Source organism: Sinohyriopsis cumingii, chromosome 18 (assembly GCF_028554795.1).
Source record: "Sinohyriopsis cumingii isolate HCF-2022 chromosome 18, ASM2855479v2, whole genome shotgun sequence".
NCBI lineage: Eukaryota > Metazoa > Mollusca > Bivalvia > Unionida > Unionidae > Sinohyriopsis > Sinohyriopsis cumingii.
Window position 1 is genome coordinate 39,613,719 of NC_142978.1, and position 72,089 is coordinate 39,685,807.

General features: G+C 34.1%; 2 protein-coding genes across 5 annotated transcripts; both read left to right on the forward strand.

Moving 5' to 3' along the window:
* The first annotated feature begins 743 nt into the window (after positions 1-743).
* On the forward strand, positions 744-52,244 carry LOC149776449 (solute carrier family 28 member 3-like). Of its 4 annotated transcripts, none has more exons than XM_089940869.1 (12): positions 744-881; positions 20,949-21,116; positions 21,545-21,981; positions 26,881-27,025; positions 30,632-30,823; positions 34,373-34,534; positions 37,701-37,826; positions 43,068-43,198; positions 43,638-43,806; positions 44,558-44,821; positions 47,559-47,739; positions 49,720-52,244. In XM_089940869.1, the coding sequence occupies exons 2-12, from the start codon at positions 20,985-20,987 to the stop codon at positions 49,740-49,742; spliced, it is 1,962 nt and encodes a 653-aa protein (XP_089796995.1). In that variant the 5' UTR covers positions 744-881; positions 20,949-20,984; the 3' UTR covers positions 49,743-52,244. The 4 variants fall into 4 exon arrangements, with proteins under 4 accessions (XP_089796995.1, XP_089796994.1, XP_089796993.1 ...); XM_089940868.1 differs by lacking the exon at positions 744-881 and adding an exon at positions 9,685-9,789; XM_089940867.1 differs by lacking the exon at positions 744-881 and adding an exon at positions 9,727-9,809.
* Positions 52,245-67,058: 14,814 nt separating this feature from the next.
* On the forward strand, positions 67,059-69,663 carry LOC149776450 (uncharacterized). Its single transcript, XM_089942819.1, has 2 exons — positions 67,059-67,531; positions 69,523-69,663. The coding sequence occupies exons 1-2, from the start codon at positions 67,237-67,239 to the stop codon at positions 69,528-69,530; spliced, it is 303 nt and encodes a 100-aa protein (XP_089798945.1). The 5' UTR covers positions 67,059-67,236; the 3' UTR covers positions 69,531-69,663.
* Positions 69,664-72,089: the final 2,426 nt, after the last annotated feature.

Here is a 72,089-nt window from a genome sequence, read left to right on the forward strand (position 1 = left end):
GGTCATGTCCGATCGGCTGTACCACCCATGATCACCTTGAATTAGATATTAATGCGGCGGCAAAATTTTCAGAAACACTTGATAGGACGCGGGATTTATTCCTTAGTCCGTTAGTAGTACTTGCATCTAAACTTTAAAAAAGCGTATAAATTGACCGTAAAATATACATTGGAAAACATTTTTCGAAATACTTGTGCGACTATCGTTCGCGCATGCCTATTGGTTGATTCAACTCAGTTTTATTTAGATGAGCAGTATTCAATCATGTCAATATTTACTGTTTGGTTCCAGAATGTTCTTCAAATATTTATAAATACTCTACATGTTTGTCTTTTTTGAAAAGAATGGATAGGAATATTCCAGTCCGTTGGCTCAAGATTAAATGGAAGCAAAAATGTTGGAAATCCCATTTCTCGTTATCAAATGTGAAGAAAAAAAGAAAAAGAAAATCAGTTAGGATATTACCTGCTTTAGGCCACACTTGCTCTAATTATATATGTTTTGGTGCAGCTTCCATTCGACCGTCACTGTTTGAAACTGCATAAATCTCTTGCAAAGTACAGCATTTAATCATTCCTATGTTAACTTCAGTAGTGGCACTTAGACTCATTTTATGTAAGCTAAATTTTTCCACAGGTATTTATGATGATTAATTACAATTATACATATATCTCTTGATTTATCTGACACAATACACATTTTCACGAAAGACAGCCACCATTTATAATGGCTTCATGCATCGTGTGCTAAAAAATAGCATTAAACTATCAGCAAAAACGAAAGACAGTCTCTGGCGAAAAAGTGGAAACAAGACGTTTACATGAGTGTGCATGAAAGCCAGCCGGAATTGTATTGTCCAAGTTAGTCAGCCGAATCCAAACGTAAGTTTAAAGACTTCCTTTGAACTTTTATTTGTGCAATGAGAAACGTGGTCATGCATACAATATATGGTCTGTGGACAGAGGTGTATTCCATTTATCCTTTGTCACAGGCCTCTATAGCACGTCATTGTCAACAAGGCCAGAAATTAAAACGCCTTTCTTTCAAACACACATCTGTATTACAATCGTAAGAGAAAACTAATTAGGTGTGGAGAGCTCTTTATGGTATCAAACTGTATAACTGTAAGTGTCATTTTATCTGTCTATCCACGTGCTTTTTTGGCTGTATCTTGTACATGTGGCTGCCCATAGGGCGAGGAAAGAACATGTATTTAAGTAGTAACAGTGTAGAGTGAATTTTGAAAGAAAGTTTAAGCTTTGACATAAGTACGACCCTGATGCACAATGCAGTATTATTCATTCACATACCTCCCCCTGAATTGCATTGTTTTGAATCACAATCCTTCTCGTTTTGTAATCGAGAAATAAAATTTTCTCATATTAAAATCAACTTGCATAGGTAAAGGTTGGGGATCAATTTCAGAAACCTGCTTAATATAGTGAATGATTAATATAACTTGGAGACAACTATGGACGTTTTGTAGCATTATAAATCAAATGGGGTTCTTTGTTCGAGGTCCGCCTCGACCATGGCGGTTGCGTTACAATGACACTTAATTTTATTTGCGTTAACTAACCCAGCTATGAATGGGCTCGTCCGTCATTTTAGGTGGGGACGAGAGTAACTGCAAAATACTGTTCAATAGATAGCGAGCTCATTTTTGTCTTGCTTTGCTTTTTTATATTTATATCTGCTACGGTTGTAGGCTGTGAACTGCTGCATAATGTTGTAACCTAAGTATATCTTCATTTAACATATTCTCTCCATTTACGTCATTCACATTAAAGTCCTAACGTTAAGAAACAGTGTGGATGTAACTCATTTATTTATGTACTGTAATTTTATTGTAATCTTAATCCAAGAGGATTATGCTGGGGAAGTAAAATATTATACCATGAAATCACCTTTTTTAAGAAATCAATCTCAAATACTTTTTTGCAAACTTACGTTCCAAAATATTCAACAAACAGGCAGATAAAAGCTCCCAAATGTTTTGCCTGTTAGACATGGTGGTGTAAGAAGTAGGTGGGGAAGAGCTGGCAATTATTGGCTGTATTAGGGAGAGTGCGTGAAATTCTATTCCGACTTGAAGGTAGGCACATACAATTAGTTAAATGGGATAAACTTACAGCCATGGATATAAAATACATATAGTCCCTGAAAGAATTTTACATGCAAAATTTGCGAGCTGACGACCGAATCCCAAAGGCCAATAAATCCCTTTTGTCATTATTTCAATTTAAACTCACCTGAATTATATCAGATGCTTCAATGATAAAATATACAAAAATAGTTTTCCGATATTTTTTTAATGGGTTATGAGGGTTGGGAATGTTTCTGTTCTGCATTGTTTGAGAGCTAGTTGGAATCTGAGTAGCACCTCCAGTAGAGATTGATAAATTTATATTTGTTTAGATACTTACTGGCCTAGATGGAGAAATTTATTGTGTACTGATATCAGTGTTAGCCTGATAACTTATTAGATTCTTTCTTGTTTACCAGTTTAGTTATTACGCCGTGTAACTGGGATTCAAGACTTCAGAAGATCATAGAAGAACAATACGTTGTAATGAATTATTATATGGTCATTGCATAAGTCTCGGAACGGTACGAGACTATGATTTAAGCCAACCATTTATCCTTTGTTATGTTCATTTCGGATACATTTTCATCAAACTGACTGCCCTCTGAAATTAATATACTGCGTGCAAATATTTAGTACAGAAGCAGATATTTTCTGTTTTCGGCATATCAGAGAAGTGACATGAAAATGAATTCATGAGATTTAGTATACTCGACTATTTTATGATATTAATAAGGCTTTCATTTCCACCAATGAACCTCCAAGGTCGAACATTTGTATATATTTTTCCTGCCTCTTCTCTTACACCCCAACCCACCAAAGAGCCACTGGTGAAATGATTGTCTGTAATGTCAATATCTTCTTGGATGTTTCGATAGATTTGAAAACAATTACTTTGAAATTATCAAAAGAAAGATGGCATCAAAAGCTTTTGAAATAAGTATTTGCACTCCAAAACATAAATAATAATAATAATAATAATAATAATAATGAGAACTTTGTATAGCGCCTAATCTTTAGAAGCTCTAAGCACATTACAACATTAGAAAACATCTATAAGATAAAAAAAACATATATAATGATATGATTACAAACACAAACGCCATGAAATTAGAAAACACAGAAGAAAAAAAGCGTGCTGAGAATATTGAAGGTATGAAACATTTTATTAGGTCTTTAAGTTTGTTCTTGCAGTCGAACTAAGTGAGTTTTAAGAGCACTCTTGAATATGATCACTGTGTTTTTGTGTCTAAGTTCAGTGGGCAATTCATTCCACGTTGCTGGGCCCTGGTATGCAAAAGAACGCTGTCCATATGACTTTGTTTTTAAAGTGGGAATAATGAGTATACGATTGTCAGAAGAGGAGCGTAATTATCTTACTGGTGTGTACACATGGGTGAGATCGGATAGGTATGTTGGACTAGAGTCCGTCAGTGAAATGTAGCACAGATAACTAATTTTGTATTTGATTCTGGGTCGAATGGATAGCCAGTGTAGGGTACAGAGCATCGGGGAGGTGTGCTCTGATCGTGGTACTCTAAGTATGATCCGAGCAGCTGTGTTTTGAACTTTTTGAAGTTTCTGGAGTAGATATTGAGCTGAACCAGACATAATTGAGTTACAATAGTCCAGTTCTGAAAGTACTAATGAACACACAAGTGTATTAGCGGCATCAACTGAAAGATATTTGCGAATTGAGCTGATGCGTCTCAGTTCAAGATATGCAGCCTTGCATATGTTCATGACATGTTGGTACAATGTGAGAGTACTGTCCAGAGAAACACCTAGGTTTCGTACTTATTGTGTGAATTTAATGTAGGTGTTGCTGATATTTATTGTTTGAGGTAAAGGATGTGAATGAGAAAGTCTTTGTGTTGTGATCAGAATAGCCTCAGTTTTATCATCATTCATCTGCAGCTTGTTACATGTCATCCATGATTTCACATCAGAAATGTACCTCTAAATTTCAATGTTATCCGTTTTAACCATGTAAAGGTAACATTTTATCGGATGTGAATTTAAGTAAATATTGAATCTTAAATTACGATCACCGGTACCAAGACAATTCAATTTCAGCTGATAACCTGTTTAAGAAAACTGTCGAGAAACAATCACTTTTTTGAAGAAAGGAATCGCGTTGTGTTGATACAGATACAGGTTTCACACATGAATCTTAATGAACATTTAGTTACGTTATGCAGTGTCCTGATATCATAACTGCATTATCACTTTAGATACAACAGTCTAGAATATAAATACCATACATTTCTGAAATGGGCTATTTGTTGACCCAGATTTTGCATTTCATTATCGTTAGATTTTTACATGGAGTAGGTAGAAGTAGGTTGTCTGGAAATGTACACAGTTATGTTTAAGTGCAATCATCAAGACACCAACCCAAACTCACTGAAAGATGAAAACAATAAATGACGTTATATTTACCAGATTTTACAAAAAATATATGATGAGGTTGCACAGTCCCATAAAAACAGAAAAGAATATGTTGAGAAAGAACTGGCTACACGTTTAGTGGAAATAGAAAATTCTGGTAAAGCGCCTACAATATTCGAGACTAATAAAGTAAAACTTAGTGACCGGAACAACATCACAACATCTAGGACGAGCATATTTTCAGAGTTGCATAAAAAGAATGATCTAACATGAGTAACCAAAAACAGGACTTTCAGAACAAAACGGGTGTGAATCAAACCACGATTACATCCACGACAACTATGAGAAAAGAACAAAATGAGAAGATTGCAGTGAAATGCGTAATTCACGGTATTATTATAGTAAAAGAGAAAAGAATAAAACGAACGAGAACATATTTCAGTGATAGATGTGAGATACAGTGTAGTATTACCGTAACAGCGAAAAGAACAAAATGAATGTGAACAGATTTCGGTGATATTTGAGAAATACAAAGAAGAATATCGTAATAGATAAAAGAATAAAACGCATGACAACAGATTTCAGTGACAGGTGTGAGATACAGTGTTGTATTACCGTAACAGAGAAAAGAACAAAATGAATGTAAACAGATTTCGGTGATATTTGAGAAATAGAAAGTAGAATATCGTAATAGACAAAAGAATAAAACGAATGAGAACAGATTTCAGTGACAGGTGTGAGATACAGTGTAGTATTACCGTAACAGAGAAAAGAACAAAATGAATGTGAACAGATTTCAGTGATTTGAAGAAGAAAAAAAAGTTTACAACAGAAAACTATGCATACAGTGGCATAATTAATGTTGTTCATACTGAAATAGATAAAACGACTCTCACATGACGTGGTATAATTGTATTTTATACTGGTGTAAGAAACTTGCATTACATGGTATAATTAATTTATACTGAAATGGGTAATGCAACTCCCCCATTACGATGTATATTTCATTTATTTTATCCTGGAATGGATAAACCATTTCTTATATTGCTTGATGTAATTAATGTACTTTATACTGAAACAAACAAAACAATTTTTACATTAAGTGGTATATTCAAAATAGTTTATATTGAAAAGGTATAAAACAACTCTCAAATAATTAATCTAATTTGTACTAAAATAGATCAAACAGCTCGCACATTATGTGTTAAAATCAGTGCAGGTCATACTGAAATAGATAACGCCACTCTCGGGGCCCCGAGTGGCCAGGTGGCCCAAAAGCGCTCACCGTTACGGATCATTGCCATCTCACCTCTGTCTGCGTGGATTCGAGCTTCGGGTTCGGCCAATGTGGGTATGTGAGAAAGCTTGCTAGTAGCTTCTCGTGGGTTGGTGGTTCTTTCCGGTGTTTTCACAGGTTCTTCCTCCACTATTTATACTGGTCGCCATGTATAGCCTATATTGTACAGAAAATGGCGTTAAACCGTACAACAACAACAACAACAACAACACTTAAATGCATTATTTTGAAAAGGGCAGCAGAAAGTAAGGAAGCAGAACACGTTCTAAAACTGCCTCATAACTACATACAAGCTGCATTTTGTATTTATGCAGATGTGATTTTAACAACAATTCTTGAGTCAGCTCCATGTCGTACGATGAAATTAATTATAAAAATCGGATTATACAGAAACGAGATAAGACATACATATTTATGTTATTATAAATCTACTTGATAAAGAACTTTGCAATCGTAAATGTTTCAAACCTTTGTATTGAGCTCGTCTGTATGAATGTGCAGAGATTGAACAGGAAGACTCATAAACAATATTCATTACACCGTCAGTGCAGGAAACACTATTTGAAGGAAAAAATTTAAGTTCTAACAGCACTACATATTATTTAACAGGTAATGATATAATTGCTATAGATATGCTGTTCTTTTGAATTAAAAGCAAAGTTGTTTTAAAGCTAATGAAATGGCATTACCTTGACAAAATAAAATGTTAGAGATCAAGAAAACAAACACCTATATAAAACAAAACGCGAAGTAGAGATAAAACCCGTTATAACGCTATGCCCGGGGTCCAAATACTAGCATCGCGATATAAGCGGGAACGCTATAACAATTTTTCCGAAAAACTTCCCCATAGAAAATGTGCATTGAAATTTCAATGTTATCAGTTTTAAATAACCTCTAGATCATACATTGTTTGTTTTGTTCGTCGGGTTTCATCAGAGATCAAATATACTTCATGTTTAAATTGTATACATGACAATATGACAGAAACGGTGCACAGTTATAGCTAATCGTATTATAACGGGTTTTACCTGTAACAAGACCTGAACTGTATATTACCCAATATCATAGAGCCTTTAACCTTTTTCAGGTAACTAGCAGAGATTTACCCACAGAAAAATGTCGCGCGAATCAAAATCCCATTTTAACTATGTATATCAGATGGAATTAAACTCTGCTCTTACATTTGCATGCAGATATTATTTGAGAAAACGTTTTAAAAATATTAATAAGTTCACCATTAAATATGCACATTGAAACAGTTGTAAAATTAATTATTATATGCTTGCACAATCAACTCACAGTCGACGGCGGTGCTACTGGTGTTTAATGAATATATATATATATATATATATATATATATATATATATATATATATATATATATATATATATATATATATATATATATATATATATATATATATATGCCACACCTCTTTCATTGTCGTTTGCCTTAATCAGTAAGTTAATAGACAATTGACTGATTATACATGAATGTACAAGTTCGTTTAGATCCGGATGTGTAAAACATTCGCTATGAAAAGTGCATACATGCATCTGAAAACAATAAAATCAGTGTTTGGGGGTTGGTGCTTTTCAACGTTGCTTTAAAACTTTTAGTCATATCGCTGCGATGTCTGCAGTGTGGCAGTTTATAGTAATGTCTAGCACTTGAAGCAGCATGCCGCAGACATGTAGCAGCATGTCACACCCAGTCGCTTTATCATAACACTATTACGATATAAATAAAAAAAAAAACAGAACTTGAGGGCGCAGCGTCTTCGACTGTGACTTTGACTCCAAGGTCATCGAAGCGAGCAAGCATGTAGTAAAATGAATTGTCTTAGGCCCAAGTATGGAGAGGATTTTTAAAGGGGTTTGGAAAATATAAACAAATTAAAACACATTAATCAAAAACTAAATACAACTGTCCCCTGACACCATCTAAATATAACTGTCCCATGACACTGTCTAAATACAACTGTCCCATGACACTGTCTAAATACAACTGACCATGACACTGTCTAAATACAACTGTCCCATGACATTGTCTAAATACAACTGTCCCATGACACTGTCTAAATGCAACTGTCCAATGACACTGTATAATACAACTGTACCATGACACTGTCTAAATACAACTGTCCCATGACATTGTCTAAATACAACTGTCCCATGACACTGTCTAAATACAACTGTCCAATGACACTGTCTAAATACAAGTGTCCAATGACACTGTATAAATACAACTGTACCATAACACCGTCTAAATACAACTGTCCAATGACACTGTATAAATACAACTGTCCCATGACATTGTCTAAATACAACTGTCCCATGACATTGTCTAAATACAACTGTTCAATGACACTGTATAAATACAACTGTCCCATGACATTGTCTAAATACAACTGTTCCATGACACTGTCTAAATACAACTATCTCATGACACTGTATAAATACAACTGTACCATGACACTATCTAAATACAACTGTCCAATGACACTGTATAAATACAACTGTCCCATGACATTGTCTAAATACAACTGTCCCATGACATTGTCTAAATACAACTGTTCAATGACACTGTATAAATACAACTGTCCCATGACATTGTCTAAATACAACTGTTCCATGACACTGTCTAAATACAACTATCTCATGACACTGTATAAATACAACTGTACCATGACACTATCTAAATACAACTGTCTAATGACACTGTCTAAATACAACTGTCCAATGACACTGTATAAATACAACTGTACCATAACGCTGTCTAAATACAACTGTCCCATGACACTGTCTAAATACAACTGTCCCATGACATTGTCTAAATACAACTGTTCCATGACACTGTCTAAATACAACTGTCCCATGACAATGTATAAATACAACTGTACCATGACACTATCTAAATACAACTGTCCCATGACACTGTATGAATACAACTGTCCCATGACACTGTCTAAATACAACTGTCCCATGATACCGTCTAAATACAACTGTCCCGTGACACTGACAATGACCTTTTATTCGCATATAAGGAAGATTATCCACGATCATAAAAGTCATTAATGAGATAGGTATAAATATCTGAAGAATACAAACATAAATGGTTAAAAAAATAATATATTTACTGGGTGTCTGTTCTTTTTTGATCCCTCAGCTTGCAGTAGGTTTCTATTTTTGGTGGTATTTGGAAGACAAAAAATCTAATTACAGTTAGAGTCAGAGATTAGATATAAAAGTCAAAAGTTTTATAACAAAGTAACGTTTGTGTCATACGTCCATGTATCCTTTGCTATAATGAAAACAAAAATCCGTATAATGTGGGAAAATCCGTTATTTTGGGCTTACATATATTTGTTTATGTTATTTTGAAGTGCATGGATCTACCTTTCATATTTTACCTTAAATCTACTCACCTGATTATTATCTGCTCATTTGTTTATTTAAGCAAACGTGCAAATGTTCTGAAAATTTGAAACTACACCGAATGTATGTATGTATGTACGTACGTATGTATGTATGTACGTACATACGCACGCACATACTTATCCTTTAATCACCTTACACAAAATGACCCTTGTTACCAATTGCTCCGTACTTTTACGAGTCATCTGCCCACGTGTTCAGTGGAAAGACGTGAGGGTGTATTAATACGCGCATAAACGTATTAAATACCCACAAGGTAGGGTCAAATCTGTCCATTTGCTTAGTAAATAAAACTTTCTACGTGATAATGTGCCCAAAGTTGCTGTGTAAGATGTGATTCAACGAGAGACCAACCCATTGTTTCACCATTTGGGAGTGAAAGAAGCAACCAGTGTACACGCCGTGAATAATACTTACCATGGAGTAGATGTAAACAAATACGCATTAGTCATTGTCATGTTCATCTTCCTTGTCCTTAACTCATCCAGGAGGATTTACATAAAGGTATATGGCAGCCAAACTCACACAATTGCCCTCAGCCAATGGCAGTGTATGTATCATAAAGTAGCCCCAGGCAAGTATATGGTTCGTGAGGTGAGTTATTTAATAAAAGCTGTTGCTTATGATGTTTCACAGGTATGACGAACGTAATGCAGATAATTCACTGCGTAAGGTAAGGAAAGCTTTGCATATATTATTACTGCAATCTTGTGGACTCAATAAACTGAGTGCACATGTGTATTTAGGTAAAATGACGATTTAATATGGGAGAACTTCAACTATTGAATGGAAAACAATGCATCCCATTGGCGTTTTACGAATGAAGTTCACGTCATGTTAAGACATTTCGTTCAGTGGAGCAATCTTTGTAAATAGTACTCGTTAACATTTAAAGTAATATTGATTTATATTGATAAAAATAACAGGTTAGTTTTCCATTAAATCTCTTACGGAGGATGCCAGAAGCAGTAAATATGTCCTTCAGTACGTAATGTGGCTTCATTTTTAACAAATCTAAAGTAAACAATGTCATACAGGAGTTAACCGTGTCTCGAGTTACGATTTTCTTTTGCAGCCAGTGAATACATGTTCAGTTTCAATCGTGTGAACTCACAAAACTGAATGCACAAATTATTTTGGTAAAATGACAATTTAGTATGGGAGAACTTCAACTACGAAATGAAAAACAATGCAAAATAGTGTAGTTTTACAAAGGAAGTTCACGTCATACTATGACATTTCATTCAGGGGAACACTGTGAATAGTGCACGTTGACATTTTGAAGTAATATAGATTTGCATTGATATTGATGGAAGGATCCTTAAAATCTCATACTTACATCACGTCTATTGAGAGGAGCATTTGGACCATATGAAGATCTGCTGACCATCTTAAAAAAACGCAAACTAAAATGAAATGGTCACGTCTCGCACTCATCTCACCTGCCAAAGACAATCCTACAGGGCACAGTGAGTTGAAAATGAAAACAATGTAGACGGAAGAAGATATGCATTGGGAAGACAACATCAAAGACTGTACAGGAATGAACTTTGCAAAGTCCCAAAGAGCAGTGGAGAACAAAGTAAAATGGTGAGAGATTGTAGCGCACCTACGACCATCCAGTTTACGGGAGAAATGAAAAAGAAATTGAATATATGTTCTGGAAAAACTTCCGTATGCAATTGTTCGTATATTTTTACTAAACAGCTTAATCAGAGTTCTGTTGTCTGTGACCTCAATCAACTTGAATCAATCGGAAACCTGAACTGAACATTTGGAAACAAAGCCCTGCGGGCTCGTGGATGTAAAACACGGAGAGGGATTGCAGCCATAATTATATCTATGCATTTGCTATTAGTATAACTGCGATATAATAGTGTTTAACATATCACAGGATGCTCTCTTGTAAAGTTATTCACGTAATCAAACCCAGAAGAATTCGGCGACATATTTGGTGTGAAATGGATGTATCGGTGCATGAAATTAAATGGCGGTTTTGCAATACCAGCAAAAGCCTATTTATAAATAAAATCCTACTTTTATGACCGAACAGTGTATATAATGCCTTTGACAGCACTATTGTCATGGCGACCATTTATTTAAGTAACATCCTATCTTGCTAATATAATTCACACAATTTCATATACATGTGTATCCAAAGGTAAACATGAGAGAGAGAGAGAGAGAGAGGTGTCTACAGCCTTAAATATGAAGGAGTAATATAAGCATGATTGTCGTAGTTCGTGGTGTACGTATGGATGGATATCTAAGGGGGCCATTCTACTAAGGTAGGTTTGACAACGTTGAGTTTGTTATTGACAGCACCATGAAGCCTGTCACTTACCAAATAATGATTTTTTAAACCAGGTTTGATATCAGTATATGGTATTTTAAAATCAAATAGTTGTAGGCATACGGCTATTGCAGCAGTGCCGTCTTCTTTCATTACCTTTACCACTGACACTGTTGGGTAACAAGCAGTATGCCATAGAGTGAGACACAGCTAGGTATGCTTGTTGAGGATATTGGTCTGTTTCTGATTCCGTGCAATGACTTGAATACGGATAGTGAACCAGACAAGACGATATAGTTCAATATATGTTTGGCTTCGATATATTTCTGCATAAGGTATATTGCCATAATTTATGTTGAAAATATCGACCCACCATCTGTCAAGGATTTATTTAGTGTCCAATAATGATACACCACGACAGCTGACCTAGGCTAGTCCGATGGTAGGATTTGAACCCGAACCCTTTCTGTCTTGAGTCTAGCACGCTAACCACTGAGTAGCCACGGCTATCTTAACTACTAATCATCAGTGAAGGTCAAGTGTTATTTCTTCGCAATTCTTTAACTGTAGAAGGAGGATTTGTTTTAAAAGAAAAACAAAACAACAAAATTAACAACAACGACAACAACAGCAATAGCAATGCTCTGGAAGTAGGAAGCATTTATATTGCCTTAATATGCATCAAACACTACTTTGCTGTCGAGACACGGCAGATCGGATTTGTACCTGTCCCAATTCATTACGTTCATTCAGTTGTCATAATGATACATTTAGCTGTAGCGCTTTCTGTTGTCAAAATGCTACATTAACCTAATGCATCATACGTTCTGTTATGAAAGTTTTACGAGACGGTTTGTCTCATAAACTCTAAGTAATACTGTTTTCCATGACCGTATAGATGAGAGAGAGAGAGAGAGAGAGAGAGAGAGAGAGAGAGAGAGAGAGAGAGAGAAAAAAAAGAAGAAGAAGAAGAAGAAGTTCAGACTCTCTTAAAAGAGGTGTCACTCATAACGGGTAGATACGGCTACATCTTGGGGCAAATGGCGTTGTGGGAGGTACGGGATTCTGTAACGATACAAGCCTCTTTGAGATTCCGTCGAAAGGACTCGTTTTATTGAAATACACATCATATAAAATTACATTCCAATAACAATCTACAAAAATGTAAATTACGAATATAAGAGATACATATAAAACTACGATATTCCTTCAATTGCCAACATCTTAAATTTGTATAATTTCTGCCTTTTAGAATATAATACAGATAATAATATATCGAATAAATTCACGATAGCTAAAGAATCTAAAATGAAATATTTCAGACTAATACCGCAATCATTAGAAATGTATTTTACTGAATTTAATCTAAAATGCCAACATATGAAACTCTATTATTTAAACAGTATTTTATTTCTGAATTAACTATTACTGAGTATGAAGTTGGTAGCGAACGTCGTTTTTCAACTACTATAATCAACAATATAATTACAAGTAAATATAAGTTCTTCAAACAATTAAACTTTCCAATACTTTATATTAAAGAATAGTAAAGAAATATTAAAATAGTCCAATATTGCAACGTATCGATGTTAGATTAACATCTTAACACTAAAAGAAAACTATACTATATAAAAATTATACACAGACGGTATTTTACCTGTAACGATACAAGCCTCTTTGAGATTCCGACGAACGGACTGATTCGTCAATAAATCTCCTCGCTTTTTATACACAGTTTCTTTGGACGCAGCCAAATATGATCATACGTCTAGTTCTTGAGTTTCAGTTTCACCAGAATCTCAAAGTGAGGCTTCATCATTACGTACGGACTACGTACGTCATTAGACAATTTTGCCACATCGGCTCATTTCATTTACCCACTCAGAGGGAATTTTCGGAATTCGTTAGTTCAGCTACCTACACAACGAGGGTCCCCGAGTGGCCGAGTAATCTAAAGCATTCTCCGTTACGGATCACTGCTATCTCACCTCTGTCTGAGCGGGTTCGAGTCTCAGATTCGGCTAATGTGGGTATGTGAGAAAGCTTGTCAGTAGCTTCTCGTGGGTCAGTGGTTCTTTCAGGGGTTTTCCCGGGTTCTTCCGCCATCATTAATACTGGCCGCTATGTATAGCCTATCGTGTGCTGAAAAATGGCGTTAAACCCGAAAACAACAGCAACAACAACCCACATAACTTACCGGGTGTAGTTTTTGCTGACATACCATACAAGGGAAATGCATAGTGCAAGAGATTTTTGCCTTTTTCTCATAAGGGCGAAATCTTTATTAAATAGTATATAATTGTAATACCGAAATAAATGAATTTAATCTTAATATATTTTAATAGAAAATTACCTTTAATATAATTTAATGAAAATTACTTTTAATACAATGTAGAGAAAATTTCAATCTTATTACTTTTACTAACAAATTTTGTCAGCATAATTTCTTCCACCAATTGTCATGAGAAGATTTTTCTCATAACTTTATGAAAATGATTTAAGCCCATAATTTCGGCACTTTATGATGTGATGATAGTTGTTGGTAGAAGGTCTCTTCATCATGCCCAATTTATTGACGGGCACTCTCAGGTCGATAGAGAGATGACGGATAGTTTGAGGCTTCTTGCGATGAGGATGTTATTTTAAATCGTTGGAGTACGAGAGGTACTGAGTTCGAACTGTAAAGATAAGGCGAACTATTCATTATGAAGCCCAACGGAAAACTGTTTTTATTGAAATTATAGAATACTGTGCACAGAAAATCACTTTCCAAATATAGAAATATGTATACATAAGTGTTACATTTTTGATACAATAATACATATAAAATTATAAAATTCATTCGAGCTTACCAATTTCATACAATTATGGAATTTTTGTCTTTTAAAATGTAATGCAAATAATTAAATATCGAATAAATGACCAGTAGACAAAATGCTTAAAAATTCAGAATAATACAACGTTCATTTTGTAAGAAAGTATTTTACTGAATGTTTGACCTAAAATACCAAAATGTACTGCTCTGTAACTTTAAGAATATTGTATTTCTAAATTAATTATTACCAAGCATGGAGTTGGTAGCGAACACGTCTTTACAATATTCAATTCTATGATTAAACATATACGTTCTTACCAAGTTGAAACAATACATTACTTGCTAAGTTTAAAAATTCATTTTAAATAATAAATAAAGATGCAAAAAAGATGTTTCAAAGTTTCGAAAGAGACTTGAATCAAATTGTCTCTAAACATTTAAATCAATTAATTGCTATGCTAAAGAAAATTTTAAAATTATAGTACGTCGTTTTGTTCTTACCTGTAAAAAAAAGGGCGAACTTATGCATCATGAAGTTCAACTGAAAACTGTTCCCGCACGGCTCTAGACGTTGCTTAATATAGCGGAGAATCATAACTCATTTCCAAAGAAGGCCATCACCTTGAGTGATAAACTTAACCTATGCTTCATTCTTGAGAAAAATTACAAGGTCCATTTCCAGGATTTTTACGAAAATTTACGAAACGTGTTATAATATTTTTATTTTACATATATGTGACTCAGTGGTTATGTGTAGATCGCCAGAAATATACGGATCGGATCAGCGCGGGTCTGTTCGTTTCTAGAATCATTGTCCAATTTTCTGTTTGTATTTTGGCAACACGTGATTTTAAGTTTTGAATTTATCCAAATATTCCTTTAAAGTTAATTAAAAAAATTGAACAAATATTTTATACAATCCAAAATCTTTAAAGTAAGAGTAGTGTCCCTTGTAACTACTAACTCGTGCACTTGTCTAATTTCAATGCAAATACCTAATTACAATTTATATTTTAAGGACACTGCAATACATCGGCTGCAGAATATTTAACATTCATACTATTGGATATATCATTATTTATCGTAATGTGCCTTTCACCAACTTCATCAAATATTGCTTTTACATATAATCTTGTAAAAATCTAAATGCTGTTATTTTTCTTTCTATATAAAAAGTCATATTAAGGTTTTAAAAACAACATTTCACATTAATCCAAAATAATACTCGCAATTACTAGAATAAAAAATGTTTCAACGTAAGAACTATTACTGATTGGAAATGTCAAATTTTAAACTTTGTAAGAGCATTGTTGCAAAGTTGTTTTCTGGTTTTGAGAAAACTTTGTATTTCAGAGAATATCACTCTTATGCATTTGCATTCGTCTACAAATTCGACGAATTTAATTTTCAAAACTGCAATTGTATTTATTTATCATCTACAGTGAAGTATTTTTATTTTAGGTTTGCCTTTGTTTACATTCGATTTATATACATTGCAATACATTTAAATTATTGTGTTTATAATGATTCTCGACATTTTTAATAGCTTTCCTAAAAAGGTCAGAAACGTGTCCCAAAGACACATAATTTAATTCAGAATCATTTCCAGTAATTACCGGTATGTTGGTTAGAATTTGATACAGTATATGGTGACCAATCCAGTGGCCTCGTGGTTAGAACGTCCGCCTTTTATGTTGGAAGTTGCGGGTTCGAACCTTGACTGAGTCATACCAAAGACTTTTAAAAATGATACAAACAGCTGTCTAGCTAGGCGTTCAGCATTAAGAGGTTAGTGTTAGGCCTGGTCGTCCTGGTGTCAGAATAATGTGACTGGGTGGGACATCTTGCTACATGTCTGTGGCATGATGCCTCAGTGCTTGACATCACTATAAACTGTCACATTGCAGACATCGTAGCAATATGACTGAAAAATTATTAAAGCTACTTTAAAAATCCAACTCTCTCTCTCTCTCTCTCTCTCTCTCTCTCACACACACACACACACACACACGCACACACACACACACACACGCACACACACACACACACACACACACACACACACATCGTATATGGTTAATTACACGCATTTTGCATCGTCCTTCTGTCTGACGCGTTTTTTACTCATTTATACATGTATTCATTGTTCATTTCTAGTTCATACTGGCATCGACAATGTTTTCTCAATTTCATTTTCATTTTGCAGTTGGAATAAAAGAATTTAAATATACATTAAACAGTTCCATATAGGCAATAGTATACTGCCATGCCGTAAAACCCAGAAACCACTTGTACTTGAAGTAAGAAAAATTGTATATACTGTGTAATATTTCTGCCTAACTTTTTGTGTTTCTTTCGAAATCAACGTTTGGCTCAGATTTTATTACGATTACATTCAATTTTACTAGCTGTAATTTTAAAAAATCAGCAGCAGGTTTGAAATTTTTTTTTTTACTGCAGATATTATTCAAAGTATATTTCACATCGGTATCTGTCAGTTTTAGATACGAAACTACTTTGTAGGATATCTTTCAAAATTTAAGTATTAATATTATTTACAAATTGATCCCTTTCTTAATCTCGACAACACAAGGAGTTTTGGCAGCTTTGACTCTTACATCACTTAGAATGCAAACGGTATTAACGTCAATACAGGGAATATTATCATTACATGCTGATTCAAAAGCTACTGCACACTGTATGTACAAATGTTGATTCAAATGCTACTGCACATTGCATATACAAATGTTGATTCAAATGCTACTGCACATTGCATATAAAAATGTTGATTCAAATGCCACTGCCCATTGCATATACAAATGTTGATTCAAATGCTACTACACATTGCTTATAAAAATGTTGATTCAAATGCTACTGCACACTGTATGTACAAATGTTGATTCAAATGCTACTGCACATTGTATATAAAAATGTTGATTCAAATGCTACTGCACATTGCATATAAAAATGTTGATTCAAATGCTACTGCACACTGTATGTACAAATGTTGATTCAAATGCTACTGCACATTGCATATAAAATTGTTGATTCAAATGCCACTGCACATTGCATATACAAATGTTGATTCAAATGCTACTACACATTGCATATACAAATGTTGATTCAAATGCTACTGCACATTGCATATAAAAATGTTGATTCAAATGCCACTGCACATTGCATATACAAATGTTGATTCAAATTCTACTGCACACTGCATATAAAATGTTGATTCAAATGCCACTGCACATTGCATATACAAATGTTGATTCAAATGCTACTACACATTGCATATACAAATGTTGATTCAAATGCTACTGCACATTGCATATACAAATGTTGATTCAAATGCTACTGCACATTGCATATAAAAATGTTGATTCAAATGCCACTGCACATTGCATACACAAATGTTGATTCAAATTCTACTGCACACTGCATATAAAATGTTGATTCAAATGCCACTGCACATTGCATATACAAATGTTGATTCAAATGCTACTGCACACTGCATATAAAATGTTGATTCAAATGCCACTGCACATTGCATATACAAATGTTGATTCAAATGCTACTACACATTGCATATACAAATGTTGATTCAAATGCTACTGCACATTGCATATACAAATGTTGATTCAAATGCTACTGCACATTGCTTATAAAAATGTTGATTCAAATGCTACTGCAGACTGTATGTACAAATGTTGATTCAAATGCTACTGCACACTGTATATACAAATGTTGATTCAACTGCTACTACACATTGCATATAAAAATGTTGATTCAAATGCTACTGCACACTGTATATACAAATGTTGATTCAAATGCTACTGCACATTGCATATAAAAATGTTGATTCAAATGCTACTGCAGACTGTCTGTACAAATGTTGATTCAAATGCTACTACACATTGCATATATAAATGTTGATTCAAATGCTACTGCAGACTGTCTGTACAAATGTTGATTCAAATGCTACTACACATTGCATATACAAATGTTGATTCAAATGCTACTGCACATTGCATATACAAATGTTAATTCAAATGATACTGCACGTTGCATATAAAAATGTTGATTCAAATGATACTGCATATTACACATACAAATGTTAATTCAAATGCTCCTGCACGTTGCATATACGAATGTTGATTCAAATGCTACTGCACGTTGCATATACGAATGTTGATTCAAATGCTACTGCACACTGCATTGATTCAAATGCTACTGCATGTTGCATATACAAATGTTGATTCAAATGCTACTGCACACTGCATTGATTAAAATGCTACTGCATATTGCATATACAATTGTTGATTCAAATGCTACTGCACGTTACATATACGAATGTTGATTCAAATGCTACTGCACACTGCATTGATTCAAATGCTACTGCATATTGCATATACAAATGTTAATTCAAATGCTACTGCACGTTGCATATACAAATGTTAATTCAAATGCTGCTGCACGTTGCATACACAAATCTTGATTCAAATGCTACTGCACACTGCATTGATTCAAATGCTACTGCATATTGCATATACAAATGTTGATTCAAATGCTACTGCACGTTGCATATACAAATGTTGATTCAAATGCTACTGCACACTGCATTGATTCGAATGCTATTGCATATTGCATATACAAATGTTGATTCAAATGCTACTGCACACTGCATTGATTCAAATGCTACTGCACGTTGCATATACAAATGTTGATTCAAATGCTACTGCACAATGCATTGATTCAAATGCTACTGCACATTGCATACAAATGTTGATTCAAATGCTACTGCATATTGCATATACAAATGTTAATTCAAATGCTACTGCACATTGCATATACAAATGTTGATTCAAATGCTACTGCATATTGCATACAAATGTTGATTCAAATGCTACTGCACATTGCATATACAAATGTTGATTCAAATGCTACTGCATATTGCATACAAATGTTAATTCAAATGCTACTGCACATTGCATATACAAATGTTGATTCAAATGCTACTGCATATTGCATACAAATGTTGATTCAAATGCTACTGCACATTGCATATACAAATGTTGATTCAAATGCTGGTGCACATTGCATATAAAAATGCTGATTAAAATGTTTTATTATTATCACGTGAACAGTCTCTTGTCCTCCAATATCAAATGTATATCACCTGTCATTAACCTTAGGACTCTCAGATAATATATTCGTGGCTACCAAGTCACTTCCCCGAAAAGTGCACACTCTGAATGCATAAACTGAATTCCGTACTGTTATATCTGTATGCATTGGCAACGTTGTTAAAGCACAATAACCCTTGTACGCACTGGCCAAAACAAGCAACAAAATAAATAACAATAAAAGCAGCAAAATAATGGCAGTTACATACGTCACGGACAAGATTCTTGATTGATTTATTCGTTTTCTTGACGTAAAATCAAATTTGTTGTTGCTGGGAATAGTTACTCAGGATATCTAAAATATCTTTTTTACCATATCCTTCGTACAAGAGCAAGTTTGACACTGATAAATACTTGTGATTGTTTTCTCGATGCATTTCTGTGGCCTAGAATGACATTTGTTTATTCCATGAATTTCTGTGCCTTAGAATGACAATATCGGGGCCTATTTCTGTCTGACTTAAACCCGCAAAGTACGAAACAAAATTAAATATCATCGCTAAACTTCAAGGAACTGTGATGATATTACAGCGACATCTGCTAACATTATATCAGTTTATAAGATCAAGTGCATATTAAACATGTTTGTTCATGCACATATTGTACTCTAGATATAGTATTAATGAAGGAGGATAACTAAGACTCAGTCTTCAAAAAGTTGAACTCCTGACGAGAAGTGGGCGGTGTTTGATTCCCACACTCGGATCATCCAAGACTGACTAGCGTGGCGTGTCCTTGAGCAAAGCATTCGCGTGCCTTTACACTATATAAACTTTAAAGTGCTGATGTACCGAAAAATACAAAATTGAAAACTGTTACTGCAATCATTTACCGGGGCCTTTCCTTCTATAATATATCATTTTCGTACATTCTACTCGTTTATGTGCATTTTTCAAACCTAGTGTAATTGTATTCAGTCTAAATTCATCGATCATTGTTATCTCAGCTGCATCGAACCATAATTGGTCGTCAATGGCTTATCACTGTCATGTTTGATCTAATTGAACGTCCAGGAAAAAATTAAAGAACTTTTGGCGTCTTGACAACTATTTGTTTTCCTAAGAATCAACACTTTACAGTTAGCCAGGGTTATTCGTTGCTGTTATCTACAAATAGCAACTAAATAACACATAAGCGAGTGCACGAATTTAAATTACAGTTTGGTAACAGAATACCTTTCTGACTATAGGTGGGAAACTCCAGTTGACGATGTTATGCTCTCACCCTTACCCCGCCCAGCAAAGTTTCAAATCTTTTTTATGTAACCAATATTACTGCCATACTCGCCAATCCAAGACATCCTTCATCCGAGTTGGTGCAGAGTATAAAAATCCTTTATGTAATGTGTACATTTTACAAAATAGATGCTACGTCCGATATCACCTTAGTTGACCCTAACCCTAACCCCTAACCCTAACACCGTCTATCTGTTTCATTTTTAGATAAGTGAAGACAGTCACAACTGACGTATATACAACATGTCTGGAGTTCAGTTGACACAATTAAAGAAACTTTCAGACAAAGAGCAGCAACACCAGCACTACTATAACTCCTCCTTTATCACAGATGACTACGAGAACCCCTCGTTCATGACAAATGACACTCATAAGGTATATATAAGTTAAAATAATTATCTGTCTATAAATTTGTGTTTTTATGGTTGTAAACTTGTCTCTGTATAGACACACATATATGTTCGTCCACTTTTAATTTGAAGCCATAGTCTGTTTTATCTCTAGTCTACCTACCTACCTACCTAACTGACTGTATATCTATCTATCTATCTGTCTATATATATATATATATATATATATATATATATATATATATATATATATATATATATATATATATATAGTTCCATGTCACCCTATCCACATCACATGAACGTAAACATGGAAATTTGATTAGCAATCTATCAATTCTACACAATTTTTATATCAGATACGATTAAAAGGATTCTTTTACATATTTGTCAGAATTATCACCTGTCATATCCCTCTTATATTTACACTTTATATAACCTATGTACATTCAGGATGAACACAACAATGCACATTATGAAATGGTAGATACCATACAAACAAATGCGCAAGTCAAATTAGATCCGGAAGTACAGATGGAAAATGGACAAGCCAGTGCAAAAGAAGAAGACCTAAATGGATGCCAAAGGGGCGTTTTAAGACTACAAACGGGATGTTACGATTGCATCAAAGTTAAGAAAACAACCATCAAATATATTATCCTTCTTATGTTGGTTGCTGCTTATTTTGCATATTTTGGATATGCTATGTATTATCGTTTTGGAGATGAGGGTTCGCACCGACTTCTTGGATTCACTGTTTTTGCGGTCTTTCTCATTATTGGAAAGCTCTTCTTCAAAATGTATGAGAACAAACTGGACACCTTTTCTGAAAGTGTTGGGCGTGCAATGAGATCTAAGCGTTTGATGAAGGCTAGAACATTTACAAGATGGTAAGTGGTAGATATAGTTTCTTCATTATTATGTAGAAAGTAAGTCGCGTTTTATTTTAAAGTTTATTTGTTTTGTTATATTAAATGCGTATTGCATCTTCATATGCATGTTTGCAATTATTTTTTTACAACACAGTCTGAAGCAAAATTCAATCTAAAATAATTTAACATGGATGTTTAATGAATTCTAGAGATTTAGTCTTATAGGAGTTGGATTTTGTTTTACTTATTAAACTTTAAAAAATATTCTTAATGTTTCATTCTGGACCATGATAAATTGATTGATTAAATCCAATTTCTTTCCAGCAAGAACGCAAAGGTGTGAATTTTTTAGGAGGTGGGGTGTTCTGTGTATTTGTTTAAAATACAGTACATGTGGACTTTCAGCAAAGTTTATAGACATTGCCACATTCGGTTTTATTTTAATTTCAGATGGCTATCTGTGTTAAGTATTTCAGATATCTGTATGATGTAATTAAAAGAAAGCACGATGAAAGCATGTAATTAATAATAGCACGGAAAATTTTTTAACATTTTAAATAGATGAACCCGTTAGGCACGTGATGTAGCCGCACATTCAAAAATAAGTAAAATAATTCTGAGTATTGAAAAATTACTGTACTATGATGTTGTCATTATTTATCTACCATGTACACCAAACATCGCACCACATGTGCTTGACAGCACGAACCCACATACCTCACTATATGGGTTGTTTTCACAGACGTCACAATTGTCAAATGTCAAAACTGTGTTTTCTTGAAATGCTTTTATAAATATGAAATTATATATCAACGATTGGATTTTAACTTGAACGATAACTTAATGATTGATTCAGCCCATGAATATTGAAATTATTTACATGTTTCTACTTATTTGTGTGTCAGTTAGTTTATGCGTCTGTTTATTGATTGATCTATTCGTTTATGAAAGAATAACAAAAATGGTTGAAATTTGAATGTTTTCCTTGAAGAAAAAGAGAAGGGAAGAAGTCACTGATTCGGTCATTGACATGCACATCAGACTGTGATGTATCAGGATATCCTATCACACAAAGTGACACGTGCCTTTGTTATTATACGGGAAGAACAATGTTGTTAAATACCGGTTTGCGTGGCTAGGGACTCAAAGTGGAGGATTTGGAAGTACACACGTTTTGTGACGTCACGTGAAAACAACGGATAAATACCTCCAGTATGTTTATGGTGATAATGCGAGGCCATGTACGTTACACCTTACAACTTTATATACAAACGAAAAATCAAACAAAACAAAAACAACACACAATACGACTGTGCTCGAGCTCCTTCCGCAACAACTTGACTTTTAAAACTTCGATCCAGAATTATCGTATTCTTTACCACTGAAACACATAAACACTCTTCCGCAACAACTGGACTTTTAAAACGTCGATCCAGAATTATGGTGTACATTACTACTGAGACACATAAATACCTTTTGAAATCTTATTACTGCATTAAATGGAATTGATAAAATGCTGGAAACGCACACTTTAAAATTAAATATGGAGATGGAACATATGAATACTCAATGAAAGCTATGCAATGACTGTTTATTTTGAAAGCAATTTTATCCGAAAGATTAAAATCAAATTTGCATATCCTTCAAGAATCAGATGATCAGACATTTATGTATAGATGTGGCAGGATCAAAGCATCTATATATTTCCACCATCATGCTAAAAAAAATACAAACGAAAATTTGAACACGCCAATGAATGATATAGTCAGGACAGAAAACCCAAGGAGAAAAAAATAAAATGCTTATGTAATCGAGCCAAAACAAATAAATTTGTCTACTGTAGTGAGAGAAAATATATAATGTTTTTTTATTTGAATGATTGAAGTTAAAGATTCACCGATTTAAATAAAATAGCAGCTATCCTCGTTTCGCTAGCACTAAAATAGTGCCTAGAACATGTTTGTTGATCAACTGCCAAGATGAAATATTGAAACCAAATGTTGAAATCTATACTGTTCTGTGTGGCTGATTATGAAAAAATTGTATGTCATACTGCGAGCTATATCTTTTCATTGATTCATCACTGTCAAACGTTTGTTGACATTTATGCGGAAAAGTTAACTTTTGAGTAGCAGTGTCTTATCTCAGTAAATTCATTTGCTACGTTGACGTGGATAAGGCGAGTTAACTAGTTTGATACATTAAAATGAGTTGCGGGTGCTACGCTCTACTGGCTATCCTTTTTTACTAGTCGGAAGTAGGTTATATAAAATGATGAAATGAGTAAAGCTCATATTGTACAATTGCTACTAATTTTAAAAACTCGTGCGTAAATTTCTTCGATTTCCATTTCAAAACTGTCATTTCTTCCATCGTAATACCATATTATTACATGTGGCATGCGCAGTCTCTGCATATCAAGTAATGGTATTAGTTTTTGTTTTCTCCAACAGCTTTGCTCTTTGAGATTTGTGACATTTTACATTTTGATACATCAAATTGGACACTTTATGAAAGTAGTTATATTTCTATCACTACAGGATGTCTGTGAAATCAAGATTTTCATACTTTTTATCTTAGCACACATTGAAGGTGAACTGGTTTGAGGGCATGCTGTTAAAACGCTTCTCAAACCAACCCATTGTTGTTCACTTTGTGGTAATTCTTTGTGTTTAAGGTTTAATGGATCTACTAGGACTGTTTATGTTAGAAATGTTATTCAGGAAAATGCATTGTTCAATGAGTATTTTTTTTTCACTGTTTGTTATACTGTTCTATTAAATCTAAATGAGGCATAAATGACCACGTGATTGTAGCAGAATCTACTCGAATTTCATTTCGTTTTATCTGAATCACAATCGTATTGATTGACCTGTAGGCTTTTGCACTGTAATTGTTTTTGAGATATTTTATGTAGTTTCGTATCCTCAAATGTTGTCTCTTAATTACTTCCATGATGCTATTTATTCTTTGAAAGGACAATACATATATGGTATTCGCCTTGTACGTTTTTCATGTACACCAATTTATTGTTGAACTGCGACGTATTTACGCATTGTCGATTGTGATGCATTATTACAAATTCTGTTGAGGTTCGGGTTTGCATGTCGACATTGTCCAATGCACGGTTTTACCACACCTTCACATTCTAATACCTTGTTACCTTCCAAAGACGCAAAGCCGGGCTGCTTGATTCTGATATACATGTATTGCGTTTCTACCATTTATGTTATTGGAATGATGTTTCCTGTAGGCTCCCAAATATTTAAAAATTCATTAAAAAATTCATCATTTGATTTCTTTTCATCTTCAATACAAATCTCTTGATCTTGGCACACGACAACCTGTTTGTCGTATCGTGATACATCTTAATTGCAAAACATTTCAACAATATCTGCTTCCCACTGGTAATCCATGTAAGTCACATACCGTTCTGAAGGAGAACGTTTATCTCTCTTGCTTGTGTTACATTTAGGTTCAGTTAACCATTCTTTCAATTGAGCATATTTTATTTTAATTTTGTCGCGTTTAATTTTCTCCCAGAATTAATTGATATTTGTGTAAGCCACTGTACTTTCAGGATCGTATAGTAGGTGTCTTAAATATTGTTCTTTATCCGCTACTTAAAACGGTACAAAATTATCGAGCGTGTTCTCTATGCTTAACAGACTGTATGTCGGAGTAATCAACAAGCCTAAAAAACATCTAATAACAACTGATACTTTTTGAAAAAGAATTTGCAATATGTTTCGATTCTTTTAAACGTACTAATATTTCCATGACTATTCCAAATTTTGCCATTCCACTCGTTCATTTTAAAACAGCTTTTTCTTAAGATGAGTTACTATGTTCACTTTTGAATCTAACTTTGTTTTCCAGAAATGTTCTGTTTATGATGAATCTTTGTATACTGAACTTGTAATGTTGATGCTATATTCAAGTTGTCCATTCAGGTTAGCTTAACGCAAATTTATGTATTTATAAGCTTCAAATACATATTTCAATTCCTCAATTCCTCTAATTGTCTTACTGTTTTACCATCTTGCTGCACAGGCTGGCGCTGTACTATTTACCCCAATGTTTTCATCACTGCTTGCAAGCTATCAGTTAGCATTGTTCCTGAAATAATGTGTCAAAGCTTTTGTGATGTTTAAAATGGGAAAACCAACATTTGTATTATCTTAAGGGTTCTTTTCTAGCACACTAACTTTAACCACACTTCCATCCCATTCAAACTTGGCATCAAATATAATTTTTGTTTCTATATCGAGATTGTTGATTTGTCCTGAACTCGTTGAATATTTGTAACACCTCTCTGAAATTTGTTTAGTCATTCACAGAGTAGCTTTTGGTCTATCATTATATTGTTAGATGATTTCGATTTTGTTGTTGAGAACTTAAAATGCTACAGTGCTAGCATTGTATCAATTCCATTTAACGCAGTAGGAACTTTCAACAGTATGTGTGTTTCAGTCGTATGGAAGATGACAATTCTGCAACACCTTTCTAAAAGTTCTATAGTTTAGGAGGTGGATCGCGTTAAATTTGTGTTGTTGTTCTTGTTACTCTTTTTAATACGGATTAAAGTAGATGACCGCGTGCTACCATATATATATATTGGTGGAGGGGTCACTAGTAAGGTAGGAGATATTGTGCAATCATGCACATATTGATAGGTAAATGTATATATTAGATACACAAAAAATAGAGAACCTCTTTATCAGTAACTAATTGTGTTTTATTTGTTGTGCGTGTGCGAAAGCCCGCGAATAATTAATGTAAATGCCTGTATTCGATATGCAGAAGTCATATTCAAAACCTTTATGTGAGTATATCAGTGACTGAAGTAGTGATTGTGGAATGTGGCATGTTCACTTCTATGTAATTATGGAAACCTGTATCGGTTTACATGTACAGGTTCCTGAAAGTGGGAGTATTTATATTTTTGGTTGTCTACATTGTCTTGGATGTCGCCATAGAGCAGCCAAGGAATTTAATCTCCGTAGCTGGACTAGCGTTGTACATCATCATCTTTTATTTTACCTCTACCAACCCCGCAAAGGTGAGAACCATTTTATTTGCAACTCTTTTGTCTGTTTCTGTCTGCCTGTCTGACAAACATAAACACACACACACACACACACACACACCACAAAAACACCAATCGCATACGTGGATATTTGCGACTTGGAAACATATATAGACTGCACTAATTTAGTCCCCAAAATAGATATTTAAAATATCGGTTTCACTAGAACAGCAGGCAAAATGCAGCGACTCAGTGGTTAAGGAGTTGAACTCGCAACCAGAAGGGCTCAGTTCCGGTGTATTTGATTAGCCCGGAGAGGGCTATCGTGGCGTATTTTTGGGCGAAACACTTTATTCTTCTTGCCACGCAACGATCTTCATAATTCTGATGCACAGTAAAACAGCAAAAACGCCATAACACTAAGATAGCAGGGATTGTATATGAATATGGTGTCTCAGTAATTGCTATTGCAAATGCTTTAATTTCAAATCGGTGATTCGTCAAAGCTACGAATAAGTTCCAACAACTGTCAGTTAATTGGTGTTTATTCTGAATTCCAATGAGCCGCTGACCAATCTCAAGTCCGACTATGCGAGTGTCATTGCGCAATATACCCTGGGTTGCTAAGCTTATGTGTTATAAAGTGATGTATTTCAAGGATGGTGAGATAACAATGTAAATTTCACCGTGTAGCGTTTACAAATTAAAACTGGAATTACTTAAAATGTTTGCTTTGAATTTGATGTGAATTTAACCTAAAACATAACCATATTCTAATGTTGAATAATTTACATAAAGAAAACATTAGATTGTATAAAATAGGCTATACTACTGGGTATATCAGCTTTGGCTTATCGTTAATTTTGGTATAGTTAGGCTTTGTTTTTAGACAGAATGTCATTTCCATGTTTACGTCTTTCCCAGAACTATGTCTTCATGGTATTGAAATCAAATACACACATTAGGTAACTGAAAAAATCTAACCCATCGCTGGGTATTAATTATCTGAACATCTAATCTTCATAGGATGTTTGTTGAATCTACTCGATGAGAACATTGGATTGACATTTTCGTGTTTTCTTACACGACATATGCAAATTCATGTACAGTCAAATCTCACTAATCCGTCGCAAACAATCGCGGATAAAAACATACAATGAACGTGGTCTTCAGATTAATGAGTTCAATTTTGAATATCATTTAATACAATCATGCATTCATTGCATCGAATAAAAATGACAGTTGGATAAATAAAATCCGGATTGTCAAAACTAGATTGCAAAATATAATACCTTTAAATTTATTGATATGACACAATAATGGGTTGGATTTAAATTGGCCAGTTGTCTCTTAGGATTCTTATTTATCTTACCCAATTTTGTCTATAATGCCTAATGACAATTATTTGCCGTTATCTAGAGCTGCGTACCTAATGAACACTTTTAATCACACATGTGGCATGCAATAAAGTTTACGTCATGGCAAAATTTTACAAAATACTAAACCGGTTTCTCGTTTGGTCAGTATTACGGCACTTAATGAAAGAAAGCCCAGTACAGACAATATTGTCTAGGAGGTAAACAACAAAGATATACAAAAAGGTGATATTCAGAATATTATCATTTGTAAAAGTTTTTACTTCTGTTTAAGTTGAAGTTAAGATATTGATTCTTATTTTAGAAACTCACAGTACGGAAATTTTCCATAAAGTTTCCAGAAATAGTAATTACTACCTTGCTTAAATTGATAGGTATATAATCTTGTTTACTTTAGGTTAGTGTATGTAGTGTATTGTGTGTTCTGAATTTTTAACGTAGCTTTAACAATTTTTCAGTCATATCGCTACGATGTCTGCACTGTGGCAGCTTATACTGAAGTCTAGCAATGGGGCATAGTGCTGCAGACATGTAGCATGATGTCCCACCCAGTCACATTATCGCCTTAACGTCCTAAGCAGAGTTATTGTTGTTATTATGTTCAGTTTTTAATTTGGGTCGATTTATTTGTTTCTAGAATTATTCACTTGACTTGCAAAGTTCTCAATAATATCTTGAACTAAAACATTACTTTGGAATTATTGTAAATTTAGACAATGATATTTTTGGATTATATTGTCGTGTTACATCAAAAGATTGCTAACACATCACCACATTCCAGGCCACTGGCACATTATCACATTTGAGACTACATGCAAATCAACACATTCAGTACTGGAATTGATTTGGAATACCACTGGAATTCAATTAGAACTTCATACAATTTGACTTGTGATAAAACATTTAGGAAGTTTTGGCATTTAATTCACAATGCTGTAAGCTGTCACTGTATTCCAGGTAAATAAATTATTTGCTTTTATATATATATATATATATATATATATATATATATATATATATATATATATATATATATATATATATATATATATATATATATATATATATATATATATATATATATGTGTGTGTGTGTGTGTGTGTGTGTGTGTGTGTGTGTGTCCAGAAAACATGGCTTTTAAAGTGTTCGTATAAAGCAATATGATTTACCAATATTGTTGGTATATCAAATTGTGATCCGACCATGGCGCAATATTACGTATATATAAGCATTCTCGCGACTGTCTGCAACTGATTCTAGATCATTGATTATTTTCCACACATTAATCGTTAGTGACGTATGAAAATAACGATAAAAAGTATTAATAATCCCCGTTTTCTAAATTAATTTACTATAGTACACATTTACTTCGCAATCCTTTATGCTGTCTGTTTCCCCCTCCCCTCGCATGCTTAACAGACAACTTCGCAGAAATGTGGACTGAGAGAGAAAAGGAATTTGGACTGAATTCAAACCTTGAAATAGAAATTGCACTAAGTAACCTACAAGAATATGGTTCGTCGTAATGATATGTGTGTACGATCTTTGAAATTTAACAACAGTGTTTATCAACGATACAAAGTTGCAAATCATGTTGACATTATACGGTGAATTTCTGGGCTACATGGTACAGATACTGTGATGCATTTAATGTTTTGTCATTGTTGTTGTTTCTTAAACATATACTTTTTAAAAATCAATTATTATTCCTTAAATATGAAACTGTCCAATGCCCCCCCCCCCTCTGGACCATCGTAGCAAGATACGAGATAAAATTTATGAAATGACGAGCGTAGAGGATTTTCATTTGTGTCATCCCATGATGTCTCTCAGCTAACTTATGAATGATGATAAACGTTAAGTCAAACCGACCAAAGGATGAGAGAGAGAGAAAATAGTAACGCTCAGTAAAATATATTTTCGTTTAACTTGGCATACATTCGAGGTATATATGATTTTGTAGGATTGACCTTGAAATTGCAAATGGTGAAAACATTTTAGTTAGGCCTTACAAGGTGCAGGTCAGTTTGTGATGGCTTCGCGGTTAGGACAGGTGAGGAATTAGGGAAAATTGGTTTATGAAAAGTTCACTTAGTCGAAGGAAACATGTTATTTTGAATAAGGACGACATCAAGTCAGGAAAGTGACTACGTACCTTGTAATATGATGCATTGTATTAGGAAGTATCTTATTTTATTTCCAGTTTTGTGTCCATCGATTTACTCATTTCTATAACGTTATTCTTTTGCCATATATTCACAGGTCCACTGGCATACCGTGTTTTGGGGCATAGCTATCCAATATATATTTGCCCTGGTTATCCTGAGGACCCAGTGGGGATATGACATTTTCAAGTGGTTAGGAGACCGTGTGACAGAGTTGCTGGAATACACTATGGCAGGTGTTACGTTCGTTTTCGGAAAGTTGTGGTTTCAGCATTTCTTCGCCTTTAAGGTAAGGCAGGATATGTTCAATAACATGTGATTGTGGTGTTGTCGCGGGGAACTTGTGGGTGTGGTGATGTCGCGGTGAACATGTGGGTGTGGTGTTGTTGCGGTGAGATGTGGGTGGTGGTGGTGGTGTTGCGTTGAGCTTGGACTGGTTAGAATTTTGGATTCAATTAGTTGGTTTGACTTAACTCAAATGGGGAAATAGTTTCTCTGACGTATAATGATAACAATAATAATAATAATAGCAATAATAATATTAACCATGATACTACTACATCTACTACTACTACTACTAGCAATAATAATCATATTAATAATGATACTACTACTACTAATAATAATAATAATAATATTAGCAATAATAATAATAATAATATTAATAATAGCAAAAATAATATTAATAACGATTCTACTACTACTAACAATATCAATAATAATAATAATGATACTACTACTACTACTACTACTACTAATAATAATAATAATAATAACAAGCAGCTCTGTTTCACTACTACATAGACGAGTTTCATTCTCAGTTTTCTTCTCTTGGTAGATTTTCAAAGAGTAAATATACAGTCATATTTTCAACTCATCGTCGTGTCTTCTTAAAAGATTCAGATTGTAGTTTCCAGTATATGCCATAATGTCTTACGGGCAAAGAGATTTTTTTAAAATCCATTTTCTATGTACATCTGGTTCGTAATACTCAGTTGTGACAATTAAAATTCTGTATTTCTTGTAGTAATGATAAATATTGGGCATATTATGAACGATAACAAAATTATTTCTTTCATAAATGACCATAATCCGAAATTCATGTTTTAAAGACTAGGGATTTGAGCATAAACTTGCTTTGATTAGATCATCGTGCTAAGTATGGCCGTTAAGAATGTATATGGGCCTGGCTTGGATTTAAACAAGGAAATTTAAAAAAGTGGCGACCTAAAGTTAAAGTCCGACTTAGTTTAATGCAGTGGTGACTAATTTAGGCCTTTTGCATTCTAAGTAAGACTAGAGTCAAAGCTGCCAGAACTCCTTGTTTTGTCGAGATTAAGAAAGGGAACAATTTGTAAATAATATTAATACTTACATATTTATAGATATCGTACAATATCTAAAACTGACAGATAACGATTAACAATGCAGTGGAGTTACAAACATTTAGGCGTTTAATCATGTCCATTAGTCTAACACTGATTTACATAGTTTAGGCCGTTAATCATGTTCTTTAGCCTGGCTTGGATTTACATAATTTAGGCATTTAATTATGTCTATTAGCCTCAAATGGATTTACACAATTTCCGCCTTTAATAATGTTCATTAGCCTGGCATGGATTTAGACAACGAAATATGGACTTAAGAAGACATACAAGTTACGTCTGACTTAAAATTGTCAGAGCAAATATCTTATATTTAAGATCCTGAAGATGGGGTATACGTTACAAGGAACTGATTCAAGCTTATTGCTTAAATAGGCAAACATCATGAAACATTTCAAAACAGGTCGTGCTAGAGGGGACGAGTCCTGTAATTCTCACGTTCTTTAGTATTAAGAACGAAGCACGACATTTATTTTTCAACTCAAGTCACATTATGACATGAGTGCAGTTTTCAGATATAAATAGAAGTTTTACATGGCGTAGAAGTCGCTTTGGAAATCATTAATGACAAAAAAAAAATTATAATATATTAAAGATACTTTCAATTAAAAAAAAACACCAAATATGAAAGCAATGAAAATGAGAACAAATCAGACAAAAGAAAAGGAATATGGAAACGACCGAAGTAAATAAGACAAAATGAAAATATCGAAAATGTAAACCAAATAATATCATAATGGTTGTTTATTTAAATTTAGATTTTAAAAGCTACTACAATGGACAAAGGTCACACTAGCTACCTCCCTAATCATAAGTATAACTTCTTGATTTAAAATAAGAAACATCGGTCAAAAGAGTGAAGGGAAAGCATTCGTAATCTTGATTTCAAATAAGAAACATCGGTCAAAAGAGTGAAGGGAAAGCATTCGTAATCTTGATTTCAAATAAGAAACATCGGTCAAAAGAGTGAAGGGAAAGCATTCGTAATCTTGATTTCAAATAAGAAACATTGGTCAAAAGAGTGAAGGGAAAGCATTCGTAATCTTGATTTCAAATAAGAAACATCGGTCAAAAGAGTGAAGGGAAAGCATTCGTAATCTTGATTTCAAATAAGAAACATTGGTCAAAAGAGTGAAGGGAAAGCATTCGTAATCTTGATTTCAAATAAGAAACATCGGTCAAAAGAGTGAAGGGAAGCATTCGTAATCTTGATTTCAAATAAGAAACATCGGTCAAAAGAGTGAAGGGAAAGCATTCGTAATCTTGATTTCAAATAAGAAACATCGGTCAAAAGAGTGAAGGGAAAGCATTCGTAATCTTGATTTCAAATAAGAAACATTGGTCAAAAGAGTGAAGGGAAAGCATTCGTAATCTTGATTTCAAATAAGAAACATCGGTCAAAAGAGTGAAGGGAAAGCATTCGTAATCTTGATTTCAAATAAGAAACATCGGTCAAAAGAGTGAAGGGAAAGCATTCGTAATCTTGATTTCAAATAAGAAACATTGGTCAAAAGAGTGAAGGGAAAGCATTCGTAATCTTGATTTCAAATAAGAAACATCGGTCAAAAGAGTGAAGGGAAAGCATTCGTAATCTTGATTACAAATAAGAAACATCGGTCAAAAGAGTGAAGGGAAAGCATTCGTAATCTTGATTTCAAATAAGAAACATCGGTCAAAAGAGTGAAGGGAAAGCATTCGTAATCTTGATTTCAAATAAGAAACATCGGTCAAAAGATTGAAGGGAAAGCATTCGTAATCTTGATTTCAAATAAGAAACATCGGTCAAAAGAGTGAAGGGAAAGCATTCGTAATCTTGATTTCAAATAAGAAACATTGGTCAAAAGAGTGAAGGGAAAGCATTCGTAATCTTGATTTCAAATAAGAAACATCGGTCAAAAGAGTGAAGGGAAAGCATTCGTAATCTTGATTTCAAATAAGAAACATTGGTCAAAAGAGTGAAGGGAAAGCATTCGTAATCTTGATTTCAAATAAGAAACATCGGTCAAAAGAGTGAAGGGAAAGCATTCGTAATCTTGATTTCAAATAAGAAACATCGGTCAAAAGAGTGAAGGGAAAGCATTCGTAATCTTGATTTCAAATAAGAAACATTGGTCAGTTTTTTTATAGAGGGAAACATACATATAATTGGAACTAGTCACGACTTTTCTTATTTGTAATGTATATATTTTTTAAATCTCATGGAAAGTATAGAATGTCCTTGAAGGCTGTTCTGGAATTGTATTCTTCATAAGGTAATTGTAATAATTTAAAACTGTTATTAGTATTAGACTAGCGAACTGCTTCTGTCATTGCCCTATATTTCAATAATTTTAAATTAGTTTGTCAATAGAAAGTTCACTTTAACCTGACAATCTCGATCTTGATTTACAAGAAAATATTACTAAGCTATTCTGACTCTGCTAGTGCATTTTCACAGTCTATCTTCTTTGTAGGTGTTGTCCATTGTTGTGTTCTTCGCCACCTTCATCAATATCATGTACTTCCTTGGTGTGATGCAGTTTCTGATCCGGCATATTGGCCGATTCCTGTCTTTTTGCATGGATACGACGCCGGCTGAATCCATAAGCGCCGCTGGGAACATTTTTCTCGGCATGGTAAGTAGACGTATTACGCTAGTTTGATCCTTGAAGATGGGGTGCGATTCTCCTGTTCTTGTCAAGGCGCAAATCAAATAAAAACAACAACTACAACATAACCCACATACTCTTAAATAATTTCTGGCATGGATTTCACCAAGGCATATTTTCTTTGTTTAAACTCAACTTTACATGTTTTGACTGAACTTATCAATTGTGTTTTATTAACGCAAAAGACGTTAGTCGTATGTGAGTTCTGGAAATTTTTGAATGCTTTAATATGCTTGATATCAATTATGGACGAGTTGGCAGGTATTACATACGATTTTGTTGGTGAATAAAAAAAAGGGAACATGGGCTCGTTTTCCCATGTATGGTGTGCCTTCGTTCGATTTTATTCATTGATGGAATCATTCTTAGCCTGTTCCACGGATTGACCGGACTAAATGAAGACTGGCAAATTCTTTCTATCCCACTATGCAAAGATTGACGAAGCTTATCACTTTATTTGAAGCTCGGCGGACCCTATCTTCTGATGTGCCATTCGTCTATTAAGTATATTGTTTTGTATATTTGATTTAATTTATATTTTATTTAACTTAATAGTTTGTAAGTTTTTTTTAAAATTATTTTTAATTTCAGTATATGTCAAAATAATGTAATTTTGTTTACTAGAATTTGATAGTTTCCAGGAATTAGTTTGACCTTAGAGTTAAATCGTAAAGACCGAACGTTGTATCTTATGCTGACCTAGTTCCCGACCTTAATTCAGAAATCACTGAGGCAAGTACAGAATGTTTTATTATTATTTTATTCGTATATTAAATTGCTTGGTTTTTGTCAAGTTCATACTAGGACTACGTGCTTTTAGACGTAAATACTTCTCGAAAAGTCTGAAGAGTTGACCCTCATCCGGGAATCTGTTTTGCATTTAAAGTTGCTGTATAACCTTTGTTTATATAGATATATATATATATATATATATATATATATATATATATATATATATATATATATATATATATATATATATATATATATATATATATATATATATAGATATTTCTCAGTTGGGGCTTTTGCTTTGCACTGGAAAGTGTGTGTCTGTGACCAGTTTGGGAATTACGTTTTAAATTTTATTCGTTTTACTGGGATTCTAAAAGATTAGTTCTTTTTCCTGGGAATATTTGAATGCTCATACAGAATTATTGGACAAAGACAATTATTTAAATTTTATTCTGAAATTCAAACACTGGAATATTATTGACTGTGGAATAAAAAAAGAACTGTAGACGATACAACACAATTCTGACTACAGTATACGGGACTCGAACTTGAATTCATTAGAACATTTCATTATTAGAACTTCTAAAATTTAATTGGTGGATTAATCTTGGATTATTTTTGGATTTGATTCTTAAAACCGCAAGTTCATATTTTTTTATTTGTACAGTGTATTTCCAGGGAAATAAATTCTTTGTTACATTTTTTGAAGCATGTTGTTTTCATTCTTTCTTTTGTTATTGTTTATTCGAGCCTAAACACGTAACGTAAGAATATGTTTTCTCACAAGAGGGGGCCCCGAGTGGTCGAGTGGTCTAAAGCGCTCTCCGTTACGAATCACTGCCATCTCACCTCTGTCTGCGTGGGTTCTAGTCTCGGATTCGGCCAATGTGGGTATGTGAGAAAGCTTACCAGTAGCTTCTCGTGGGTCGGTGGTTCTTCCCGGGATTTTCCCGGGTTCTTCCTCCACCATTAATACTGGCCACCATGCATAGCCTATCGTGTGCTGAAAAATGGCGTTAAGCCCCACAACAACAATAATTCTCATAATTTGTTGAGTTACACTATAACACACTGGAAAAAAAAGAAATAAAATGCATTCCTAAACGTACAAATAAACCTAATAATACAGTAGGCGTTTCTAATGACTGAAGGCTAAGGTTACTGTGAGATAGAAAATGGAAAGATTGTTTGCGAGATAACTTTAGTATTGCTGCAAATCAGCTTTACTAAATTTCGTGGGTTATCTGCCCTTATAATTAGAAAGAATCCTATGGATTTAAGTGAGGTCAACGTCCCTATGACGCGATTAGAACTTATTAGAGGACTCCAGAGCGTGCTCGATTTTAGATTTTCGTTTTTAGTTTTGGGGCATCAGAGTGCTTTTTTCCTGTTTTCTTTTCTTTAAGTACATTAGGCATGAATCATCACATTTGCTACAGTGCTCTAATGTATTTAGCACACACATATATGGGATGCAATGGATATTATTTTAGCTACACGTACTCTAATGTATTTAGCACACACAGATCTGTGATGTAATGTATATTATTTTAACTACACGTACTCTAATGAATTTAGTACACACATATATGGGATGTAATGTTTATTATTTTAACTACACGTACTCTAATGTATTTAGCACACCCAGATCTGGGATGTAATGTATATTATTTTAACTACACGTACTCTAATGTATTTAGCTCACACAGATCTGGGATGTAATGTATTTTATTTTAGCTACACGTACTCAAATGTATTTAGCACACACAGATCTGGGATGTAATGTTTATTATTTTAACTACACGTACTCTAATGTATTTAGCACACCCAGATCTGGGATGTAATGTATATTATTTTAACTACACGTACTCTAATGTATTTAGCACACACAGATCTGGGATGTAATTTATTTTATTTTTGTTACGTTTGATCTAAAGTATTTAGCACACAAAATCTGGAATCTAATCTATTTTGTTTTAGCTGCGTTTGTTCTAACGTATTAGCACAGAAAGATTTGCATGTGCGTCGCAAAACAATATAGATAGGGGTACAGTGGCGCATGTGTGATTTTTAAGTGGACCAGGACTTATGGATTGGGGGACCTGGGAAACGAGTGCGTTGGCCATCAGGTCTATGTACTCGTATTGTTCGAATCAATATGTTGCAACAATGGCAATCCCAATAGAACCGTTTTCAATGTTGGATACTCTTCGGATTAGGTTGGCATTTGTTTGAATGACGTCTGTAAATTCGTTATCGAATTTTCAAATTTTTTAATATTAAAAAACATTGCTTTATAACTTACTATAGCCGTTGATTCTGTATTGATTTGTATTTTTCGTTATAAATTCTTGGACATTCAATATTATTATTATTATTATTATTATTATTATTATAGATCGAAGCCCCTTTGATGATTCGACCATTTCTAGCGGATATGACGAAATCAGAATTACATGCCGTCATGACCGGTGGGTTTGCAAGCATCGCTGGCAGTGTGTTGGGGGCATACATCGGCTTTGGGGTAAATGTCTACAAAAAAAATGAACCGAGTAGTAGTATTCGTAATCTGTAATTTTTAGCGAAGTCTTAGCACATATTTTATCAATGACTTTTGTCATTAACTTAAAATGCAAATTAGTCCGTACAATGTTTTTATTGCCATTTAAAAAGCATACAATTTATTTCAATCTTCCAAGTTAGATTGATATATTTTTCTTTTCAAATTAGACATTCATCAAAACTTGAAATTAATTTCTCTCTTCAGCGTAAGCTAATACTCTGTGCTTGTGAAACTGATCTGATAAGATATTGAAATATATCAATGGGGAAAAAATTATACCGCAACAGTGTCGATATCACTTCTGGAAATACTTTCTTCTCCTATTAAGGCCATATTTCTGTCATTTTGTATTTACAAATTTAGGCCTATGTATTCTTCTCCTCTCTCTCTCTCTCTCTCTCTCTCTCTCTCTCTCTCTCGACCGCTCCGGTGGCCTAGTGGCGCAGGTCGTGGGTTCGAACCCCGGCCGAGTCATACCAAAGACTTCTAAAAACAAATGGTACTAACCGCTGCCTCGCTTGGCGCTCAACATTAATCAAGATGGTCGCTATCGCTTAACCGGCTTAAAGCAGCTGTTCCGTTTTTTAGTGCCATTTTCATGATATTTGTGCTTGTTGCCTGTCTTCATTTATGTTATTGTGTTCATTCTGTATTGGCTGTTCAATTCGTATATGTTTCTTCGTCTCCTTGTTTTGGAAATGAGAACAATTAGACTGTTTCTAAGCTGTTTTGCTCCACTGTTGTTTTTTTTTTAACAAACTGCCATCACGTGATACTCGCCAGTAAACTTGTTTATGCTGTGATGGACCCTCATTAATTGCTTTAAATGACCACTTCTTGGCTCTCCACACTACATTGTGCTCTAGACTAAACGAACTGGGACTACATTCATCATTACCTAAGTGTAAACAGAGGCGAAAAAAGAAACGTTGTTTCAAAGCTGGCCGGCGTAGAACAGGAAGAATTCCAGTTATCTTCCTTATTTCGGTTCAAAAATTAAAAAAAACTTTCGACCGTTAATTTAGATAACCTAATTCAAATCCCTATTAATTTGTCAACCTTTGTGTCAACTATCCAAGAGACACCTCTGCGTATTGCATTATTCAATGCCCATTCAGTAGGACCACAGGAAAAGTGCGCAGAAATAGTTAATTTTATCAACGAACAGAATATTGAAGTATTTTTTCTGACAGCAACATGGCTAAAAACATCAGGCGATGAGCCCAAGTGCGCGGATCTAACACCCTCTGGTTACTCCATCAAGTCGTTCTCCCGTAAGTCTCGCGGAGGTGGAATTGCTGTCATCACAAAGAACTCCATGATCAAACGTCTAAACCACACAACAACATTCAGTTTCGACCACACATCGTTTGAACTAGTCCAAACCACACTCGCACTGGAGCAAAGGTCAGTCCATTTTTTCTGCCTATACCGCCCGCCTCCTAGGAGAAAAAACAAACTGGCTGAATCTCTCTTTTTGGAGCAGTTTCCGAATCTCCTGGAGTATGGAAATTCGATAGGCGGCAACCTGATTATTCTTGGAGATTTCAACTTTCACTTTGACTGTCCCGGAAACCCAAACACATCAAAACTCATAGATTCCATTAATGTTTTCAACCTCAAACAGTCAGTTAACCAACCCACCCATAAACATGGTCACATTTTAGACTGGATTCTTCATAGATCTGATGATAACATTCTACCGTTCTCTGTGGTATCCCATGACCTTGCATCAGATCACCTCTTCCTTATATGCCATCTTGACGCATCAGTCCCTAACCCTCCACCTTTATCTGCTACTAAGGGAAACCTCCGTATGATAAATAGAACCAAACTAATGCACGACATCCAAGCAAACCTCACAACTTGCTTATCTCCTGCTGCAGAACAACTCCATAACTGCATGCGTTCATTGCTCGACAAACATACCCCATCTACCAAGTGCAGAGTATCAATTCAGAAGTGTTCTCCATGGTATAGCAGTGTTAGGGACCAGCTTCGCACTGCTAAAAGAGACCGCCGTAAAGCTGAGAGGCTTTGGCTTTCCACCAGACTCACTATTCATAAGCAAATTTATGAAGCCGCTAAGAAGAATGTCACAAATATAGTCCATGCAGCGAAATCAGCCCACTACACTACTAAGATCATGGAAAGTTCCAGCTGCAAAGAGCTCTTCGAGATTACTAACAAGCTAATGTCAAGGAACAAATCTACACCACTTCCAACTACCTTCTCTCCAGTCGACCTTCCGGACATGTTTGCAAATTTCTTCCGTGACAAAGTACAAACCATTAGAGATAAGCTTGACACCACAATTTCATTTGACTCGTCGTCACCGTACAGTTGGGATACAGAATTTGAGCGGCAACCATTAGCAGCATTTGAACCGTCTCAATCTATTTCGTACGTACAATCCTGATGAAGAGTGCACCAAAGTCATATGAACTTGATCCAATTCCAACATCACTGCTGCTTGAGTGCTTAGATCCAGTATTGCCTTCACTAACTGATGTTATTAATACCTCTCTCTCATCCGGGGAATTTCCATCATTTTTCAAAACTGCCATTGTAAAGCGTCTGTTGAAGACACCAACACTAGACCATAACGATTTAAAGAACTATCGCCCAGTTTCTAATCTCCCATTTATATAAAAAAATCTTAGAAAATGTTGTTCTATCCCAGTTTGTATCTCACCTGAATTCAAACAGTCTTTTTAGCAATGTACAATCTGCATATCGCCCTTGCCACAGTACTGAAAATACTCTTCTAAACGTAGTTAATGACATTCTCTTTGCGTTGGATAGCGGAAAGATTACAGTCCTCACCCTCCTTTATTTGTCTGCAGCATTTGACACGATAGACCATGATATATTACTTCACCGTCTCCAGCGTGTATTTGGCATTCATGATACAGCCTTACTGTGGTTCAAGTCCTACTTAATCAACAGGACACACATTATATCTGCAAATGGAATACAGTCCAGCCCAGTTGATCTATGATGTGGTGTTCCACAGGGGTCAGATCTTGGACCTGTTCTCTTCATTATATACACTCAGTCGGTCTCAAGTATCATAGATCATCATCCAGTGTCTCACCAATTGTACGCTAATGACACCCAAATATACAAATCTTGCCACCCAACTGATGTTGATGCTACTGTCCAAGGTGTAGAGAGATGCATTTCTGATGTGAAATCATGGATGGCATGTAACAAGCTGCAGATGAATGATTATAAAACTGAGGCCATTCTGATCACAGCACAAAGACTTTCTCATTCACATCCTTTACCTCAAACAATAAATATCAGCAACACCAACATTAAATTCACACAATCAGTACGAAACCTAGGTGTTACTCTGGACAGTACTCTCACATTGCACCAACATGTCATGAACATATGCAAGGCTGCATATCTTGAGCTGAGACGCATCAACTCGATTCGCAAATATCTTTCAGTTGATACATTAAAACATTTGTGTGTTCATTAGTACTTTCAAGATTGGACTATTTATAACTCAATTCTGTCTGGTTCATCTCAATGTCTACTTCAGAAACTTCAAAAAGTTCAAAACAAAGCTGCTCGGATCATACTTAGAGTACCATGATCAGAGCACACCTCCCCGCTGCTCTGTACCCTACACTGGCTATCCATTCGATCCAGAATCAAACACAAAATGTGTTCTCTGTGCTACGTTTCACTGTCGGACTCTAGTCCAACATACCTATCCGACCTCACCAATGTGTACACACCAGCAAGATACTTACGCTCCTCTTCTGACAATCGTATACTCATTATTTCCACTATGAAAACAAAGTCATATGGACAGCGTTCTTTTGCATACCGGGGCCAGCCAACGTGAAATGAATTGCCCACTGAACTTTGACACAAAAACACAGTGATCACATTGAAGAGTGCTCTCAAAACTCACTTATTTCGACTGCAAGAACAAACTTAAAGACCTAAGTTTCCTCCCTTAAATATCTCAGCATGTTTTTTACGTTTTCTAATTTCATGGTGTTTGTTTCTGTAATCATATCATTATGTTTTTTTATCTTATAGGTGTTGTCTAATGTTGTAAAGCGCTTAGAGCTTCTAAAGATTAGGCGCTATACAAAGTCCTCATTATTATTATTATTATTATTATTATTAAGAGGTTAGTGTTACGACTGGTTGGCTGTCAGGATAATGTGACTGGTTGGGTCATCATGCTGATATCTGCTGCATTATGCCCCAGCTCTCTCTCTCTCTCTCTCTCTCTCTCTCTCTCTCTCTCTCTCTCTCTCTCTCATAATGAACAGATCTAAAGATGTTGCAAGATTGTAGACCTTCTAACATATCTCTCTGGCTCGAATCCAGGAAACGGCGAATTAGTTATATGGCTGAAGCATGGTCTGCCTTTCCCCCGACAGCAGTCTGGTCTTCTCTGGTAACTCAGGTTTCAACTACCTTATAAAGGCGACCTCCGTCGCTCCCCTACTATGCAATGACATTTGGTGGGTTGCAAGATCAAGGCTGGGTCGTGTCGGGCTAATCACTCTACTTTCTAAGCGAGGATGCTCAGCTAATGTAATAGAGATATATATCAAACATACCGGCAGTGCATACCCATTATAACCCTGCATGTCTGTTTTATAACTCGTCCCTTAGCATCACTTATTGACAAGTATCACTTAGAGGGATGCACAGTGATCTCATAATGTGATCCATGAGATACATGGAAATTAAAAATTAAACTCAACGCCAGGTTGTTGAAGAACGAAATTGTTCCATACGATGAAGAAAAAAAAAGGACTTATTTAATGGAAATTGGAGACAAATATATTGAATTCACGAGGAATTATGAAGCTCAGGAACAAACGTTGAATCTCACCCATGCATTTCCACCTCAAAAGCCGCGTACGAGTTATCTGACTAAAATGAATGTTGCATGAAAGCGCATTTACATCGGTGAGAAAACGGTATTAGACTATATTTTTTTCTTTACAATTTAAAGTTATCTAAGTGCATTCAACACACTTGCATATAAGTATTTTACAATATTTTTGTTGCATTTAACGTCTGCGTCTTCATTCGTCGTATTCTATGTTTTATTCATTCTACGTTGATTTACTGTGACGTTTTCATGGGGGACGTTTATGTGGTTTATTTGATGCTAAAATTACTTCATAAACATAATGAAAGTCTTTTTTTTACGTGCAGGTGCCTGCCAACCATCTACTTGCAGCGTCGGTGATGTCCGCCCCTGCGGCATTAGCCATTAGTAAGCTAGCTTATCCTGAGACAGAACTAGTCAAGGCATCAGCAAGGGATTTTTCGCGGATGGAGAAATCGTAAGTTCATTTCACATATATAAACTTCTCCATAGGCCATGAACGTGGACAAATCGTATCTAATTTATTAACAATATATATGAAGGATTCGAGCCAAAATGCAATATGTATGTATGTATGTATGTATGTATGTATGTATGTATGTATGTATGTATACAGGTGAAATCTTTGATGCTAATTATGTATGTGATCATTGTTGGCCATTCTGTTTGTTCATTCAGTTTTCTAAATTCTATTATTTTTTTTTATCTTAGTGTACAACTTATGCATAAATATGTTTTGGTAACGAAAACTGAATATAGGCAAATAAAGATAAACACACGGGTATATGTGTCAGGGTAACGGAAACCGATTGATTGATCGATTGATTGATTGATTGATTGATTGAATGATTGATTGATTTACTTACTCATTATTTATTAATTTATTTATTTATTAGAGAAGAGCGCAATTTGATCGAGGCAGCCTCTGCCGGTGCCACCGCTAGCATCAAGCTATTAGGCGCGATTGCTGTAAACGTAATTGCGTTCCTGTCCCTTTTGGACTTTGTGAACTCCACTCTGATATGGTTTGGGGACAGAGTCGGATTACAGAACTTTTCTTTTCAGGTAGGTAAATTCCCGCCATAAATATTGATAACATGGATCTTACTATATGTTAATAAAGGATAAAACAGAAGACAACGTAAAGGAAAAAGACAGTGCTCAGTTATAGTATGACTATGTGCCGATAAACAACTGGGTTCTCTTTTTTTTCGTCTCTTTCAGAATGAAAAGTAAATAGTATAATTCGATTGGAAACAAAAGAATGTCATGCCTAAATATTTAGAAATCAATATTTTTCATTGTATTAACTATCTCCAATTCATTTGAATGTTAGTCAGAATTCTGATGGGGTTTATTTTGTACATTCGGGAGTAATTTGGCCAATGTTATATGCAGCGAGACACATTAATGATTGTTTCATTTTAGATGACACCAAGAAGAAAAACTAGATTTTGTGCCGTTCTTGCACATTGTGGAAGAAAAAACCCCAGATTTTTATCAAAATTATGATGTTGCCTCCTTTATTATAGGGACACATTGTTAAAGTGTTGAAATAATACAGTATCACTATACAGTCGCAAGGAATGAATGTTTAATATATAGATAAGATTTGTTTTCTTAAACTATTAACCAAAACCAGCTTTTTATATATACACATCATTTAGATTTCTTCTGAAATTAACTATGATATCAGAGGTTGTTAACAAAATACAATTAACATCTACTCGTGTCCATAAAAAAGAAAAGATAAAGACGACGACGGTGGTGAGAGGATGGTGATGAATGCTAATTGCCGTCTGTGGTATCGTTACAGTTCATCTGTTCCTACGTCCTATACCCAGTGGCGTACTTCATGGGCACGGCACCCGAAGACAGTCGAAAAGTGGCGGAAATGATCGGCATCAAAACCTTCACCAACGAATTTATAGCCTATGGAGTCCTGAGTGACCTCATAAAAAACAGACATGACCTGGAAAATTATACGACTTTTTTCAACGGGACTGGTCTCTGGTCATGGCGAGGAGATAACATACTCCTGGGACTCACAAATCAAACACTAAAAGGAGGCGTCATGTCGGTGAGTAAAGAAAATGTCCGACAGATGGAGCTAGTTGGGGCATCATAGAGACGATCCTGAAATAACTGTTTTGTAAAAGCTTTATTTTTTAAGCGTTTCTTGGTTTGACTACCTTGAGATTCACTTTATCTTGGCAGTATTAAAAAGTCAAAGTTCTCTCAATAACTCCAGTGTACTGCGTTCAAAGTAATGTTTTTATTGATCTGATAACTAATTTATTATAGATAATTTCTTCTTTGAATAATTTTTTTTGTTCGTCTATCATTATGTTAAAGATCATAGAGTATATAGCGAATTATCTTTCAGGTCAGATAGAAAGTAAACGCTGAAGTCCCATTAATATAAATAATTCATATTAAACCGGCAAACATTTTCACAAAATACATTCCGCCGATATCCCGACCTTTAAAAATTCATGTTAAATTTTTACTATTAAGTTTACCTTTCCTGAATTTCCTGGTCAATGTTTTACATCGCATGTTTTGTTTTCATTTGAAAAAGGAGACACGGTCAGAGATGAACACTGAAATATTCTGATTTAGTATCTTTGCTCATCATTTAGTTTAAACGTATGATATTCGTCCTTCCCATGCAAGATATACAACTGAAAGGATAGGGATCGTGATGGTACATATCAAACCTGATCAAAAACATTATTAATCAATAGGGCAAAGGAGAGTGTTGCGATTATATGGTCTAAAACTAAGTAACAGAAAAAGCAAAACCAAGTTTCCACTTGACCTATGTCACAATTGATTTTTCTGAAGCAAAAAACTCAATCATCTTAATGAAAAATTACTCCAAATTATAAACAAGTCATCCCATAATCTTCTTGGTACTAACAGCTGCCTCGCTTAGCGCTCAGCATTAAGAGATTAGTATTAGGACTGGTCGACCTGGTGGCAGGATAATGTGACTGGGTGGGACATCATGCTATGCTACATGTCTGCGGCATGATGCCCGAGTGCTAGACATCACTATAATCTGTCACACTGTAGATACTGTAACGATTAGCTTGACAATGTTTTTAAAGCTACGTTAAAAATCCAAATCACACACACACACACACACACACACACACACACACACACACAGAATCTTCTAAGGTCAAAAAGACATGTCAACATGATTATAAAGTTACAAATTGCCATTATCTTAAAGTGCAATCTATAATCATTGACGAAAATTTAAAAATTGTTGTTTACAAATGACCATTAACTTAAACTATAACATACAATCAGGGATTTAAAAAAAGTTAAGCACACAATATAACTATACATAGCAAGAGAGAGAGAGAGAGAGAGAGAGAGAGAGAATTAAACTAGGGATCAGTGGCCGAATCTTGAGATCTTGTGTATCTTTAAAGTTTCTCACAGTGACTATCATTATTACATAATATATACTTAAATATAGTAATTCGTACAAACACAATGTCATTTCTGATGCATTGCATGTATGCTGTATAATTCGGACAATGAAGAAGAATGCATGAAGGTTTCAATGCCACACTATGAGCAACATGGAAATGGTGAAAGTTGAACTTGATACAGATAACCCTGAATGGCGGTGCGGCCGTGATGGACTCGTATGTGTATTATGTCTACGAAACAATCACTGATAATTATTGTTAAATGGATTACAATCCATGCATTATTTTCCGTGACTTTCTTAAACTACCGAAAGAGTTGACAGCGAGGCCTATTTTTTTTATTATAACATTACGTCAATATGGTATGCTCAATAAACTGTGATGTTGGTTTTAAGGTTACTTATCTTGCAGACAACAAAGGTAATTAAGAAATACTACTTATCAGATTAAAAACTTATTAGTGATGGTGTTCTACAAGGATCTCTCTTAAGGCAACTACTATTTATAATGCATATTAATAATATTTCTTAACAAACTAGTTTCATTACTGCAGTGTCTGCCCACGATTCGTCTCTTTCTTATTCACCTCCATATATAACAAAAACTAAAATGCTATTGAATCGTGATATCGATACCCTACTATGGCGGTTGAAACAGTGACATGCGGAACTCAATGACGAGAAACTGAAGTTATACTCTTAACAAATTAAAAATTTACACCCTGCCTGAATTCAACGCAATATTGACCTGACTTTCGTCTAGTCACACACTCATCTTGGCTTGCACCTTCTTTACAATTTTAAGTTTTTAATTATAAAATATCATATCACATAAAGAGTGTCTGCCAGATAAATAAACTTACGAAAATTAAAATATTTCCTGAAACAATGAGTTTTACAAACTTTACTAGAATTATACGTTTCCTGCATAAGACCTATTTTATAACATGCTAACCAGATTGCTAAAAAATACTTCTTTGCAATTTTTGTATGTTGAAACTGGATGGGAAGAACTTATCACAAAAAGATAAAGAACTAAACGTTTAAAAATGTATAAACTCATATATAACATAACACATATTTTTTTCTTCAATCCCGCTCTTCCAGATACAGTTTTGGGCGAATTAATATCAACCATTCTTTTTACACAAGACTCTCAACTGCCATGAAGTCTTTATTTCCTTCGGCATCGGTACAGGGGAATGCCCTTCACGAGATTATCAGCAATACTTCTAATTAATTTGTTGAAGAAAAAAAACTGTTTTAACAATGAATACAAAGAGGGACACTGTACTCTATGTATAGTCATCATTTTAAAATTGTTATACAATTTAAAATTCAAAGATAGACAAAATTATACTCATTTCAGGTCAAGTCTGAAGTCATAGCCACATATGCACTTTGTGGATTTTCTAACTTTGGCTCAATAGGGATCACACTTGGAGGAATGGCGACTTTGGCCCCTAACAGAAAGAAGGAACTTTCTAAAATGGTACTAAGGTCCATGATAGCTGGAAATGTGTCCTGCTTTCTGACAGCTTGTATTGCAAGTAAGGGTTATTTCTTTCATCCTGCCTAGATCTTGTCCATTCTTTTCTGTTATAATATATTCAAGTTAAGTCAAATGTACTGAAGTCTATTTCATACTGTTTTGTATTTATTCGATATTTTATGATCTATCTTATATATATAATTTTTTAATTCTTTTTTTAGATTTCGTTTTGCGCAATTTTTTTATTTACTATTTCCTTTTATTCTATTTCTTCCTGTACTGCCCTGTCCTATTCAATTATAGACTATCAAGTTCTATTATATATTTTTTCTGTATGTACTATTATATTCTGTTTGTTTTTTTTTCTGTCCTAATCTTTTATATTCCGTTCTGTTCTTTCTATACTATTCGATCTTATTCCATGTTCGTTTCCTTTCTTTCTTTACTTTTCCATATGATTCTTTCGGTATTACTTGCGTTGTACTCTCTTATATTCTATTTTACTTTTTCAGATGATTCTTTCGGTATTACTTGCGTTGTACTCTCTTATATTCTATTCTACTTTTTCAGATGATTCTTTCGGTATTACTTGCGTTGTACTCTCTTATATTCTATTCTACTTTTCCATATGATTCTTTCAGTATTACTTGCGTTGTATTCTCTTATACTCTATTCTACTTTTTCAGATGAGACATTGTATCAAACAAATAAAGCTAAAAATAACTTCAAATGGCTTATTTACCAAGAGTGTGAAAAGGGGTATATTTTCCTTTGTGTTAAACAAGACCAATCTCAGTCAATATACAACTGATTTATGTCCAGTATACGCCGCATTTTCTTCATGTATACGCCGCATTTTCTTCATGTATACGCCGCAGTTTCTTCATGTGTACACATTTTCTTCATGTATACACCGCATTTTCTTCATGTATACGCCGCATTTTCTTAATGTGTACACCACATTTTCTTCATGTATACACCGCATTTTCTTCATGTATACACCGCTGTATACACCGCATTTTCTTCATGTATACACCGCTGTATACACCGCATTTTCTTCATGTATACGCCGCATTTCTTAATGCGTACACCACATTTTCTTCATGTATACACCGCATTTTCTTGACAACCGTACAAACTGTTACAAGAATGTACACAACATTATGCGTAATCAAATATTGAAATTAATGATCGATCATATTAGAACATTATTTTATGACGTTACATATTTAAATTCTAATACAAAAATATTTTTATTATTACAGTATACATATTCATGTCCACTATTTCTTGTCGACAAACCATCGTCAACCTACTTGAACATTTTTCATATTTAAAAATAACCATTTTCTTAAAATAAAATCCATTTCATAAAATTATCGTTTTTAAATTTTGACAGTTATTTAAAATGTAAGACAACTGATTTATTAAATTAAAAATAATTTGAATGTCTAACCCTATGATTTTTATCTGGGAACTGTAAATATAATAAACAAAAAAAAATCATATAAAAAACTATTTTCTAATGGTAGAAGATCAGAAGAAGTTTCTTATGTCGATATTAAAATTACCTGATTTATAAATTTAGGAAATTATCGTTTAATCCAGAAGAAACATTCTCCTTACTTTTCCTCGGGGCGGGGTTGAGTTGTTGGAGGAGGAGGTGGGGTGGAGGAGAGAAATGCCTGTCCATCATGGCTTGCCAATAAAAATGACGATTTTAGTATTTGTTTCACACACATTTCTCATTTTGCAATTTAAAAACCGAAGTCACGAAATAAAAAATGTAAACACATCTGAAAATTTGAAAAGTTAAAGTGTACCGCATTTTAATTTCCAAGGTTCAAATTGTCAATTCCATTCCGTGTGTGTGTGTGTGTGTGTGTGTGATATATCCGTAACAAAATTCATGCAGTAGATTTAGATTCAGTTTGATTTTGAAATTAATGACCATTCGGAACTTAACATCGAATATAACCAACATATTTAGTTCAGATTGTCTTATAGTTTGAAATGAAACCTTCGCTTTTCATTTCAGGTCTGTTGTATAAGGAATTGTAAGCAAAGGAAATCTTATCCAAAAGAGTTGGAACAAAAGTGGCACAGGAACTAGTGGAAGGAGATAAAGCATGTACAACTACGCTTCCCGCCAACCCATCCCTTAATCAGCGACAATACTGACTACATAGCTTGTGTAGACTGGGAATTACATTGACAAGAGGATGCAAAGGAAGTCAGTGCTGGCCAGTTATACTCAGGATACATTACATATACTTTTGCTGATAGCTGCTGATATTTGCAAACAGTGTCATATGTGTGTGTGGAGAGAGAGAGAGAGGTTATTATACATGTTTATATATTGTATACAAATACATTTTTATCGATGACATATTTTTCTTTCATAGAACATACGTTTGGAGCGAGACAGAATTTTTTTGTTGTCCTTTCGTAGTTTCCATTGATCTGACCGCTCCGGTCGCCTAGTGGTTAGAGCGTCCGCCTCAGAAGCGGAAGGTCGTGGGTTCCAACCCCGGCCGAGTCATACCAACGACTTAAAAAATGGTACTAACAGCTGCCTCGCTAGGCGCTCAACATTAAGAGGTTAGTGTTAGGGCTGGTCGGCCTGGTGTCAGTATAATGTAACTGGGTGGGACATCATGCTACATGTCTGCGGGATGATGCCTCAGTGCAAGACATCACTTTAAACTGCCACACTGCAGACATCGTAGCGATATGACTGAAAAGTTTTTAAAGCTACGTTGAAAATCCAAATCACACACACACACACACACACACACATGTTTGACAGTCCTAAAAATACCCTTTAGTAACATTTTTGTAAAATTATATACATGATTTTAGCCTTATATAGGCCTATTATACAAAGCTAAAAGGCTTCAATTAAATAACCCATATCGGGGCTTTATTATTTTTACCGAAAATGAGTAATAATATCAGGATTTTATAAATTTACCCAAAATGAGTAATAATATCAGGATTTTATGATTTTACCCAAATTGAGCAATAATATCAGGATTTTATGAATTTATTCGAATTAAGTGAGATCATCAGGATTTGAAAATACTTTGGATATCTTTAGCCGGTTTGCTTTGTCCACATTTCTGTCCTAAAAGTTTTCGTATGGGATTTCAGCATGTAGAACAATTGAATTGTAAAGAAAGATTGTATCATTTTAATAACAAAGCAAAAGACGGCATTAACCCTTTGGTTGCCCAGGTGACATCAGTGACACCTGCTCGAGAGCCGTATTGACATTATGTTTCTAACACACATAATTAAAACATATAACAAAGATGACATAGCTATATTTAACACATAAATGAAACATAACACACATGAAATAATGTCTTTAACACATAAATAAAAATAGCACACATTACACAATGTCTTTAACACGTAAATAAAACATATAACACAGATGACATAAATATCTTTAACACAAATAAACATAATACACAGGATATATATATCTCTAACACACATAAAAAACAATACACATGACACAAGTGTCTCTAACGCATAAATGAAGCATAACACACATGACTTAAGCGTCTCTAATACAAAAATAAAACAACACACATGGCATAAATGTCTCTAACACATACATAAAACAACACACATGACATAAGTGTCTCTAACACACATACATAAAACAGAACACACAAGACATTAGTGTCTCTAACACACATACATAAAACAGAACAAACATGACATAAATGTCTCTAGCACACATACATAAAATATAACACACATGACATAAATATCTCTAACACACATAAATAAAACGTAAAACAGAGGACATAAATTTCGCTATCATAAATGTTGTTAACACTACTGGACACGATTAATTGAAAACAATAGAACATAGTAAGTAAATGTGCAAGTAAATTTTGAAAGAAAGTAGATGAAAAACAATAACTTTGATCATATTGGTATGATCTGTATGGTTGCGAGGTTTTACAAATGTAAATAAGAAGTATAAACACGTAATTGGTTATGTGACCTTATAATTGCAGTGATTTTCTGTATTTCTTGTTTTGATTACGTTGTTCTTTGCAATACTGTTCGTATTTGGTAATAATGGTGAAATTCATATAACTCTGATATCGTGTATTTCTGCATAAATCTCTTTTCGATGCTTCTGTCCAAAATGTTCAAAATACTGATCCGTCCTGAAAAGTACCAAGCAAAAAGACTACCATCAATTGCTTTCAGTATTTCAATACTGTTATAAATATGTACGTCATACCGTATATGCTCTCTTATATGACAAGTCCAAATGCCCTATTATGTCACTGTGTTTTAATAAACCGGCAGATCAGAGGTTCTGAGTCTAGTTCTGACCGAAAGAGAAAATGAAATGTTATATCCTTCTAATAGCTCTAGTTATATTTTAACTCGTTGGTGACTTTGATGCAAGAACTGCTAACTTAGCCGATATTAGTAATAACGCCCTTACTACAAAGCACCCTGAAATATTCAGCTTCGAAAATGACGCAATAAATGCATAGATGATTATATATATATATATATATATATATATATATATATATATATATATATATATATATATATATATATATATATAGTCATGGGGGCTCTAAATCTGTGATTTGATGGATGCGGAGGGTGGTTTTTCTATGTCATAAATTTAACATGTTGTTCATGTCAATGAATATATAAACTGCTGAAAGAATGAATTTAAACACTGTAATGTATTAGAATTGTATAGATCGCGACTTACCTTGATATCTGTATTAAACCGTTCATGTTGTATGTCAAGTGTGATTGCCGGTCATGTGGTAACATGTGTCATCGAATTCAACCTTGCACATCGTTAAATACTCACAAAATCTTCTGGAATCTTATTTTATACAAATTTGTCACACCAAGAAATGTTTATCACACTTAAATTCCCACCCAAATCATCAGTTGAATAGCGCTAAGCTCGATGACTCCAACAGCTGACATCACGAAAATACGTCTGCAGGCAAGATGGCCGACATTAGATCACATGACCGGTTCCACACAGTAAATTTGTCAAGTTCACCTTTTTTTATATTAAATTTCACTTATTGATTGTAAATGTTGGCCTTCGTTTATACAAGAAGAAGTATGTTTTGAATATTTAATGGTGTATTTTTCATTTGTATGCTGGTCAATATAGTTTCAAAGTTATCAGCGTTCATCGGTAGTTGTCTACTCTTCACCCAAGCTTAACTGTCTTGGTTACGATTTCAAGCACGCTGGCGTTTGACGGACACGACATAATAGGTAATGTTTATATATTTGCTAACGGCAGAGTGTAAACGGACAAGTGATGAAAGTTAATTTGTATATTAACCCTCAGTTTGTGTCGCTGGTTGTAGAGTATCTGTTCGGCACTATCAGACCTGTTCGGCGTCCCTGACAAGCAATGATTGGTTAAATTTACGTCACATGACTACTTTCCGAAGAGTATACATAGGAGTGAAATTCAAACTTCGGCAGATAGCTGTCAACATTAGGGCCTCTATCAACATCTTTCCATCAAATAAAAAGGCACTGTATTGAGGTAGTTGTAATAACAATTTTATTGGATGACATTAAAAAGCTTGTAGATACTTATAAAAATAAGACAAGTATACACATTTTAATTTCATTATTCTCAAAAATAGACTGGAATTATATATATATATATATATATATATATATATATATATATATATATATATATATATATATATATATAGTACAACAATAGGAATCAATTCGATTCAAACAAATTCAGTTCACTGCTATTGATTCAAGCTTAGTATAAAAGTAATATTGTGCCAATAAATAAGCAGCTATCTTCCGCTACGCTAAGAATTTAGGGTTAACTTTCAAAATACTTACTCCATGGGTCGTCCATTTCTCGCTGAATGATTACATTATGGTTATGAAGGTCAGCATATTATAGCATTTGTGTATTGCATATGTTACACGTAATCAAACACATACATTTATGTTTTAGTCAAATTTCTTGTATTAAGCATCTTAACACAGTTTCATAGTCAAAATAAAAAGGTCCTGACTTTGAGCATTCTTGACATTTAGTATTACATTTACACAAGTTACCCCATACCCCACCCCATTCAGTTACTATATATATATATATATATATATATATATATATATATATATATATATATATATATATATATATATATATATATATATACTCTCACAAGATAGGAATAGAAAAAGGTATGGTGAGCATTTATCGATTTTTTTAAATAGAAAAAATGACATGTATAAGGGGAATGTGGGTGTAGATAGAAGAGCTGGAAAATGCACATCTTATGGCAAGGGCATATTTCATTATCTACTAACAAATTTAAGCGGCTTCCAATTGTTACACAATTTTGAAGTGCTGGATTTAACCCTTTGCTTTCAGATATTCGCCATGCTTTATCATACCAATTTCGAATTAATCCCTTTGCTTTCAGATATTTGCCATGCCTTATCATACAAATTTCGAATTAATCCCTTTGCTTTCAGATATTTGCCATGCTTTATCATACCAATTTCGAATTAATCCCTTTGCTTTCAGATATTTGCCATGCTTTATCATACCAATTTCGAATTAATCAGCTACATGTACTAAATGGTTCTACTGCAGAAAAGTCTTTCATAGAAAATAGACATAGGAGATTGTGGGATACAAGAGGAAAAAGTGAATTCATGTTGAACATAAATATTCAAATATTGATTGTAAATTGCAGGAAATCGTCAGTAAAGATAATATAACGCGAGACGATGTAAATAGAATCATCAATGACATTAATAATGTTATTAGAAGGTATGCTAAGCTAACATTTTCTCAAAAAGGACATAGCGCTAAAAAAAAAATGCAAATACACGCAAGAAAAGCTGACTCAAAACCGTGGTTTGTCAGTAAGTGTATGCAAGCCAGAAAACATTACCATTTGTATTGGAAAGTCAACGAACTTAGGAAAATGCAGCGAGTAAAGCTACTATTCTAACTGCCAGTAGACACTATAAGAAACTTCACGCAAAACATTAATCTCGTTTTAAAAAAAAATAATTGCAAAGGAAACTACGCACGTTACAGTCAAAAGATCAAAAGAGATACAGGAATATGATAAATAATATCGGCAAGATAAAACCGGTTGAGAGTATTGCAATGCACGAATTTGTTTTTAAAAAAATATTCTAAAGAAATAATAGCGATGACCGTGTATTCCCAGAAACGGTTAAAGCGGCGGACGTAGTCGATAACTCTTGTTTGAATGGCCCAATCACAGCTGAAGAAATATTAAAAGTCGTTAACAATCTTAACATAATAAAAAAGCATTCAATCGATATGCTAAATGAAAATATAAAAAGCTCAGTTGCTGAAATGTCAAAAATGTATGTAAAACTTTTAAATATAATCTTGAATACTGGCTATGTTCCAGACAGTTGGACTAAAGGTGTTATTATGCCAATTAATAAACATAAAGGTGATAAAACCGTTATGTCAAATTAAAGACCTATTACTTTAGTAAAATGGTTATGTTCACGTGTTTACCGATAAGCTAAACGTAAGAGTGTATAAATATTTGACGATAATACATTATGATCGGAGACTCCAGCTGGATTCAAGAATGACTATTCCAAAATTGAACTTATTAGAAAATGTAAAAGGAAACTTTTCTGCTAGTTTGATGATTTTTCATATGTTTTTGATAATGTATGGAGAGCTGGATTATGGCATATTTTGTACATTTGAAAAAGGTATAAGACTCGGGGGGGGGGGGGAATTTATCTCCATTATTGTTCTTCTTCCTAAGTGACATAGAATCCTTTTTATTAGTAAATTAGTGTAGAGTATGTATCTTCCAAATATATTGACCATGTATATACGTAAAATGTTATATTGCTTTTATACACTAATGACACTACACCTGTCGCAGATAATCCTGCTGACATGCAACATACGCTTGATATGTTTAATGGAAATTGCGATAAATGGAAGCCTACAATCAACACAGAGAAAGCAAAAATTATGGTATTCAGTTTGAAAAGAAGCATGCATATAAATTTAGGATAATCAATGTCAATATTGATGTTGTAGATGAATATAAGTAATTCGATCTTATATTTCACAAGAATGGAAAGTTATCCAACGTCCTGAATAATCTACTGTTTATGGTTAATAATAGTATGCATTTACTTAAAAAGCGTACACACAATTTAGATTTAACTATTGATTATCAACTAAAACTGTTCGGTCAAACCATTGTACCGATTTTAACATATGCTTGTGAAATTTGCGGGTTTATGAAATCTGATATAGTCGAAAGAACTCATCTTTGTTCCCTTCGAAGTATATTGAATACCATAAAATATACTCCGTTCTGTGTGGCAAACGACGAACTTGGACGTTTCCCATTATTTATCAACATTAAAGTTGCCTGATGAACTATTGGACTTAATTGGCTAGCGGTTATGAAGAAACAGTATCTTATCGTATGTATTTTCTCTTGTACAAAGGCATTGGTGATAACTCGTATGACAATAAATGGTTACTTAAAGCACAATCAATATCAGATGATGTTAAGTCAGTTTTGTGTCAGCTAAATGGTTAACAAATTCAGTAGAACAATGTCTGAAAGATCTTAATTACAAGTTATTATATATATATAATAATCAGGAAAAAATTATGTATGTACTTTATTGTTTTGTGATTTATTATAGAGGTTGAATAAAATCGCAGGCGATGCCAACTTAATAACAACTTTTCTATTAACCCACACACACACACACACACACATCATATATATATGAGGACACCGTTCCGGTGGCCTAGTGGTTAGAGCGTCCGCCTCGGATGAGGGAGGTCGTGGGTTCGATCCCCGGTCAAGTCAGACCAAAGACTTACAAAAATGGTACGAACAGCTGCCTCGCTTGGCGCTCGGCATTAAGAGGTTAGTGTTAGGATAATGTGACTAGGTGGGACAGCATGCTACATGTCTGCGGCATGATGACCCAGTGGTGGACATCACTAAAAACTGCCACACTGCAGACATCGTAGCGATATGACTGAACAATTATTAAAGCTACGTTAAAAATCCAAATACCACACACACACACACACATGAGGAAATATTTCGCGAGTAAAGCGGAGTACATAATTGTATTGCCGATGATAGAAAATGTTTCCGTTTCACGAGTGAAATATTTCCTCAGATCTATATTTTATTGTCATTCTATGTTTTATTCAAGTTTTAAGGCCGTCAGTTTGCATGGAATTTGCTTTCCATTCTTTACCATTGCGATAAATGGCTTCACTGATACACAAAAAAAGAAGTTCTGAAAATTTTCAATACTTTTAAGACAGCGACCTCTTACAAATTTAGTTTGTGCATATAATAGTTCACGCTCCCTTAAACATGGCGTCACTCCTAACAGTGTAGATTTTGCCGACATCATTGGAAAGGGTAAGAGAGAGAGGCACAAGATCGCTGTAAGAAAAGGTGGATTCAATGAGTCTGACGGAATGAACTTTATTGAAATTATTGACATAATGAATTACAGTCAGGATATAGACATACATTTACATAAGTATTCCATTTTAGATATAAAAATACATATAAAATTACAATATTCCTTCAAGCTTACCAACTTCATACAATTCTGGAATTTCTGTCTTTTAGAATATAATGTATATAATTAGATATCGAACAAATTAACGATAGCCAGAGTGTTTGCAAATTCAATATATCAGACTAATACGGCGATCATTTTGTAGAAAAGTATTGTACTGAATTTGACCTAAAATGCCAAGATATTATGCTCTATAGTTTAAAAAGTATTTTATTTCTAAATTATTTATTACTGAGCATGAAGTTGATAGGGAACTCGTCTTTGCAATAGTCAATAGTGTGATTACAAAGAAATATACGTTTTTAATACAAGTTAGCTTTCCGTACATGATAAGAAAGAGTAGTTAAGATTCTTACAAGAATACTAATGGAGGGGGGGAGGTGAGTGGCCGAGTGGACTAAAGCGATCACTGCTACGGATTACTGCCGTCTCACCTCTGTCTGTGTGGGTTCGAGTCTCGGGCTCGGCCAGTGTGGGTGTACGTGAGAAAGCTTGCGGTAGCTTCTCATCAGTTGATGGTTCTTTCTGGGTTTTCCCCGGTTCTTCCTCCACCATTTATACTGCCGCCATGTATAGCCTATCTTGTGCTAAAAAAATGGTGTTAAACCCTACAACAACAACTACAAGAATACAAAAATATTGGTAACTCGTCGATCTAAGACTGAATTGTATGGGCAGCCGTCGCCGCCAAAATTACATTAATTAAATGATCTAGTATGAAATCAAATGATTTAACCTAGCAAATGAAATGATCAATCCAGATTCCAAATGATGTGTTGTCACATGAAATGATTTAACGAACAAAACCGAATGATGCATTTAGATTTCAAATGACGTGGTATTAAATGAAATGATGTAGAGTGAAATGAAATTATTTAACCCATCAAACGGAATGATGAATTCAGATTCCAAATGATGTTGTGTGATATGAAATGATGTAGCATGAAATGAAATGATTGAACCCCAAAAATGAAATAATGAATTCAGATTTCAAATGATATGGCGTTAAATGAAATGATCTGGCATTAAATAAAATGATTTAAAGAACAAAACGGAATGATGATATATGCTTCCAAATGACGTGCTATTAAATAAAATGATGTAGTCTAAAATGAAATGATTTAACTCAACAAATGAAATCATGAATTTTAATTCCAAATGATCTGGTATTAAATAAAATGATTTAAAGAACAAAACGGATTGATGAAATCTGCTTCCAAATGACATATTATTAAATGAAATTACGTAGTATGAAATGAAATGATTTAACTCAACAAATGAAATGATGAATTCAGATTCCAATTGATGTGGTATTAAATTAAATGATTTAAAGAACAAAACGTATTGATGAAATCTGCTTTTAAATGACGTAGTATTAAATGAAATTATGTAGTCTAGAATTAAATGATTTAACCCAAAAAATGAAATGATGTATTCAGATTCCAAATGATCTGGCATTAGTTGAAATGGTCTGAAGAACAGATTGGAATGATCAGCTCATATTCCAAATGATGTGGTATTAAATGAAATGTATGGAATGTAAACGGTCTGATCAAAGTGTAAATCAGCTAGCGTAAATCCAAACAAACACAGGGGGGCGCTGTTAGGCAGACTTACAATCGACAGGCGTATTTACAGAATTCGGCTGAGATTTTGCAGACGACATTTAACAGCTAAGGTTAGTGTTTCTTCTCATTTGATATAAACAAGAACAATGTTTTCCAATCAGGATAAAGTGACTATCCACATTAATGAATGTCTGTGTATTTTATTTTAAAATCTGCCTTGTACTGCACGAGTTTTCAATGCTTTGTCTCAGCTAGATCTATCAGCTAAGGAGATTAAATCTTCATCGTATTTGATCAATAGTAATTACCAGGTTTAATGACTTAACGTAGCATACGCACTAAACCAACAATTTGTTGTCCGCAACTTTTTGTATGTCTTATGTTACCGGCCATACGTACATAGACATTATTCGTCCAAGTTCTGTATGTAAGAAATCTTCTTTTTCCTCCATTTAATCTAGTTTGCATTAACATATTACTGTTGTGTTTTTTTTCCTTTTAGTTTTCCTCTGGGAGATCGAATATAATTTTGTTAGAAATCATGATTCGCGACTCTTAGTGCATTTGAAACACCACACTCCTTTCCAAACGTATTGAAAAGGGGGGGGGGGGGCTTAGTCATACATTTTGAAAGACTAATACGTGAACAATAAACAGTTGCCTTCTTGGAGTGTTTATGGCGAAGAAGAAGCACAGATCATGCTTGAATAAACCCGAAATTTAGCTAATGATGTATGAAAATAACAACGAAAGGCGATGGATTCTATCAAATTTTTAAAAATAACATAAAACAGCATCACCGATTTGTAAGTGATACCCTTAGGGTAATACGTCAACGTTAATAAATCGTCATATGTGTGTTCTAGTATAGATCAAAACTTTCGTTGCTTTCTCCCCGAAAAGGGATTGAAATTTTCCATCAGGCGGACGTGATGGAAAAAATGTTTGTTAAAGTGGATATTGTCATCAGTCTGTCGTCATGTCCATATTGAGATCGTCTAGGAGAAGTGATGTCATTTTTGTTTATTTATTGTCATTAGTTCTCAAATGGACAGTTGCAGAATTCTTTCATTAAATCTCATTGGCGTGCCACTTCTGAGTGGCTTGTTCACTGTAGAGTCCTGCTTCCGTTTACTATTATGTCACAAATTGTTTTATTTCTTTATTTCTATATTTTACCATTTTTTTTTTCTATTGTATTACAGTTGCAAGACTCTCACTTTCGGGGAGTCCTGCTCCTGATTTTCCATTTTTCAAATATTTTGTTCGGTATGTAGTTATATATGAGCCAAAGTGACCACGATGACATTGTTATTAATTACATCAACTCATGTGGGTTCTATTTAGATAGCAAGCTTCGGTTGCTTTTGCCCTGGGATGGGATTGAAATTTTTCCGTCACGCGGACGTGATGGAAAATATGCAGATCAAAAGAGTTTTTGATGTAATTTTACTAGGCACCTAAGATGGCTTTTCGGAGACAATATGATTTTTTCGTTTGCTTCTTTGTAGGCATGATAAGGAAAAAAATTTGGCTAAGTTTCATTAGCTCTTGTTTTGCCCTGTGTTTAATAATTAATTTGTATTTTTTTAGCTTTATTTCCTGATCATTTACTGCTAATTCTCCCCTGTGGTATTTACTATGAATCACTCGTATGTGTCCTTATGTTAGTTCCTTCTGTGTTAACCGTTTCTCATTACGTTGCAGGTTTATGTGGGCACGCTTTTCGGTCTTGTTTGGTAATTTAATCACCGCCTACTGTCTTCTGTCATCAGCTGGCGGGATTTCGATCCAGTTTCTCCCGCACTTTGTTTTAGAGGAACGGTAAATCTCTCTGTCTGAAATTAATTTCTAATAGACTGGTTTAACGAGTCTATTTCGGCTACATTTGTTTCAAATGCCGAAGTCGGGTCTTTGTCTGTTGGTTGGGGGTGGGGGTGCGACGTATGTCGGTGTCCTTATAGCAAGCTCATTATAAGTGGCTTTTCCGGAGGTTAGTTTCTCAAAGTTAGTTTGTTTTTCTGATGGAGTTTTTGCTAGCCGCTTATAGGCTTTCCAGAGTATATAATTCAGTAATCCAAAGCTGTTATCTTCTATTTTATATAGCATTATAAATGAAGTCTATCACTTCTCTGTACAAAAGTTTGTCTGTTATTTTATGGGTATAAGGAAGATTTTTTGGGCTCAGAATTGCCCAATTTGCTTATACTTTTAGTTTTTATATTTGTCTTTGTTTATTTAAGGATCTGTAGTATAAAATTATGTTTTTTTTGCTATGTGGTCCCTTGCACATGGGACAAGGAGGGATGTTTGAGATAAGGTGTCTCTTGTGGGCATTTTCACCTGTCCACCCTACATCATGTAGATATTGGTAAATGTTCGTTTGTTTGCTTATCTCTTTTATTTTTTTCCAATGATTTTCATACTATGTTCAAGTCAATCTCTAAATTTAGTGTTTCCACCTTGTTTGGCTTTACTTTTGTATTGTGTTTTATCATATTTTCCAATTCATTCTTATTAAACATGGTCCAATATTCTTTGCTTGTTTTGTAATTTTGCATTGTTTGTGTTATTCTTTACGCTATTTTGGGGTGCACTTGCAATTTTGTCATGCTATTATTCCTATAAATTTCAGGCTTACTGGATAGAAGAAAGCCAAACCAGTAAAGGTTATGCCCTGCCAGTGATATTCTGGATTTTCCTGACATTTATTCAATCTGGAAGTATAATTTACTACTTATTTAACTCAAGTCCATGAGATTGAGTCCTTCATTTTTACTATCTTTTTATAATGTGTATTTTGGTAATTTTGGATCCCATTCCGTATAAATTTTATTATTAACGATTCAAATGTATTTAGATATATAAATTCAAAGTCCGATACGTCAAATTCGTACCAAATCGAGTTGTATAAATACAATTTCGCAATTTGTATTTTTCCAAATAAATTTATTTGCCTATAATTCCATATTATAGCATGTTTCTCTAATTTTTTCCTAATTTGTAGAAAATTTAGCATTTTACTGACTTTCTCTAGATTTATTCCTAGTCCTTTAACTTGATTTCTTATGAGTTCTGTAGGGAGCGCTTGATAATTCCCCTTTCATTTGCCTATAAGTAGTATTTCGGTTTTAATTCGGTTTATCTTTGAACCCGAGGCTAATCCAAGAAGGTTGTACTGTTGCATTAAATACTTATACCATTGCTTTGAAGTTATAAAGTTGGAGCAATCGTCCTCATGTTGGAAGGTTTTACACTCCTCCCTCATGTTAGTTACTCTTACTCCTCGGATTCTTTTATGATTTTGGATTGCATTATGTAGTGCCTCTATCCCTGTTTCGTACATTAACATAGATAGTGGAAAACCCCTGTCTTACAGAACCGTTTACTGAGAACGGATTGGTTTTTGCACCATTGGTCTGTACCAATGATTTTATATTCTTATAAAGTGTTTTGATCCAGTTTTGGAATACATTTCCAAATCCAAATTTATGCAATATCTGCAAAATATAACTCATTTCTACCCTATCAAACACCTCCTCCTGATCAATGATGATTAAAGCGGCATCAATATTAGATGTTTCCATATAATTTGGTATTGTCTTTATTGAAAGTATATTATTCTGTATATTTCTGCCTTCTTCACCATACGTTTGGTTTGGATCTTTTATGTACCCTTATTATTGGTTTAACTCTATTTGCTAAATATTTACTGAGTATTTTGCAATCAATATTAAATAACGAGACTGGTCTCCAATATTTTAGGTCTGAAGTCTAGCCTTTGTTTGTGAAGATGAGTGTAATAACTCCTGTTTTCATACTTTCTATCATTTCTTGATTTTTTTAATAAATGGTATTGTTGAGAATTTTCGTTATTGGAATTAAACATTTTTTGAACTTTTGATAAAACTCGGGCGTTATCCAATCTAACCCCGGACCTTTATTCCTAGTTAATTTGTAAATCGCTTTATCTATTTCTAATTCTGTTATGCTTCTTCTTCTTCTTCTTCTTCTTCTTCTTCTTCTAATAATAATAATAATAATAATAATAATAATAATGTTATTATTATTATTATTATTAGTCGTGGTAGCTCCTAACTTTACTATATGTATTTTGCTGTACTGTATGTACACATTATTTTGCTCTACTGTATGTACATCTTATTGTGCTGTACTATATGTACAACTTGTTGTGCTGTACTCTATGTACACTTTGTTGTGCTGTACTATATGTACATCTTGTTGTGCTGTACTCTATGTACACCTTATTGTGCTGTACTATATGTACACCTTGTTGTACTGTACTATATGTACATCTTGTTGTGCTGTACTATATATACACCTTATTGTGCTGTACTGTGTGTACACTTTATTGTGCTGTACTGTGTGTACACCTTATTGTGCTGTACTGTATATACAACTTATTGTGCTGTACTGTATGTGCACCTTATTGTGCTGTACTATATGTACACCTTATTGTGCTGTACTGTATCTACACCTTATTGTGCATTACTGTATGTACACCTTATTGTGCTGTACTATATCTACACCTTATTGTACTGTATTGTATCTACGCCTCATTGTGCTGTACTATATCTACACCTTATTGTGCTGCACTGTATCTACACCTTATTGTGCTGTAACGTATCTACACCTTATTGTGCTGTACTGTATCTACACCTTATTGTGCTGTACTGTGTGTACACCTTATTGTGCTGTACTATATCTACACCTTATTGTGCTGTACTATATGTACATCTTATTATGCTGCACTGTATCTACACGTTATTGTGTTGCACTGTATCTACACCTTATTGTGCTGTACTGTATCTACACCTTATTGTGCTGTACTGTGTCTACACCTTATTGTGCTGTACTGTGTGTACACCTTATTGTGCTGTACTATATCTACACCTTATTGTGCTGTACTATATCTACATCTTATTATGCTGCACTGTATCTACACGTTATTGTGTTGTACTGTATCTACACCTTATTGTGCTGTACTGTATATACACCTTATTGTGCTGTACTATATGTACACCTTATTGTGCTGCACCATATATAGGAATACTAATCATATTCGAGTTTGTATTAACATACTTACGAAAGCAAAACATATTTAATTTTACTTTGAATAGTCCAGCAGGTAAGTGTGGACATCTGCGCTTCGCAAGCACAAAATGTTATTTGAAATTTTTTACTGAAACTTCATCTGATGTTGTGGGTGAGGGCAACGTTCCCTCTGAGATAATGCTGTTTGGGTAGATTAAGTGTGTTGAGGCAATTTGGATAGTAATTCTTTTCCAATTTTAGCTTTGTACTATATTATGTTTCTTTCTTCTTTTTTCTAGCTGGTCAGTTTGAGAGTGTAAGGTAAATTGTGATAGTAGTTCCTTTCCAAGTCATAGCTAGGTGGTTTTTGATGGCTGTTGGATTGCTGTTAATTACTTGGGGGGGGGAGGGGGACCAGACAGATGCCCCCCCCCCGTTCCAAAAAACTGAAAAGGTATTTTATGTTTTTGTGTTTCCCCCTCAGATATGTAGTATGTTTTATTTTAAAATAGAATTTTAAATAAAAAATTTAGTCTTAGAATTTTTGATGGGGTATTTATGTTTCCTTAATGTTATCTAAATGGTTGTTCGTCCAAGCCTGGGTTTTTTCACCTTGTTCGAAGTTCCTTCTCTTGTATTTTTTTGTGACCTTTGCTCGAGGTCGCCTAGGTCTCAGTATCTGCTATATGTAGTGATGCTGTATTGTGTGTATGCTATTTTATATATATGTTTGAGACCGCAATTTTAGATTCAGTGTTATTTTTCCCAGTTGTATTTCTTTTCTACTAATTTGGCTTTAGGATCCGATGTATTCTATTATGTTATATTCGATTAAATAGTTTTGGTTTTTGAATTTTGACGATAGAACGGTGTACTATATTTTTTTTCCATTATTTTCCCCCTTGTTTTTTGTTGGGAATTTTTTTTCTATTGCTTTAATCTAATTTAATGTGTCGTTCCTCGCGGTAGCTCTAGTAGTATCAGTCAATAGGTAGGTTACGCTCGATGCAAGGTCCACACTTCTTTATTTTCATTGTGTTTCTCCTGAGTCGAGTTAGGCCTCCTTTTATTAATATATCTAAATAGTTTATTAAAAAGAATCCAAAATTGTTTATTTTCCACATGTGGGTTGGTCAAACCATACAGTACGGGAGGTGTATGGTTTTAAGATAGATAAAGAGTAAGTAAGATTTTAAACTATGAATTAGCCCCTGTTTGTATTTTATGTCTGAGTTTGGTCTGTTTATGTTCTACATGGAGAATATTTTCAAAACTCTTTCATGGGCCTGTCCACTTCGCGTAGCGCCATGTGACTTAGCCCCATGAAATCATAGTCTTTACTTTCCCCATGTAGGTTCCCTGTAACTTTGTATATTGTGTCATTAAGTTTTCTAAGTTAGGTAATATATATATATATATATATATATATATATATATATATATATATATATATATATATATATATATATATATATAAAGAATAAAGAAAAAAGAAAGAAAAAAATCCAAAAAAGATAGAAAGAAAATCACTTTTTTCCCTTATACTTCTCTTTATCTCTTTATCACAATTATTTGCCCACAGGCCATCATGGTGTCTACTATGTACTCTGTAATTTTGTATAAAGTTGTTTTATTGAAGTCTCCATCCATGTATAATATATTTGCCTTTTGATATCTCCCCCCACCTTTGTTTATTTCTTCTATCAATTTCAATTTACATGTTTTCCTGCTCTCGCACTGTATCATTGTGTGTAGTTTACTAAAAGGGGCTTTTTTACACAGTGGACATTTTGGCGATACTCTGACCATGTGCCGTCTCACTGCTACCTCTCCTATCACCCATGTATTGTGCATGCATTTGAAGCAGAGGTTTTGTATTTTTAGGGAGCATAATTTGGTCCAGTGCCCCCATGCTCTTTTCCAGTTAATCTCTATGTTCTCCTGTTCTACTTTACTTTTAGTTTTTCTTTTGTTATTTCCTCTCAAATGTATCTATATGTTAGTTTTCCTCCTGGTCCCATAAACTTTTTATATCCCTATATTTGGTTAGTATTTCTTTGATATGTCTAAATTTTATTGGTATTTCTAGTTTTTTTTTTACAAGTTTATTATTTTTATAAATGTCCCCCCCTGTTTCTCATTGTGAACCCAAACCAGTAGACGTATATTCCCTCCCATGGTGATGTTGGTATTACTTTAATCTTTTTAAATATATTTATAATATTTGCAGTCTTCATCCAAATGGGGTTGGAGAGTGCTAGTTCCCCCTCTCTTGTGCTCTATAGAAAGTTTCCCTCTTGACGTAGTGGGTCTTAAAATCCCATATGTAATTAATAATCTCCTTATCTAGTTTTTCTAAATTTGTATTTTCTATGTCAATAGACTTGGTAATAAAATTTATATTCGCGTACATGTACGTTTTGGCCACTTGGGCCCGTTCCATTAGACATAATGGCGTAAGTGCCCATGTGTTCACATTCGTTTCTAATTTCTGTTTCATATTTTTATAGTTTTCTTGTTCTTCTCTTATCCCAAAATAAATGCCCAATGCATTCACTCTTTCTTTAATTAGGCGTGGTGGTAATCCTGAGTGATTTCCTCTCTAGCTCCCTATTTTCAGTATTTCAGTCTTTTCATGATTTATTTATGACCCAGAGGCCTTACCAAATTGTTCTAATTCCTTCTCTAGGTGTTTAAAGGAATTTTGTCTATAATAAAGTTTGTACAATCGTCTGCATGCTGTAGCATTTTTATTTCGTCTTTTACATTTGGAACTGTAATACCTCCAATCTTCCTATTAAGTCTTATTCTTATACTTAGAATTTCAATTGCTGTTACCTATAATAGCATAGATAGCATTCCACATAGGCTGGAGTTATGTTTTCAACAATCTCGTGATTTAAAAGTGATATTTTGAAAATAACATACGAAAGTGATTAAATATGTTGAATTGGAAATAACACCGTAATATTGAGCATTTCTCAGAATTATTCACTCGTTGGTCCAGGAAAAACGTTTTATCTACATGTAACAGCTTCACTACTTGCGATGAATGTGTGATTTTATAGCTATTGAAACATTTATCACTTCCAGTTCATTGTCTCTTCAAATCAACACAATTCCATTGCCTGAAATGACAAATGAACGCAATCGACTCTAAAGAAAGTTTTGCCATTCTTGATAATGGGGTACTTTTGAATTCCATTTCACTATGATGATATGTTACCACAAAAATGTATTCTGGCTCAACATGATTGGTGTCGATAGTAAACTTTATCATGGAAGAATTGAGAAAGTGTAAAGAGCGCATGTCAAATAGGATGGAAGCAGAGAACATTATAAGGACTCAGGTACGTGGAATTGAGATTTTAAAGGAGAACTCCCTGCAGGATGTATCAGTGCCTGTCGAAGTGATTGAGCTACTTGGACAAGCTCGTTGTATCCTTGACAAAACCGATACTAATTCTATGCCAGTCAGCGAAGACCACCGGTACAGGGCCTTGCAAGTCTATACTGGGCATAGGGGCAGACCTCTTTATGACATAAAAAAGGAACAACTACAATTTTTCATCGGTAATTTCTTAACTCAACTGACACACTAACATGCTGTATATGATATTTACATGTTCCATTGTTATCCCCTAACACACAAGCAGTGTTTACTGCTTCCAACTTCTTTGTTTTTCTGATGTTCATGCACAATATTTGATAATGCTTCCGTATGCAAGCAAATCATAGAGGTGTCATTTTTAAGCGTTGATAGTTTTCAATATTGTAAGACATGACATTCTTTCTTGAGTATCATTATCTGTCCGTCTGGCTAAATGATTTCGTTATCCTGAATATTATAAGGTATCGGGATTTAAGCTGTTTATGCAACAACACTTAGGAAATGATAAATGGTAAACATCCGTTAGGTAATGCCACTGAGTATATTATTCGCACACCACCCCGTTTGTTTGTACCCCGTTACAAATTTTACAATAAAAAAGTATCAAGGACATAAAGATGCACGAAATTAAGTAATTTCATTCACTGATTTATAATTTCTAACTTAAAGTTGATAATAGTTCCCTAACACTGCGGACCTATTGGCATTTCAAATCAAACGGACGCTCTCGATCTAAACAAGCGACAGATTGCTCACTGACCTTTTCTGGTTTATAGAACAGTCCATTTCATTAAAAATGTCGATGTTTAATATTTCGTGACGAAACTGAGCAAATGAAAAAGACAACTCTTGTATACACATGCTAGAGACATGTAACACCAAAAATTTCCGGAATTAATGAAATTATCAAAGACGGTGAACTACATTACCCCTGTTGCTTAAAAACATAGACTTGCCTATGCAAATATGGCGACTATGTTACTTACAAAACTCCCGTTTGATTCGAAACGCCAACAAAATGACAGTGCATGGCACTCTTTGGTGACAATCAGGTTAGAAATTATGAATTAAATGACTGTTTTGCGATTTTGTTTATATCCTTGATGCATTTTCGTTTTAACATCGGTGTGTGTGTGTGTGTATGTATGTGTGTGTTGGCAGGTTTGCAAATAAATGGGACGCATGTACGAATATTTTAGTCCTTAAAGAACCATGTATTGAAATTTAATATATAGTACTGTCAGACTTCACATGCTATTCTACAATCGATACTTTTACCACCGTACATTATAAGAGAAATTGTGTTTTCTTTGGTTTGTTTGCATGATTCTTTATTCCACATTATATATATATATATATATATATATATATATATATATATATATATATATATATATATATATATATATATATATATATAGAGTCATGTAGTGCATTTTCTCAAAATAATTGAATTATTTCATAACGCAAAACTTTCCTCAAGTAGGAAGTATAAAAAGATAGGATATTATTAGAAACATATATCCTATGCGTCTCAAAATAACCATTGCTTTTATTTTCGTTTTAATTAAATAACATTTTTATTACCAAATGCTGTAAAACAGTATTTGTTTAAAAAAATCTGTCTGACAGTTTATATTCATATGGTGTTTGCATCACTTTATAAAACGTCACACGTGATTGGCCAATCTCAGCGTGCTTTGACCTCATGGCTTTTTATTGACGTCATCTGTTTTCATGCATCAGAATTACACGCGCTGTTTGAACATTATTATTTTCTTTTCCTGTTTGAAACTTCATTAGTTGGGTATTTGGAATAGAAGTTAAGTGGCTAAGACTTCATCGTGTAAGAATAACTATACTATATACCTTATGATGTTTGCACACGTTTGCCCAAGAACTCAGATGATTTTGAACCATCGTGATCGCGCTTCGGCTCAAAACGTCTTCCTGGTGCAAATTTTGTATTATCATACATATCATACACATATAATTAAAATGTGTCTATAGTGACTGTTAATGCTTTTTATACGCTGAAATTTTGTGTTTTAGACATTACTAACCGATCTATATTCTCTCTATTACATCCACATAACATAAACCTTTATATGGAAAATCTTTCTCGTGCTTTGGAAAATTATTTGTAATCACGTCTGTATTAATTTTTCTCCAGAAAATTAGTTTACATCAGGAGATATGGCAAGTTTGCTTGGGGTAAGCAGGAGAACTGTAGAGCGGAGACTAGCAAACTTCCGCTTGACTCATGGGATACGATTCAGTGATATAAGTGACAATGAGCTCATATCGATGGTGCATTCAACAATCAACAACTTTCCTCGTTCAGGTAAGAGTTCTTTTTCTTCAACTAAATGACTTCTCTGTGTACAGTAAAATAGTTGTTATTTATGTTCATTGATGTGTATATTGTTATATCAGTTTTGAAATTTTAATTGGGGATGGGGCTTTGCTTTTCCGCAACTGTTTTTAAAGATCAATTAACGACTCTAACTTTGTAGTGACTCCTGGTCATTTTTCCATACAGCGACTTTGCCCAACATAGCCCAAGCGCCGACTAAAAGATATTTCGGCATGAGGCTCAAACTGTAGATAATAACTGACGTGTGTTAAAAACTCTCATTTTTATTTGCAACAAGAATGGTATTTAAACAGATGAAAACATGATCAGTGCTTTCATAAACTGTGCCGATATCGTTAAACTGCCGGTGATTGTCATAGACTAACAAGTGCAGTTCGATTTGCATGTAAAACGAAATCTTTGTGGGAAAGCTTAAAGGCATTTGAAAGGATTGGTCCGAAGTTAATCAGATTCAACAAACAAGCGATCTTGCATACATTTATCCTATCAAATTTCAAATTCAGTCCAGTGGCCTGCTACTTCTGCAGCGACCTGAACACTACTAAGCTTGAAAAATACAACAACAAAAGCGTGCTTATAGGTGTATGATTATTTACACAAGCATTTATCATTAACTCTTAAGGCAAAACTGACAACCCTGAAAGTGTGCAACTTAGGTCATGAATTTAGAGACTTTCAAATTCTGAATAAGTGTGCGCTTCCCAATGTTTGGATAATTTTATATGTTATAAGAATATAATAAATATTTGTTTATAAATACAATTTTAGATAGTGAATTATGTTAATTGCCCCAACAATGAAAACCCCATTGTATGGCAAACAAATAGCTTATGTATGCAACTGTCATTCTGTGGAATGAGCAACCGAATCACCTAAGAGACCAATCACATTTTAATTCATTTAGATCCTTAATCTTATCCTGGAATGGTACAGACTGTAAATGTTATATCTGCAAATAAATAAATAATGTTTTTTTTATGAATTCAATGCTTGTAGTCATGTTTTAAATACTTGTTTCTTTAGGTTTAAAGACAATCGAATGTCATCTCATTTCACAGGTATCCATGTACAAAGAGAGAGAATAAGGAGAGCAGTTAGACCTGTAGATCCGGTTGGACAACAATTGAGGCAGCGAAGGGTTTATTCAGTTCCGTCCCCTCTTGCCCTGTGGCATATGGATGGCAATCACAAACTGATACGGTAGTGTTCCACTCAGTTATATTACATGTGCTAACAATAAAGTTGTGTGTAATCTCTAATTTTCAGTACCCAAAGTTTTGTTAATTTAATTTCCTAGGCTCCGAAATCCTAAAATTAAAAGACACATAATTTTACTCCAAATTTTCTATATCTTAGCATCTCCAAGATAAAACCTTTCAATTCTGAACACATTTTATTGGAAGGAAAAAAGTTACAGCATAAAAAATTCAATCAGTTCTCTTAAATAGTTCGGACGTATAACATGAAAATTCGGCAAAGACATCATAACATCAGATCCATCAATGGCAGTTAGTTACTTGTTAATGTAAGTATTATTAACGATATTCATTCAGTACATGTTAATCTTGGACGTTAATGATGATTAGAAAAGGGTAAATTTGGTGCTTATTTTCCCGATTTTTACAAGTCTATCATGTTGGAAATGACATATAGTAGTGGGTCAAGTTGATGAAATAACGCATATACAAATAATCTCTCAGACATGTTTTGTTCCTCATGTGATCTTGTCGTGTTATATGATATTCATATTAATTGTATAATGTGCCCAGATGATTTGATAATATATGCATCTAAATGTAATGGCTTGCAAAATGCCGACGTAGACGGTGTCTAACTCTTTAACACTAACACAGTTTGAGGTAATATTTCATGCAGTTGGTAAACTTATCAATAATTGGCAATTAAAATAAAATTAATTGTACTGAGGTTAGCAGAACATAATAATTGTTTAATGCTCTGGTAAGCTTGAATATTTTTGTCGAAGTAAAAAGTAGCCATCGCAGACAAATGTGAAGGTAGGGGGCTAAATTTATAAACTCTATTCTTCAACCTATTACAACTTACGATCATGAAATTTGACATAATCGACTCTGGTTGATGTAAAGAGGTTAAATGACATGAATGTTTATGACTAACTATTTATTAGGATTTTGACATTTTGTTTTGGACATTAAAACGTTTAGTAGCATCGAGTTAGGGGAGTATTTCCATCTCATATGCAATGTTGAACACATAATACCGGGTACATCTATCGGAACACCCAAAGGACTCCCTTGTCCTTCAAATGTGCACATGAAAACACAAAATAGTGACACGACTATATAGTGCAAGATTCTAACAAGCTTAATCAGATATTTAGGATC

Excerpts from the sequence above, each read along its gene's own strand:
- LOC149776449 (XM_089940869.1), top strand. The coding sequence starts at position 20,985 with ATGTCTGGAGTTCAGTTGACACAATTAAAGAAACTTTCAGACAAAGAG. Across the intron at positions 27,026-30,631 it reads CCTCTACCAACCCCGCAAAG|GTCCACTGGCATACCGTGTT; the intron begins GTGAGAACCATT and ends ATATATTCACAG. Across the intron at positions 43,199-43,637 it reads TTTTCGCGGATGGAGAAATC|AGAAGAGCGCAATTTGATCG; the intron begins GTAAGTTCATTT and ends TTTATTTATTAG.
- LOC149776450 (XM_089942819.1), top strand. The coding sequence starts at position 67,237 with ATGGAAGAATTGAGAAAGTGTAAAGAGCGCATGTCAAATAGGATGGAA.